Source organism: Microtus oregoni, unplaced genomic scaffold (genome assembly GCF_018167655.1).
Source record: "Microtus oregoni isolate MIOR12 unplaced genomic scaffold, Mior012 000203F_ref0000192, whole genome shotgun sequence".
NCBI lineage: Eukaryota > Metazoa > Chordata > Mammalia > Rodentia > Cricetidae > Microtus > Microtus oregoni.
In genome coordinates this window covers 204,670-276,758 of record NW_024544862.1, presented here as the reverse complement: position 1 = coordinate 276,758, position 72,089 = coordinate 204,670, and the positions used below count along the sequence as shown (strand labels likewise).

Genomic DNA, 72,089 nt, shown 5'->3' with positions numbered 1-72,089 from the left:
AAGAATTAAAACATAAAGAGGGAAGAGGATGGTTCACGAGACACAGACAGCTCAAAGATGAGAAGACTCATCCCCCAAAGTAGAAGAGCAGAAACAACTGCTGCTCTCTTCTCTTGAGAGCCTCAGATCCATCGCTACATTGCCTGCAACTTGTGCAGGAAGTTCAGAGACCCAGCATCAGTGAGTTGTCACCCTTTTCCTGCAAACAACCCCTCCCGCCTGCTCCTGAAGTAGTCTACCCCAGTAGACTCATTGGAACACCAAGCTAGACTTGGATGTGCTGTTTCTTCAGTTTATTGTCAATGCCCTATCTGGGATGCACAGATGTGTGTTCATACCTCCTTAGGAAAAAATGCCAACACATTCTAAGTCCAATATAGATGAGAATTTTGAGTTCCAGGGGAGATTCATCTTTTCACACACACAAACACACACACACACACACACACACACACACACACACACACACAATCTCTCTCACTCCCTTATCATCTAAGGCAGGGTCTCAAGTAACCCAGGCTGTCCTTGAACTGCCTATGTAAGCAGCCAAGAATGTGTCTGAAGTTCTGATCCTCCTGCTTCCTCCTTTTCGGTGCTGGCATTAGAGGTCACACCACCACAATCAGTTTAGGCATAGCTAGGGAAGGAACCCAGGGCTTTCTGCATGCTAGCACTCTAGCAACCGAGCTATGTGCCAGTCCTAAGATGTGCTATTTCTATTTAGCTCCAGGTGTAGTGGTGACAGAAACCTGCCTGGGCTGAGAAAGAGGCTCACGCAGAAGCCTGATGCTGAAGTACAGAAAAGGTACCTAGGGAGGTGTGGGGCTTCATGGTGCTAAAATCTTAAGCCTCCTCTGGCATAGAGCAGGTGGCAGACTGTGTTGACTGCCTTGATGACCAGAACCAACAGAAGACTGCAGTTTATAGTTGTCAGCCAGAGATAAAGAATTCATCCCTTCCCCAACAACTAGTTTGTGCAATTCAAACCTCCCCTTTCTCCTCCCACCTCCCCTTCCCCACTTCCGACTGTTAGAAGACAGGAGAGAGAGAGACAGAGAGACAAAGAGAAGCGGGGACATGCACTATCCGACCTTGAGCACCCCCCACCCCGCCCCGCTTTTTCACTTCTTGGGCTGACAGCCATCCTTCTGCCTCGACATTATTCTCCCCTGACATTATTCTCCCCTTCTTTTGAATACACTCACGCTAAATAAGCCAGCCTGAGCTTACCCAAGCAGCTTTGCCATCAGCCCAGCTGCAATCTGCCTCAAAGTGTAGCTCTCAGCCAAATGACTTTTGCCAGTGCCAAACTCCTAGAGGCCCTTCTGAAAACTTTAGGCTCAGAGGCATCCAGCAGCTGGGAGCTCCTAAGATCTGCTGGAGACAGGTCTTGGGTTTCCACAGCTCCTGTTTTGAAAGACTGCACCTTCTGCCTCAAGCAGGGGACTCCTCTCTGCCTTGAGGTCCACTGTTAGAATAAACCTTGAACAAGCTTTTCCAGTCCCTGAGGAAAGCGCATCTGATCCCGTAAACTAGAGTTGCAAATGCTTGGTAGCGGCTATGACTGTGCTGAGACTTGAACCTAGGTCCTCTGGAAGAACAGCCAGTACTCTCAACTATTCACCTATCTCTCCAAGCCTGGCAGCCATTTTCTTTTTCTTTTTCTTTTGGCTTTTCGAGACAGGGTTTTTCTGTAGTTTGGAGCCTGTTCTAGAACTAGCTCTTGTAGACCAGGCTGGCCTTGAACTCACAAAGATCCGACGACCACCTCTGCCTCCCAAGTGCTCGGATTAAAGGTGTGCACCACTACTGCCTGGCCTGACAGCAATTTTCTTGGTGAGTTTTCCCTCACCTAAGAAGTAACTATCCAGGAAGTCATAAAGAGGGAGGACTGTGTGAGACAGAACTCTGGGCTCCACAATTCAGAAAAGCTATGCCCTAGCTCTTCTTAAAGGGTTTCATGCATGGCACCCAGAGTTTCACTGCACCCATCTTAAATCAGCTGCTGCACACTGTGGACTAGGGCATTGCCACTGCAGGGGTTCACATCTGCAAACGATGCTCATTGCCTTCATGTTCCTTCTTAGTCACCTCACAAAATAAGTGTCTCCTTCTACTTCAGAGCAATGCTGTTGAAGTCAAGAGATATGTCAGCATTGGGTGCCCACTGTTGCTAGGAGGCTGGTGACAGCCTCCACTTTAGTGGGAAAAGGGTTATGAGGGTGGAACTCCTGGCTGGCTAGCAAAGGACTGACCCCACACACGAAAATGGTGGTGGCTGGTGCAGAGCAAGGTGACCATGAAGATGGGTCTGGACGCTTCGAATGCTAACTATTGTGGAGGAAAGAGAAGAGCTCCCTGTCTGTTTGCTTTGGAGACAGGGTTTCAGGGCAACGATCCTGACTGTCCCGGAATTCCCTCTGTAGACCAGGCTGGCCTTGAACTCAAAGAGATATACCTGCATCTTCCTTCCAAGCGCTGGGATTAAAGGTGTATGCCACCCCCACCCAGCCGCTCCTCATTTTTTTAAACCCAACACTATGGACGCTAGAGACAGATCTGCAAGACCATCAAGCATATTTCCAGATAACATTTCTTTCCTCTCAGTTCTGCAGGAACTGAGGCCAAAGCATCAGAGTTTGGTTCCTTTGGTGCCGATTGTCTTCTCCCTGTCTTCCCTTTGTGCTTCAAAATGCTTACATTCTCTACCCATTACTCCTTTCCCAACCCTCTCTTATATGTTTGTAAAGTTTTGAAGTAAAACCTTACTTTGACGTGACCATCAGGAAGTCAAAAAATCACACCTCAGCCCCACACGGAAAGGAGAAAAAGGAAACAGGACTAGAATATAAGACCTCAAAGCCAAGGGATTTATTTCCTCTCAAATGACTCCACTCCTAAAGGCTTCATAACCTTCTGCCACATCCTCACATGGCCTCAAGGACTGACTTGACTTGGGGGAGTAAAGACATACAAGGAACGCACAGACAAGCTGGGGCTGAGTGGACTGGGTTTGCTGACGGAGAAACGACAACAACTTGGAAACGCAACATGTTTATAATAGAGTAAAACAGGGAGGTGGGTTTTTGCACGCTGATAAACAAGGAGGTGGGTAAGCTTTATGGTATATAGCTGGAACAAGGAGAGAGGTTCAGCTAGTCTCAGTAGGTACAGTCTATGTAGGGGACCATTCTTCAGGCAATAAATATTCATGGGGGAAAAAGCTATGGCAGTCATTTTATGCACACATTATCATCAACAATTGCACTCAGACCCTTAATGAAGACTTTACCATCCCTCTGAACTTTGTGAAGATGGGGAATGGGCTTGGTCACCCAGTGGGGTTGAGGCTATGATCCTTGACATACCTGTGCCCATGTCAACAACACACATTCACTCAGGGCTTCCAATGATCTCCACAACCTCCCAAACAGAGCCACCAACTGCAGAGCAAATGTGGGCAGACATGGACCTATGGGGGATGCTTCATATTCAAATCATAGCAGCTTCCATGCACGTCCAAAACAAAAATGGCAAATTCTGTTGGATTTTAGGGCTCAAATATTCTCTTTATTTGGGCCAATGAAATGGCTCAGTGGGTAATGAGACTTGACATGTGCCTCCAAGCCTGATGACTTCAATTCAATCACTAGGACCTACACTGTAGAAAGAAAACCGATTCTCACAAGTTGTCCTCTGAAAGCCACATGTATGAAACATGTGCTTTCCATCCCATGTATACACAAAATAAAATAAGGACATCAAATTAAAAAAAAAAACTTTTCTTTTTTTGTTTAACCCTCTGTCTCCTGAACCCACCCAGGTGGGCACCAAGAAGTAGATGCCTTGCTAGCAAAACTCTGAGGAACAGTCCGCCATTCTCTGGATCAGATAGGTAGACACTTGGGAAGCACAGGCAGGAGGATTGCTGCAAGTTCAAGACCAGCCTGGCTGACAGAGTGAGGACTAGATCAGTCAAAGCTTCATAACAGAACCCTGTCCCAGACAAAGACAGGGACATGGCATACATGTGCCGACACTATTCTTAGTTGTAAATTGGGGCAATGACAGAGTCTCTTGAAACCTTAATAAAATAGCTACAGTCTTCCTTGGGAGGCAGCACACAAACCTGGGGAGTACTAAAGGAAACCCACATTTTCCCTTGAGCCCTTGTCTGCAATCCACTTTCTCTGCTGAGACACTCAAGGTGGGCAAGGGGATCCATGCCTGTGACCCCAGCACTTGGGAGGTGGAAGAAAGAGGAGTTCAAAGCTATCCTCAACTACACTGTAATTCTGGGTGGGCCAACCTGGTATATGGGAGAAAAAGACAAGAAATATAAGGAAGTGAAAGAAACAAAACTCCAAAGGGCCTCAAAAAAAAGGAGAGAAGCAAATGCAGACATGAAGCATGGCATGTAGGCACACACACTATAGCTGTGTAGCTGGCAGGTCTTGCATTAGATAGCCTCCCTGTATTGTTCAGTGCAGTAACTGTATGTATATTCCAGATGCTAGTATATGATTGAGAGGAAAAAGACCCCCTTTCCTCCACAATCTATCCAGCTGAGGAGTGAATGCCAGACACTAGAAGACACTGGTATTCTGACAGGAAAAAGTTATAGTGGGGAAGGAAGTTAGGTCTTTCAGTTGCACATGCATATTAGCTGCACTAGGCCAGGAATTACAAAGGCAGATGTCAAAGGAGTGTGGCAGTCACCCAAACTCTTGCAGCTGGCTCAGCCTGAAGCTCTGGATACAAAAGCTGCTTTCAGGGTCTACCCCTCAGCGTAGAACTAGCACTGCTTCAGTAGGGCGGCCGACTGAAAAAGGAAGAAACCTGTCTCACAGTTTCTCCTCTGAGAGAAAGATGAAGGGCAATGTGTGTAACACAGCATCCCTTTTGCTTTTAAAACGCCATTTCCAAAACTCCTTGCATAAGCCAGGCAGTGCAAGAAAACTCAGCATTTTCTTTGTGGCAGTTCCTTGTTGCTGACAACACTGTCTGATACAGCTCAGGCTGGCTTCCAGTTCCCTAGGTAGGCCCAGTGTCCTCCATCTCCTGACTGTCCAGCTCCCTCTTCTGGGTTTCTGGGCTTACATTCCCCCCACACCATGCGGACGGAAATGCAGCATTTCCATGGGGCCAGAAATCCTAGCATGGGATTCCTGACTTCATAACACTGCACTAATCCGTAATTTTGAGCTGCAAGATGGGCTTTTAAAAAGTTAGATATGCTTGCAGTACCCGGAAAAAAAATTATAGACAGGGCTTGGAACTTAAGTCCCATGGCGGGGCCAGTAGAAGTGGTAATGAAGCCTCTTAATAAATCCCTGCCGGGAGTGGGGGTAGGAGCGGGCACAATGAAGACTTTTGCCAAAGTCCTGCCCAGGTTTAAAAAAAAGAGTCTGGTGTGTGGGGGTGGGAGGGGAGGGCCATCCGCCAGTGCAATGAAACTTCTAGCACTGCTGCCTGCTTACAGGAAGGAGCACTATTCAGGCAGGCAAGCCAGGCCCGATGGGCTCCTAGGAGACAGACACAGCAGCCATCAACAGAGTCTGAGCCAGAGCTGCAGCTGCCAGCTTGGCAGCTCACACACCACAGGCCTGGCCAGCACAGGCCTTCGGGTCCTCATCTCCCATGCCTCCATGCAGTTCACGTCTCTCTGCTGAGGTCAATGTGGCACTCCCACAGACGACAGGTCACTCTACCCTGCATGTAAGCACCCCTCTGAGGGGGACACCAGGAGATCAACAGTCAACAGAAGTAAGAAATTGTATGGAACCTTTATGTCTTGTGATTGGTGGGGAGCTTCTGTGATTCTTTAGGCCACAGTCATATGCCCACATGGTGTCTCTGGACAAGGGATGGTGTTCGGGAGCCAGACGAGCCATGAGGCCGGTGATGGGCAGGCCTGAGGTGTGTGAGCTGTGAATGGTGTGAGTTTTTTGCTTAACTGAGGTCTCAAGGGTGCTGCCCGAGCCTCGGGAGTAGGTGATACTCCAAAGTCTGGGCTCGGAGGTAATAGGCTTCCCTAGCCTGGTGTGCAACACATTGCCATCAATCCTCTTGCCTAATAACAGCCAGCAGGTGTTCATCCATGACTGTCTCAGATGATAACTCCTGAAAGATGACGATACAGTGCTCACCCCAGATGGGAACAGCTTCATTTAAGATAAAACTAGTCACCACAGGCCCTCTAGTCTTCCATAAAGTTTGGCATCAGACTGTCTGACAGACCCAACCAACCTCTGGGTCCCTGACCAGTTTCCCTCATTCAAGCCCAATAATACTGTCTGGGTCAAGTGGATAATGAAAGGGGCCCTGAAGCCAACTTTAAAAGGACCATATATGGTGATTCTCTCCACTCCTGTGTAGCCATGAAGGTAGCTGGCATTGCACAATGGATCCACTACACCCAGGTTTAGAAAGCTAAAGCCACAGATGTTGAGGCCAAATGGATTGTCTCTAGACTATGAACCCATTAAAATTCAGATTTCATTGGCCCCGAGTCCTTCCATTTCCTGTCCTTCTACCTCCTCTTGGGTCTGTTGTTTGGTACAAATACAGGGCCGAACTGTGGGCCCTCAGCAGGAAGAAAATGTTTGGCTTTGCTGAAATCCTCTGGATTGTGTGATCGTTTTCTTGAGACATCACACCCGATTCTTGTATGCTGACATCTAACTGTGGATTTAGTCTGCCATTCTCTGATGATCAGAGACCCTTTCCACATACCTCTCATTTCTTGAGTAGTGGTTTCTCAGCCCCTTTACCCATTTTTTAATTAAGTTGCTTGTTTTGTTCTGTTTGGGATTTAGTCGTCCGACTTCCTTAGCTATTCGGGACATTAACTCCATCGCACATATATTCTCGCAGTATGTTCTGTCAATTAGGAATCTGATTTTGATTTTGTTGACTGTGCAAAAGCAAGATAACTCCCACCCTTCCAATGTGTGAGCACTAATCCTTTTCAAGGACTTGTATTAAGTTTTTCCCTAAGAGATTTAAGAGTTCAGGTCTTAGGTAGGTCTAGTGGCCCAGCCTGTAACCCCAACTATTCCTGAAGCAGGAGGATAGACGGCTACTGCAAGGCCTCCCTGGGCTACAGACCCAAATGAAAAAAGTCTGGGAAACAATAGGAAGATGCCTTGAACATGTAAACTAAAAAAAAAAAAATTAAGTTAAAGTCAGGCAGTGGTGGTGCTCGCCTTTAATCCCAGCATTCGGGAGGTGGAGGCAGGCGGATCTCTGAGTTAGAGGCCAGCCTGTCTAGAGAGTGAGTTCCAGGACATCCAGGACTGTTACATAAAGAAACCCCGTGTCCCCCGCCAAAAAATAAGTAAAAGATGTAACTCAGGTTGGGCCTACTGACACACATCTTTAATCCCAGCACTCAGACACAGAGGCAGGAGGATCTCTGTGAGTTCAAGCTGAGCCTGGTTTACACAGAAAGTTCCAAGACAGTCAGGGGCTACAGAGAGAAACCCTGTCTCTCAAAAACAGCAAACCAAAAGAGATATAATTCATTGATAGAGTGCTAGCCTATGATGTGTGAAGCCCTTGGCTTAATAACCAGTAGAACGAAGATTGCAAATTTTACATTGGTGTTTTGAGTTTGATTATCTGTACCTCCTCATAGCAGGGCCTTGCACATATAGGCAAGTGCTGGACCATAGAACCATAACCCCAGCCCTGTTTTGCTTTTCTGAGTGTATGTGTGCTAGGGTGGCCCAAAACTCATGGTAGTTCTCCTGCCTAATCTTTCCCAGGACTGGATTTATAGACAGAAGCTACCATGCCTGGTTGTATATGTTGGAATGTGATATGTTCGGTGTCCTGGTACGTATGTTGCCCTTCTATGGGACATTTTCCCCCAGTCTACTTTCTTTTTTACTTTTTTTTTTTTGTTTGTTTGTTTGTTTTTCGAGACAGGGTTTCTCTGTGGTTTTGGAGCCTGTCCTGGAACTAGCTCTTGTAGACCAGGCTGGTCTCGAACTCACAGAGATCCGCCTGCCTCTGCCTCCAGAGTGCTGGGATTAAAGGCGTGCGCCACCACCGCCCGGCTTCCCCAGTCTACTTTCTGTCCCAGAAGTATATGAAACACTCTGTTTATAAATTGCTCCTAGCAGGGACCTAGAGCTGGTCCGGAACCTGGTCTACGTCATTCTGAGATCTAGTCTATATACCTGGGGCAAGTGTGGTCCAGTGTTTGATGTGTGGAGGAAGGAAAAGTTTAAAAATAGTCATTGAAAAAGACAGCTATGTGGCCCAGTCGCTAGCCGTAAGATCTTTCTTTCCTCACCTGCACAATGAGATGATATTCACCTGCATTAGAGGCTCAGAATTTGTGCTGGCTAGTTTTATGTCAACTTGACACAAGCTAGAGTCATCAGAGAGGAGGTATCTCAAAGGAGAAAATACTTCCAGAAGATTGGGCTGTAGAAAATACTTCCATAACATACAGGACATTTTCTTAATTAGTGATTGATGGAGGTAATTGGTCCTGGACTAGTAGTCTAGGGTTCTATTTAAAAAGCAGGTTGAGCCGGGCGGTGGTGGCGCACGCCTTTAATCCCAGCACTCGGGAGGCAGAGGCAGAGGCAGGCGGATCTCTGTGAGTTCGAGGCCAGCCTGGTCTACAAGAGCTAGTTCCAGGACAGGCTCCAAAACCACAGAGAAACCCTGTCTTGAAAAAAAAAAAAAAGCAGGTTGAACAACCCACATAGAGCAAACCAGTAAGCAACATTCCATTATGGCCTCTTCATCAGCTCCTGCCTCCAGGTCCCCACCCAGTCTGAGTTATTGCCTTGGCTCACTCAATGATGAACAGTGATGTGCAACTGTAAGCCAAATAAACCCTTTCATCCCCAAGGAGTTTTGGTCATGGTGTTTCATCATAGCAATAATAACCTTGACTAAAATAGAACGAAACAGGATTATTTAATCCACTGATGCTCTCATCTTAAAAGGAATAGGAGATAGTTTATTCCTAGTTTATTCCGGGGCTATTTTGAGGAACCATGGCCTAGGAAAACAGATTTAGGTTACCCAAATCCCATTTTTTAATGTGAAACCAGTTTCTTGATGGTTTATAGTTATACAGAATAAAGAAGATCATGCATCAAGGCAAGTTGAAAATACATGGATCAGTAGGTACACCAGAGAGGCAGGGAGAATGCGATGGGGGAACTATTTATAGGCCCAGACATTATCTGGTGGCATTCACAGCTTCTGGATATGCAGAAGCTAATGTCCTGTTAAGTTAATAGCTTCTCGAGGTTTTTATTTATTATCACAAGATGTTAGTTCAGATACAGAGCAGGGCAAGGAATGGCGGTTCTAGAAGGCTAAAACTAGCTTGTTGTTCACAGCAAGAGGCAGTTTCATTTCAGGAGCTTTTGTTCACAAATAATACGAACACAAGCATGTAAATACCCACTAAATAGTAGTGGTGATATAACAAATTGTTGCACACGATAAACAACATTGTGCTTGAAAAGGACTGGTCATCCCCTCTCCGGGTACCAACAACAGCCCCCACAGAAGGCTTACACTGTGTAATTGCCTCTGTGGCACTCATATTTAAGTGCAGATATCACAGGTGTTTTATGTATGTGACATTAGAAAAGGAGCCCCTGAACTCCAGATAGGAAAAAGTTGCAGTGGGGAACAAAGTTAGACCACACATTAACTGCACTAGGCCAGGAATTATAAAGGCAGATGTCAAAGACGTGTGGCAATCACCCAAACTCTTGCAGCTGGCTCAGCCTGAGGCTCTGGATACAAAAGCTGCTTTCAGGGTCTACCCCTCAGCGTAGGACTAGCACTGCTTCAGTAGGGCGGCCAACTGAGAAAGGAAGAAGCCTGTCTCACAGCTTCTCCTCTGAGAGAAAGATGAAGGGCAAAGTGTGTAACACAGCATCCCTTTTGCTTTTAAAACGCCATTTCCAAAACTCCTTGCATAAGCCAGGCAGTGCAAGAAAACTCAGCATTTTCTTTGTGGCAGTTCCTTGTTGCTGACAACACTGTCTGATACAGCTCAGGCTGGCCTCCAGCTCCCTAGGTAGGCCCAGTGTCTTTCATCTCCTGACTGTCCAGCTTCGTCTTCTGGGTTTCTGGGCTTACATTCCCCCCACACCACGTGGACGGAAATGCAGCATTGCTATCAGGCCAGAAATCCTAGCATGGGATTCCTGACTTCATAATGCTGCACTAATCCGTAATTTTGAGTATATCACTATGTGGGTGCGGTTTGTGGAACCGCAAGATGGGCTTTTAAAAAGTTAGATTTGTTTGCAGTACCCTGAAAAAAAATTCTAGGCACGTCTTGTCACGGTGGCAGAGCCAGTAACAGGCATAATGAAGACTTGCCCAGGTTAAAAAAAAAAAAAAAAGGTCGGGTAGTGGGGTGGCGGAGTGGCGAGCCATCGGCCTGTGCATTGAAACTTCTAGCACTGCTGCCTGCTTACAGGAAGGAGTGCTATTCAGGCAGGCATAGGGCCCAATGGGCTCCTAGGAGACAGACACAGCAGCCGCCAACATTCTGAGCAGGAGCTGCAGCTGCCAGCTAGGCAACCCTGCTGGCTGCAGCACTCAGCACAGCAGCTTCCCCTCCTCCCTTAAAGGGGCCGCCTCCACAAGGAAGTGCACATCAAAGCTTTCACCAGCTCACCACAGGCAGCCCCAAACATACCAAAGTGCACATCGGAGCCATTCCAAAGTCCATGGATGAGAAGTACAAAGGGCACTTGAGACCTTCCTAAAAAGCACAGTCCTTTCTATTTAGACTAATAAGTTTCAGAAAGACCAGTAGACTGAGCTTCAGCCTTCACATCCAGAGAGCCTCTTTATCGTTCCTGGGAAAATGTTACTGAACAACATTTCACTTCAGTCCTTCATGGAAGCAATAAATTCATTGCTTTGCATGTACCTTAGGGTTCTATATTCAGGAACTCTGCAGAGAGGATCGGGGACAAAAAGGTGAGGAGACTAGTGAGGACCAAGCAGGGCCCCAAGCAGAGAAGGATCAAGGCAGCCAGGATGGCTTTGCTTGGCACAGGAAGGAAATTTCCATAGCAAAAGCAGCCCTGTGGGTGACAACCTACTATTTAAGGAACTGCTCTGTGAACCTGAAATACAGACAGTTGCAATTCAGTCCCCATAGGGACACCATGTTAGAGTGACTGACTGAGACAATAATCCCTGAATGAGATGAAGGAGAGAAGCTGTGGCTGAAGACGTGAGGGGTGGGTTTCATTCTGTAGGTGGGACAAGAAAGAATTGGGGCCTGGATTCTCAGGAGCAATCCAGATCTGACAAGATGCATAATGAGGCGAGTCCACTGCTTGGTTTTGCTACCTCCACACAAACAGGCGCACAAACCAGGTTACCTATGTGACTAGTAAGGATAAGGAACCACACAGCTCATCTTCCTTTTGAACTGCACTGTAAGAAATGACTGAAGGGACCAGTTCTTAGCCTGCTTCTTACACCAGCCAGAACTAACAAAGACCCTAGAGCTGGGCATGGTGGCAGATAGCTTAAATCCCAGCACTTTGGAGGCAGAGGCAGGAGTATCTCTGTCAGGTGCCAGCCTGGACTACATAACCCTGGCTGTCCGGGAACTCATCTGTAGACAAGGCTGACCTCAAACTCAGAGACTGACCTGCTTATGCCTCCAGAGTGCTGGGATTTAAGCTATATGCCACCACTGCTCTGGCTGGCAGAGAAACGTGCTGTCAAAGAGCCAAAAAGAGGACACTACCAAACATCCACACAACCTCCACACCAAGAAGATTACGGAGAAACTGATCCATCAAACTACATCTGTGTTTCATCTGTCTCACAAAGAGCTGTGTGGGTTTTTTTGTTTGTTTGTTTTCTTTAGAGACAAGGTTTTTCTGTGTAACAGTCCTGTCTGTCTTGGAACTAACTCTATAGGCCAGGCCGGCCTTGAACTCACAGAGATCTGCCTGTCTCTGCATCCTGAGTGCGGGGGATTAAGAGCTGTGGAATTAGCATTAAGCATGGTTGGAAGAGATGAGTACTCTGTCTAGAATTTTTTTTTTTTTCCGAGACAGGGTTTCTCTGTGGTTTTTTTTTTTTTTGGAGCCTGTCCTGGAACTAGCTCTTGTAGACCAGGCTGGTCTCGAACTCACAGAGATCCGCCTGCCTCTGCCTCCCGAGTGCTGGGATTAAAGGCGTGCGCCACCACCGCCCGGCAATTAAAAGGTTTTTCTCTGGCAATATCTAACTCAATTTGAAATGAATAGCAGAAGCCAGGCATTGGTGGTGCACGCTTTTAATCCCAGCGGAGGGCAGGTGGTTCTCTGTCTCTGAAGCAGCCTGGTCTACAGAGTTCCAGGAAAGCCATGGCTACATAGAGAAGCTCTGTCTTGAATACCCTCAAAACCCAAGGGGGTGGGCATCAATAGCATAATACACCACAAAGCATCCTATGGGAGAAATTAGAAAATATTTGACTGAATAAAATGAAAATTTAAGATATAAGTACATAGAGGATAGCCATGGCCGTGGTTAGAAAACAACTAGTTCTAATAGAAAATGAATGTTTTCCAAAGGATTGTATCTTACAGCTATTTAAAAAGTGCCAGTGCTATCTCACGGGGCAAAGACACTTGCTCTCCAAGACTGACAATCTGTGCTGGATCTCTAGAACTCACAGCGGAGGCTAAGGTAGAAGGCCTACCGTGAATTACAGAACAGAACGGGTTACACAGTGAGACTGTGTCTCAAAACAAAAGAGAACCTTACATGACTTTATTTTCTAGTACTTGGGAGATAGAAGGCAGATCTCTAAGTAGGTAGAGACCAAATTAGTCTGCATAGCAAGTTCTAGGCCAGCCAAAACTAAGAGGAGACCCTATGTGAAAAAATTAAATACAACAAAAAACAAATGTAAAGAAAGAAATGAAACTCCAAATAAGCAGACAAAATGACATTAAAAACTATAGCATCAGGCACCAGAGATACAGTTCAGTTGGTATAGTGCTGGCTTAGCACCAGGGGAGCACTGGGCCTACTCTACAGCACTGAATAAACCCGTTCTCGTGAGACAGGGGTATTCCCAGCACTAGGAAGATGGAGGCAAAAGGACCAGAAGCGCAGAAGGACCAAAAGTTCAAGGCTTGCCTGGGATACTTAAATAGAGGTAAGTAACAGCTGCACAGATGCAACCTGAAGCAAATTACAACACTTCAGCGGAAGACAACAGCTACAACCTAGTTAGAGCAACGCGGAATAAATGCTTACATATACACTGTGGAGGCTACTGTCTGTCAAATAAAGAGCTGATTAAGGGAAATGGGTATTTTTTTTTTCTTTTTTGCTTCGTGTTTTGGTTCCTGAGATAGGGGCTTCACTGAAAACCAGCTCTGGCTGTCCTGGAACTGCTGACCCTGAACTCACAGTGCCTCCCAAGTCAAATTCTTGCTGAGGCGGCCTAATGACCTTTGTCACGCAATGACCAGGTTGGAGGTGAACAGATGCGAATATATCTACTGAAGTGGAGCTAGAGATGGAACTCAGAAGGCCAGGTAATACTCTACAACCATGGCACAAGCCCAGCCTTATGTCATGTGTACTAATATGAAGAAGGTATTAGGCTACAACAATTGGAGCATGGTGAGACAGGGGCATACAGAGTAAGTTCCACAACAGCCAGGACTACAGAGAAACTCTGTCACCAAACGAAAAAAACCAACAAGAATAGATTTATAGTCACATGCCTGAACTGTCTCATATGAAACTTTGCTTAAGAATTCTTACACACACACACACACACACACACACACACACACACACACACACACACACTCATATAGGCAGACACAGAGAAACCCTGTCTTGAAAGAAAAACAAAACAGGAAAAAGTAGAAGAAATCTTACACGCTGGGAAAGACTGCAAAGTTAGAGAGAAACCCTGTCCAAAAAAAAAAAAAAAAAAGGAACCTTACACAATAAGGACTTTTGGGCTATCAGCCATTATTTATTGACTTTGCCTTTAAAGCTAAAGGTTATTCAATTAATTCAATGTAATCTTTTTTTTCCCCTTGAGACAAGGTTTCTCTGCTTAACAGTTACAGCTGTTTCCTCAGGGTATCCCAAAAACTACCAGAGGCCACAATTCGCAGGAAGAAATATACCCACATTCCCAAAATATGGGTTATGGATGTTTATTATCTTTTAATGGCAGGTGGATGGTCAGCAAAAGGGATGAACAAAGGAGATCAGAATGAGGGATTTTGCTCTAAAAAAAAAAAAAGAGAGATGGCACAAAGTATCCAAATATTTTCTGTTGGCATGATTTTGGCCAACTAGGACAACCAGGTATACAGAGAAACACAGTCTTGAAAAAAACAAACAAACAAATATAATCTAAGATACACCACCTGGGTGAAACTATTATTAAGTTTCTGATATAACGTACCAAACAATGCTGTATGATTCCAAAAATTTAGTAACTAAACATCAGCATTAAAAGACAGCTAAAAGCACAAAATACAAGTAAATAGCTGGAAGAACATATTACCCAACAATATAATTTACAAAAGGTTTTGTCAAGTTTAAATGAAAAATCTAAAAGTTCAAAAGAATATGAGGGAACATGCAATAAAAGGGACAGCAAAGGACACTTAAGCAGAGAGGTACTCAGACAAAAAAATAAACCCCATTGCTATATGCTCTCAAGGAACTGAGACCAAACCCTAATGGCTAAAATTTCCAGAGGCAGAGCTAGTAAAATTATCTTACATGAAAACTGAAAAAAAAAAAATTGAACTTGCTCCCATGGTTAGCTTATCACACAAAACTTGTACCCAGGGTGCCAGAGGGATCACCTAGTGATTAGAAGAGCATAGTGTCTTGCACTGGACCTTATTTGCATTCCCAGCACCCATGGCAGGGAGATTATATTTGCTTGTAATTTCAGCTGCATAGAAAACCTCCGGCCTCTCTAGAACTTTCACTCACTTGCATAGTCTCCTACTCCTGGGTATGGTGGTATGCACCTGTAATTCTACTATACAACACAGCTCCTCTCCATAAACCAACAATCCCCAGTGAATAAGAACAAATACTAAAGTGACAGGAGCATCTGAAGACAGACACATTACTTATGTAGTTACTAGAACCTTACAAAAAGGTTATATTCTAATGGGTTAAAGAAATATTCACATTTATTCACTACGAGTAGGATTATGATTTGTGCAACTATAATGTGAATAATTCAAAAGCACCTTTATGAAGTCTTCAAGTAAAAGAATTCCATGGTAGAAGTTAATTTTCAAGAAAATATGATTACAATGTTACATGCTTAAAAAAAATTGACCAGGCCAAAAAGTAGAGTAATATGGCAGTGTCTAAATAAATCCAGTAAAGTCCATATCCTATGTAGACTTATCAAAGAACATGACATAGAAATATACTTTTAAATTCTGAAATGATAAAATACCAGAATAAAAATATACAGTAAAATGTATACTGTTATAAAATTCTACTTTACACACTACTTTTCTAAAGAATGGATGGTAAATAGACTCAAATGTTATGAACAGCTATTTCAAGGATAATAAAATTATGCATGTTCTTCAGTCAAAGTATTAACTATGTTATGTTTCAAGAAGAAAAGAAAACCCCAGTCCAGTAGAGGCAAGTAGTGTTTTCAATGGTCTTCACCCAATATGTCACATTGTTGTCCACTGGGTGTTGCTTCTCTTGTTCCTTCAGGTACTGTACCCACTGATGAGCGACACCTGCCAATGTGATAAAATGGCATCATGACACCAAATTCAAGTGGCCCAGTGAGCTAATAGTGGGAAGAATCCTCAAACCCACAGAGTAACGTGAAACTGGGAGTTCCTGTCCCCTAAACCTCTTCTATAAAATGTCTCCAAAGCAGCAGTTCCTTATTTCATGTCTCTCCCATCCCATCATGAATTAGATCCCAGTCTGCCATTTATGGCTATGGCAGCTCTGAGGACATGGTTCCCGCATTCTACTTTTTCACTTAGTTAATTAGCACGTCTTGTGCTTTCTCCTGTCCTTGAGCCTTATAAATCTGGACGCATTTCAAGTGAAACCATGTCATTTCCCAACTGGGCAAGGAGAAATCTCCAAAGAAGCAGTGACATTTAAAATGACACAAGATAAAGATATATATGAAGCCTCATTATGTGCTCCACAGAAGAAAGAGATCTCATTCATTCCCTTTTCCTTCATCACTTTCACCCTAGGGGACCCAAGTAGTTGCCTTCTAAATTCACTCACAAATATCAGGCTTCTCCCATTGGTAAGAGCTTGGTGGTCCCATATCTGCCAAAATATCAAGCATTTGTTCTTTGGACAACCTTCCTCTATATCCTCTTTGTGCGCCATTCCTGCTGTTACATCCCGAGAGCATCATGGATTCCATGCCAACATTCAGCCTCTTTACTCACAATGCCGGTTTCACTGATCCGTTTCTGAACAGGGAAAGGAAGAGACATTGCTGAAACATATCACGGTGGGGTAACAGAAAGGGGGGTGTAAAGAACAAAAATTCTGTTAGGACATGTAAGAAAGAGGAGGAAAGATTCGTGATAAGACATAAAGCTTGACTCAAAGTTACCTTGTGAATTTATTGGGAAAATATTTGAAAGTCACATGTTGTCCATATCTATGACCTATCCCACCAATCCCCAAGATAGAAGAATTAAGCAAGACTCCTAAAGTAAAATATTGACTCCTGCAACCTTGCCCCCAAACAAATTCTAGGTAGTATCTGATGAGCAAGCCAAAAGGGAGAGATCGGAGACTGTCGTTTATTGTTGGGTAACGCTTCTCCGGTTGCCAAAATGCCATCAGCTGGGTGGTGTCACAGTAATGAACACGAGCATTCAGCAGTGTAGCAGTGACTATGGGAATATTCAGCTTTCATTAGTGAACTGAAAAAGAATTATAAAACAGAGTCTGCAGCTACGTTCCCCACATCTTTAAGATACTTTCTTCTGATACTAGAACCTGGGGATTTTTGACTGTGAGTGGTGTATGTAATTAGTCAACCACACTATAAGGATTTACTATGTAAAGACAGGAACACTATGCAAAGGAATGGTTCACATGCACAAACCAGGAAAAAAGGTTAGCATGTAACTGAAAAAGCCACTTCTTTTCCGGTGGGGCTTGTTGTGCTTTTTCCTCAGTTGTCTACCTTAAAACAAGGGGTAAATATAAAGCAGGTTTGCGTCTTTGAGGGACTAGTCATGAGAACAGTGATCATTAAATCTGTTAAAATACGATAACACTGAAGAATACCCATGGATCCTATCCTCAGCAAATAATATTCAAAAGAAAAATGAGGTAGATAGGTGGTACATTGTGCTCCTGTTACAGGACAGCCGGGGACAAAGAGCGAAACCCTGTGTCCAAGAAAGAGACTTACATGTTGCTACCTCTCACTCAGCTTGATCTGATAAATGACTACATGTATGTCTGGAGCCATTTCCTCCAAGGATTATTGCAGGAACCATCACCCTGGGGAGTCTGCAGAGAACCCCACACCCCTAATTGTGTTAGGAATCGTTCTATTGACAGAGCCTACCCCACACCCAAATTGGCTGTTAATGGAGAGCTTTCTGTTAGCAGAACCCACCCCACATTCCAAACTATCTAGAGAACTATGTGTGTCAACTCATGACTTCCAGGCCTATGTGACCTGACCGAAGGTAACCTCCTGGACCACATGACCAACGTGAACCATGCAGCAAGAGCCCAGGCCCCTCTGCCAACCCCCCAACTCCTTACCCTATATAAGCTGTACCCCATCTCTAAACGGAGGCTTTGACAGGAATCCCCGCTTAGCCTTATTCCTCTCTCTTATCCCATTATCTTCCAGATAGTGCCTCTCCGGGACCCTGGAATAACTGACTGCAGGGTGGGTTACAACCCCTAGACTAAGTAACCCACCCAGAAGCAGTTTACACATGTATTTGTAAAATATCATACTCACCCATTCTCCTATTGTAAGTTGTACCTTACCTGCTAGGAAAATGATCTACCACTGAACTAAGTCCCCAATTTGTGCCATGTTTAGTAGCCCATGCCCTTAATCATAGCAATAGGGAGGTAGAAGCAGGATGGCTCCAAGTTAGGGGGCCTGTTTGATCTATGTAGAGCATTTACAGAAAGCCAAGGCATACATGGCGAGATCTTGTTTCAAACCAAATGAAATAAAAGTAAAAACATGAATATTGTTTATACTAAGGCTTCACAGACAGAGTCTACTCCTGCCCTCAGATCCGTCCAGGGACCACGTAAAAACATGTGCTATTCTTGTTAACTTCCCGCTCCTCAACTAAGGAAACCAAATGGTATTCTGCGACAAGATTCAAAAGTACTGTATTTACTTCCACAATTTGCTGATTCGTGCCGTACAATCTAGCATTTGGGCCTGAAGAGACCTTTTCTAAAACTTCTGTCCTGAATCCATACTTTGTAGTTCCCCTTTCAGCAGCTTCACCTCCATAACTGTGTCACTGGTCAGCGGACTAGTCACAATCCATCTCTGAAATTTAAAGTTTTCACAATTGCCAAGTTGTCTTCTTTTCTTAATAGCTCTGCATGCATTACTGAAGAGGGAAGTCCTTTCACATAAAATTATCATGTTCTAACAAGATGCAGGTTTTACCCTTTGTTGTAGCTCGAAAGAGCACTGTCCCCATAGGCTCATGAATTTGAACACAGGTAGTGGTACCAGTTGAGGCCTTACTGTTTCCCCAAGCCGGACCACATGGCACACTGCCTGCGCTTCTGGAGCTGAGAGCAACAAATAAACCCTGTTCTTGAATTTGCATTTGGACATGACATTTTGTTCACAGCCTTAGAAAAGTAACTAATAAAGGGTGCTGAAGAGGTTAAGGTGCATTCCCTTTGTAATACATTAACAGATTTCGCATGGGATAATAGAGATCAATTATATAAGAAAGGAAGGAAATATGAGCTCTGGAGTGTGTAGACAGGAAATGTGGAAGCATACCTATTAATGCAGTTGAGGGGAGAGCTGGACAAGGATGAAAATGAAGAAGTCAATACCAACCATAATAGCAGACACCAGAATACAAGGATGAAGCTTTGACTCAATGATCACTGTGGTCCAACCTAGGGAGTAATTGGTAACAATTATAGTAACAACATCAGCAATCCAACATCTATAAGCAGCCGATTCCAAAACACAGGCATATAAACGAAATGTTTCATAGGAAACACATTATCAAGTATGACATTTAAGGCACTTTGGCTTCTATTCGCCCTTTTACACCATCAGCATAGATAAGAAATAGCTATAGAATGCTTTTCATAAAACAGTCACGAAAAGGTAAAGTACAATCACTGTAACAGTCCTCATCCTACGACAGGATTCAAAAGGAAGTACGTTCCAAGCTGTAGGCACTGGAGGCAACTGCCAGGAAGAAGCTGAGCCAATGGATAACACAAAGCAGGCGCCCAATTAATGTCTGTTGATGATTCACTTTTTCATTCAACAAACATTTAATGAGGCCTACAATGTGCACCAGATTAGGCAGTGTGAATACAAAGACGAATATGACACCATCCTTTCCCTGATGGATGAGAGCCATAGACACGGACAATGATAATACAACCTGATAAGTGCTAGGACACTTAGCAGGTTGTATTATATTCATCCGAGTAGGATTTCTTCAGAGGAGCACCACTCCAGGTAGCTGCTGGATCCTTGAAGTCCTCCTGAGCACGAATGTGTGCTGTTGTTCCTTTCTCTCATGCGTTGACTGTCCCCGAAACTAACAATTAAAGCTTTAATTTAGAATGCCAATGATATAATTTACATATATTTTCATGGAAACACTAAAAATTAAAAACAGTATGATGGAACGAAGGTTCGGCGTGGTGGACAATAGGCATTAAATAACACATGTATGTACTAAGTGGTTGAAGTTAGGTTTCAAAAATGCTGTGACTATTTCCAAAGCATCCTTTTCTGTGGTTATACAACAGCCTTTATACAAGTGTAACAAAATTCAAGAGGTTTTGACTTAAAATAAAGAGTAAAGGCAATATATTACTAATCAGAATACGAATGAAAAATTCATCTAGTTTCCTATATGTACTATAAGAAAAAAAATGTGATTTCATACCAGTATATCACTGAAAACAGTTTTTCTCCTAACATCCCGACAATTCAGAACATATAGATGCTATTTATCTCTTTTCATAGTCAACATAGTAACTGTAACTGACATAGCTTTTAGCATATTTCTGACTGGTAAATACTTCTAATATTCTAAGCAGTCCGATCTACTGGGAAAAAACAGGAAGCAGTCTAAGAACAACAGGCTAGCAAATACCAAGGCCTAACCCCAGAGAGCTCATAGATTCCACTCTGAAATCTTACCCTGAAGTACTCTGAGTTCATGATTAATAGAGGCCTTCGGAAAAAGGCCATCTACTATTTCCTCGGCTCACAAAGATCAATAGCATACATCTGAAGTGGAAAACATGTTTGGGGGTATTTTGTTTGTTTGAGAAGGGCTCTTGCGATGAAACCCAGAATGGCCTCACAGTCAGTATAATTTTCCTCTGTAAGCATCTCCAGTACTGGGATTATATGCACACGACAACATACCAGGCCAGTCAACACTGGCTATTTCATTCTTTTACATATTTGTGGTTTGACAGAAAAGCAACAGACAATGCTTTATTGGCAATGGAGCCAATAAAGAAGACTAATTAATTTATTCCTTCAAAATCCTCCATATTTTACTTAAAAATAAAAATCTGGAGAAAAGGCTGACAGTGAAAGCAGAGCGATCAGGACGAGAATGATGAGGAACATAACATTTCACTGTCTCATTGAGAGTCAACACTGGTTATGGCTCTTTCCACGAACTCAACACATGCTGTTGAAAACAAAGTAAACATTTATCTATTGAACGAGAGATTTCCATAAGAGTAGGGGTTTGAAGAAGGGGGTGTACATTTTTCAGTTTACTTTTCTTGCTTGTCTCCTCTAATTTTCTAGTAAGAACCCACTAGCTAACCCTTTTATCAAATACCAAAATTTTTTATTTTTAAAATTTATTTATTATGTATAGTGTTCTAGGCACCAGATCTCATTATAGATGGTTGTGAGCCATCATGTGGTTGCTGGGAATTGAACTCAGGACCTCCAGAACAGCAGTCAGTTCTCTTAACTTCTGAGCCATCTCTCCAGCCCTCAAATACCACAACTTTTGACCTTAACTATTTGTAACTACTACCAAAATCATCACAAGCATCCCTTTATGGAAAGGCTCATAATAGAAAATCAAATTCTACAACATCAAGCCAAAGCCCTGCTCTTAACATCAGTTAGAGCCTAATGTTGTAAAGTCCATGTCCATGCTTTTGACAGAAAATCTTTCTGCATTGTATGCCTCTGAATCTCATTTTTGTACATCTTTTCCCATTAAGAGTATATATACAAAATTGCATTATTCTTGAATGCTAATAAATGAGTAAACTATAGAGAAAAATATTAAGCTCAACATGGCAAAGACAGCTGAGAGAGAGAGAGGGGTCAGAATGAGGGGGTGGGGGCAGAGATAGTGACGGTGGGAGGAAACCAGAGACTCTCCCAACCCAATGAAGTGGTTTTCAACGAATTTTAGTTGAGGATTCAGATTACCAACTTGAAATAGAAGCTGTCCATCCTTAAAGTTTGACGCTGACAACATGACTTAAATAAAACAGACATCTCTCTGAGCTGAATAGGAGCTCCCATAGTTCTAGACAATGTATAAAGCCTGATTCTCATCCATACCGTGAAGAAAACACATGTGCCTCCTAAAAGCAGCTAGTACTGAATCCTGTTGAGACTGTCTGCAGGGGAAAAGAAAAGGTTAACCATGGACAAAAACCTCACTGGGAATACAACTGATAGTCTAAAACTTCTCAGTTGTTTGAATACCTGGTTTGATAATTTTTTATCAAACCAAGAGGTCACATTGCCCCGCCAAGCACTCTCTCAATTGGGAATTCCAGCTGGCTGCTTAAGGCCACGACTTTGGAATCCTGTTTACTTGTTTTTGTTTTCATCAAGATAGGATTTCTCGGTAGCACTGTCTATCGTCTATCCAGGAACTCCCTCTGTAGACCAGGGTGGAGATCTGCCCGTCTCTGCCTATGTCTTAAAGTTATGCAAACTACAGTCCAGCTTCTGTTGTACATTTTTGCGTAGAAGTCTTGGTGTTATGCTTCTGTCTCACTCAATAAATCCAGTGAAAATTAGAGACATGGTTTCCCCAAGCTGTACAAAATGCTAGACTACAGTTAGACAACAACACAACAAAAAAGAAAAAAGAAATAAAAAAGAAAACCCTACAAATAGAAGAGTATATCATGTCTGTTTTTGATAAAAGGTATGTATTACAAACAAATAGAAAAACCACTTAGCAGTACAATGAAACTGTTTAATATACACAGCTTCCTGGACTAAGTAGACAATATACTGTTTAGCATTACATCAGAAAATCTTAAAATAGACAGGAATAAAACACTCCCTCCCCAGACAAAGCCAAGGCCCTAAAACTAAACTCAAAATTCTAATGCACCAGATATTTGTGGATTTCTTTACCCCCGCCACTAGGTAGTTACAAAAAGTAAAACGTGGGGTTTGGAGATATGGCTTGGTGCTTAAGAGCACTGGCTGCTCTTTGAGAGGACCAAGATTTGATTCCCAGCACCCAAATGGCAGCTTACACCTGTCCATAACTTCTGTTCCATGGGATCTGATACCTTGACACTAATGAATGTAAAATAGTTAAATAAATTATTAAAAAAAAAGGAAAATGCACTCTGTCCAGAAATATACACCCGTTACCATTCATTAAAGCCAGCTTGAAGCATGTAAACAGCATTCCCTTGAACTTTGGTCACTCAATGCCTGATCTCCTGCCAATTATGGAGTTGTCAGAAATCCAGACGTCATATGCCTGGAATTAAATAAAGCCTTCCTTCTGTATGAAGCTTCTCTATCTCACATTTCATCCCATAAAATTAATTCTTCCCTACCCTTACCGGGATTAGTAGTAAATAAGACCAACACTCTTTACCAAATCATAGTCATAAGCTCTAACTAAGAAAAGTGATTCAAAGACCAGAAACACACACACACACTTGAGAAAGCATATAGAGCACAGTAGTAGGAACAGTATACTGATACATCCTGTGCTTTTTGTAGAAGACTACTTTTCTTAGACTGCTTTGTAAGTTCATTATTCCACCAAATATGAGACTAAAGTTATAGCCTTACAAAATCAAGATTCCCATTGTTCCTATGGAAATTTCTCAGTTCATCTGCCTCCAGTCCACTGAAGCCAAAAACAGTGGCACATCTGAGTTATGCTACTTCATCTCTCCATAAACAGATCCTAGCTATCCAGGACCAGAGTATGTATATTTACCACGAACAACAAAGGAAGGCCCACAATGACCAGAAAACTGTTTTGCTATGAACACCCCTTAAAGCACTCCAATACCATTAATGAGAAACTACCAACATTGGAAGTCAGTCTATTACCTAACGTAGAAAGTTTGATAGCATGCATCAATATAGCATTAGGTCACCTTAAACGCCAAATAAACGGGCAAAATATAACCCAGTTTATGAGCATAATGTTGAAACCACAGCAGAAAATCCATTAGTTATTAAAGGAAAGGAGGATTTGAAAAAAACAAAAAGGCCTTGCCGCTTATCATCTGACCAGTGGGTAAACTGATGTCCCCAAAGGGCAGGAATCCTGCATATCACACAGAATTGTATCTCAACTTGTGGAGATAACAGGTACTTACAAGATAGGCAGTGACTGTTAGGAATGCCGAAACTTTTTTGTGATAAAGTATTTACTTTTGCTGACTACGTGACCTTAGTCAAATTCCACTTGTTACTGGAAAATTCTGATTGGTGCAATTACAGGAAGTTCACTAGAAAACATAGTGGTAGGATCTACGGGATAGGCATAGAAGGGAAAACATCAAAAACTGTTTCCAAGGAAAGACAAATGATGGAAAAAACCTTTAAATTCAAATAGGAAAACATTCTCTGCCACACATGGGGCATGAGGCAGACAAGTAGAGAGACAAATAGAGAAATCCTATCTGCAGACTAAAAGACCAGAATAGATATTCATTTCTCTTGTCCATCCTCTGCTCAAGCCTCCCTCTTACAGGGACTGACATAGACCACACAGGGGCATATTCTCTTAGCTCATGTGGAAGTACCACATCCTACATGTTGAATGGAAGTCAGATAACCTAGGCATAGATTCTTGCTGCCAACATCTTCAAAAACAAAAAGAAATTCCATCCCATGGTCTATTCCCTGGACACAGCTGTGTCTACGACAGGTGTTGGGGCATAAACACTTCTCAGAATTCTGGGGGGAGTTGATCAACATGCTAATGCACCTATGCCTACCTCTGGATGGTACTAACAAATCCTTTTGTACCAGTAACCATTGGTGTCTTATATACACTTGCCCTTTCCAAAATCCAACTTTTTTAGGTCACCTATGCATCAAACACAATGCTTTTACTGCCACGTAGAATGTTCTAGAATTGAAATATGAAATTAAAGAAGGCATCAAGCATGTGAAAGCAGAGTTAACAAGCATTTAGCAGTGAGCCCAATTGGGCTATATCTTTAAAAGTATTACACTTAATCTGTGTATATGCTGTGTAACTGCAGGCACACAGGCACCAAAAGGATGGTGAGGGAAGGACTACATGAAAGTATCAATTCTCTTCTCCCATAAAACTGGTACTTCAAGCTTAAAGTCCAAGAATTCATTCTTTCTCTTGAATGCTTTTTAATGTGACGGTATTGGGATTTGGAAATGGAAACATTCAGGCTCTTAAACACTAACAACCTCATCTTGAAGGTCATACTGAAATCACTGCAGCCATCCGATATCACAGTGATCAAAGATGTACTTTGTGGGGACTGGAGAGATGGCTCAGAGGTTAAGAGCACTGGCTGATCTTCCGGAGGTCCTGAGTTCAAGTCCCAGCAACCACATGGTGGCTCACAACCATCTGTAATGAGATCTGGCGCCCTCTTCTGGCCTGCAAGTACACATGCATGCAGAACACTGTATATATAATAAATAAATAAATCTTAAAAAAAAAAAAAGATGTACTTTGTGTTCTAACAAACCTTATGACAGTACATGGAAGACAAAGGACACCACTACATCCAGGCTCCTTCCTTCACCCGTTTATTCTCTTCACTAGAAATCTTCCATTAACATTTTAAAAATTAATGCCCACAAGCTCCTTTCTGGAAATATATCCATCATATTATAGCATTATCTTGAGTTCTCTTAGAACTCCTCGTTTCAAGTCTAAGCTCCAGCTTTGCCATTTAGAATGTGTAGTATTCCAGAAATTTAAATTGTAGGATACAGCAGGTCTCCAAGGGAAACATGGGTGATAGCATTTGGATGAACAAAATCCTGTTCTTACTTCATAGAGAAAGCTATGCCCTTCTGCAGTTTCGTAAAAACGGACATTCGAAATCTCACCAGCACACATAGGTGACTAATGGCTTTCCTTTCATAGCATTCTATTCTCTGAGGAACAAATAAGGAGTTAAGTTTTTTTTTTTTTTTAAATCATCTTTCGGGAGCATTGGAATCTTTTCTGAAGAAAACTGTCTTCCCCTAACAAATATTAGATCAGTGAACTAATATTTTCAATTGTCAAGTTGCTAGCCCATAAGTGATGGCAGCAACTATAATCCCAATATTTGAAAGGTCGCTCTGCTCTACATGAGTTCTACGCCAGGCTGGTCTTTCCTTGAGTAAAAAACCACTTTTTTTGTTTGTTTTTTAGTAATGCTGAAGCTGGTGGCTTCTAAATTCAAGTATTCAGGAGGGCGAGGATGATCTACATAATTCAAGGCCAGGATTACGTACATTAAGACCCCGCTTCAAACAAACAAACAAACAAGCAAGAACTGCTGATAAGATATAAGACAAACCTGAATTCCATAATGCACTACTGTGGGGGGAGGGGGAGGGAAATGGGAGGCTGGGAGGAGGCGGAAAGTATTTCAATTAAAAAAAAAAAAGCACACTAATGCTGACTGGCATTTTATGGAGGGACACCTTGGGACACAAATACATTTTCCCAATAGCCATATGCCATTGAAACCAAAATTGGAGTAAGATAGATGTTAGGGGGATGGGCAAAGGGCTATGTGCTATTATTAGTAATGTAATATTAGCTGCTGAGAGTACATTCTCTGTGAAATACTATGCAGCCTTTTTCTTCTTTGAAACGTAGCAAACTGAAGTTCTTTCCTTCATTTTCCATGCTCATGTACCCCATACCTAACTCTTGCATTCATAAACTTTGGAACACAATTCTGAATATTAATTACTATTCCACTCCTGGGATTTCCATTTTGATCTTTAATAGATAAGTCAAGCTATTAATAAAGCTAGTATTAAGTGTTTGCCTTAGTTTTGAACAAGACCAGAGAAACAAGCCTGACTGTGCTCACACATTTAAAAAAAAAATTCAACGGGGCCTAATCAACGAATTCACTATTGAGGGTTCTTTTCTCAAACCACTTATAGGCAAAAAAGGACAATAGTAGGCTGTCCCCTGTCTGTATCTAACAGTGCAAGGACTCTGTGTGGGTTAACTAAAGGAATCTCTCAGATTCGAACCAAGACATTAAAGATAAAAATGGCGCAGTAAAAATGTAACAAACCTCATTGTTAGGAATGGCTCAGAGGACAGGATGAATCTTAGGGAGTTTTAGGGCATACTACTTCCATTGGCCAGTTGTTCTCAACCTTCGCAATGCTGTGGCCACAAGTGGAAAACGAATACCCTAGCTAAAGAGAAAAAGAATAATGTGTAGGATAAAGCTAAAAAGTTAAATGGAGGCTAAAGATGGTAGAAGACTGGGTCCAGAAAAACCATGCAGAGCCTGGTTGATGGCACTTCCCTTGAAGAATGTTTGTCTTGGTAGTTTTATAATGATCAAAGGACAATGCTGAAAAAGAAAAAAAAAACAAAAGGAAGAAGGCAGGATTCTCACTCACGACAGCTGCTGTACAAGGCTGGGCTTTTCTTTATGTTCACCAAAGCACATACTAATATATTGATTCTATTTAATGAAATACCATATTTTGTTCTTTGATAACAAGTACTTAGAATTTGTTTTGCTAAAAGGAAAAGCTCCTCTCTTCACCTTAATCCAGAAGGTCACAAAGGACAGAAGCTTTAGTTTTGGTTTCCTTCTTTTTGGATAAGGTGGCTGAAGTTAATCACACAAATCTATGTGAAAACTGGGGAGGCCTAACCTATCTTATCTTCAAGACTGAAAGCCGGGAATCTCATTGTCAGCTTTTACAATGTCCTGTGACACACCCTTGAAAGGAGCCTGAAAGTCTGTCTCGGGTCTTTGTCCTGAGAGCCAGATGACCCCGTGACAACAACACCTTAAGCAGTGACTCAAAGAATAATCAGCAGTCCTTTCTACATTGAATGCTAAGCAATAAGGACTTGATAAGAAATTCATGGCAACCCAATAGAATCAGAACTGAGATCAGCATCATTGAGACTAGTGTTCCAAAGGCCCTGGCAGGAAGGCAGAGATATTTAAACTATGACTTAGCCTATCACCATCCCTGAAGAATTGAAGTTTCCTGAGGAGTCTCATGCTGAGCCAGAGAGTAAAGCTGAAGGACAATTACAAACTGCCACCAGAAGAGATCTCACAGTTCGGACAAAATTTCAACCAACGGATGCACATCTTATAATTTTTGTTATCCTTCTTTTTTTTTTATTGGTGAGGGGTTCTTGTTGAGACAAGGTCTTAAGTATTAATTGTAGGCCTCCCTAAGTAACCTAGCCTGGACTTAGGCCACCTGACTGAATGTGGGTGGTCTTACAAAGCAATGCTGGGGAGAGTGGGCCCCAGGACCCCCCGTTTATGCTTTGTTCTATAAACCTGTATCAACAGTATAGAAAAAGTGGAGAGAATGTAGGCGTGTTTTCCTCCCCTGTTTGGCAAGTTCATTCCCCCCCCCATTGATTTCTTTCTAATTTCTTTTTTTTTTAAAGATTTTATTTATTTGTATACAGTGTTTTATCTGTATGCTTGCTAGCCAGAACAGGGCACCAGATCTTATTACAGATGGTTGTGAGCCACCATGTGGTTGCTGGGAATTGAACTCAGGACCTCTGGAAGAGCAGTCAATGCTCTTAACCTCTGAGCCATCTCTCCAGCCCCCTCTTTCTAATTTCTTAAGGAAAAAAAAAAGTATGTTGGAAAATGGTGCAATAAATTCCAACACACACTATATGTTAACTAGAAAAATCAAAGTGCTGTCCAAGAATAGTTCATCCATGGATGACCAAACCTGGTATTTTCATGTCAGTGCCTAAATACAGGCCAAAATTTCAATCCTAAATTCAATTTTTACTTCCTTGAATGGACACTTTTATTAAAATGCCATCTATCCCTTTTATTTATTTTTTTTCCTGGTGATGAGGGTGAAACAGAGGCATTTCTGGCGCACGCCTTTAATCCCAGCACTCGGGAGGCAGAGGCAGGCGGATCTCTGTGAGTTCGAGACCAGCCTGGTCTACAAGAGCTAGCTCCAGGACAGGCTCCAAAAACCACAGAGAAACCCTGTCTCGAAAAACCAAAAAAAAAAAAGAAACAGAGGCATTTCACAAGGTAGGACCTTAGTAGTCAGGCCTAGCCTAATACTATTTACATGTTAACTCTCCTAACCATTTGATGAAAGCAGTTCAATGGTATTAATACAGCCATGTATTATTATGCACCTTTCTGCAGAATTTGTAAATTTTGTAAACCTGACACTGAATATCCTGTCACAACCAGTATTCTACTGATTATGAACTGAGGTCATGTATCATGCCAAAAAATTTTGGAATGCAAAGTGTTACACTGTTTTATGCATTTAGAGTCAGCACTGGCCTATGTTGCTTTAGGTTATTTAAGCGCTAGCTTTCTCTCTCTCTCTTTCTCTCTGTCTCTCTCTCTCTCTGTCTCTCTCTCCCCCCTTTTCTTTTTGGCACAGGGTCTCTCTACAGCAGCCTAGGCTGGCCTCAAACTCACAAATATCTTCTTCAGGACTGGGATTAGTGGTCTGTGCATCTATGCCTGCCTAAAAAAACAAAGACAAAAACGAACTAATTATTTTGCATTTTTAAAGGAAAATCAAAATTGCACAAAATTCCTACTCAGCATAAAGTCCACGAAGGCATTTCAGCAGCAAATCAAAAGAAAACAGCGCGCGTATCATATAGCCCTAAGTGAAAATATCAAGCCAGAAGTAGATGAGGTAAATGGAGGTGTTTTACCCCTCATTACCGGAAAATGTGAAGCAGAAAGAATCAGGAAAATGCTGACAAAAGCAAAGTAGAAAAGTTTTCTCAAAATAAAGGGTACGAGCGATTTATATTCAAACTTTAGAAGCAGAATCTACCCAAAACTATTAGTATAAAAGCCCATAAAGATAAACTGAAATACTGTTTCTGGCAATGATCTAAAGATTATCACTCTGGAACTATAAAACCTTTAGCTAATATTATAAAATATTTGTGGGTGAAACAGGACAGAAAAGAAAAAATTAAGGGGCATAAGAAGGGAAAGAAGGCCGGGGGTGGGGGTGGGGGTACATGGCTTTAATACTGGCATTCCTGAGGCAGATGCAGGCAGGGTTCCAGGACAGCCAGGGTTGTTACACAGATAAACCCTGTGTTGGGGAGCGGGGCAAAGGGATGAGAAAGGGACTGACTAATAGTCAAAGACTTCAACACAGCCAATAAAGCCAAACTGCATCTCAAAAATGATCTGACAAAGAATGAAGGAGCTATGTTTGCCGAGGACCAAGAACGTTTGCAACTTTCAGTCTTATCTCAAAAAACCCTTTTATAATTTTACTTACAAAAGAAAATCCTCAAAGGTATGAAACAAGTATACCAGCTCAACTACTTTTACTAAACTTTTAAACTTGAAAACTTAAGCTTTGATTAATCTTTAACTTTTATTGAAATCCTTTGTGACATGTAATTTAAAAGCCGCAGGACTATATACAAAGAAACTGTAAATACACCTAACTTCAACTCAAGAAGCCTTGAAATTATGCATATCATCCTTGTCCTCTCCACTTACTTAATAAGCGTACTAAGCTTCACCATGCTCACACTGAAAAAATCAATCATCTAAGTTATCTGCATAACATTCTCTAAGTGGAAAGAGACCTCCTCAGGCTGCAGGGGTATGTCTCCCTCCTGTCAGACATCGGGCCATTTTTAACTGCCACATTGAGGAATCAACTATTAACGTTCGGGGGGGAATGCAACTTAAAAAGAGGGCTTAAGGACGTGTCTCAGAACACTTACCTAGCCTTGTTAAGCTCTAATGGGCTTGGATGCAAATAGTTCAGTCAGTAGTAAATTGTTTGCCTAGTATGCTTGGTGCATGGTCCTGGGTTCAATTCTTAGCATCACAAGAAAACAAAACACCCTTGGTTCAAAAGGTGAAAAAAATCTTCCAGAAAACGAGAAGGTGAGTATAATCCCTAAGATGAACAAGGTGGAGAAAATTGCCTCTGCCTGTTGTCCTCTGATTCCACACCCTGCTATGGCCGTTCCACATATGAAGACAAAAACAAATAGCTATGCTCCCATGTGCATGTTCTTCGCCCTCACTGTTTCCCCTCCCTCCCTTCTAGTACATAAATATAGGGTTAACAACTTGAGGCTGAAGAGATGACTCAGTGGGCAAAGCACTTTCTGGTAAAATTTTAGAACCCAGGTTGGGATCCCTAGCACAAGCTGAATGCTCCATAGTGTTAGTGTTGGCAGGACAGCTCATTTCCAATCCCAGTGCTTGGGAGGCGCAAACAGGGATTGCCGGGAGCAAGCTGTCTGCCTAGACAAAATTGGAGGCGTTTTGGTTCACAGAGAGATTTTGATTGTAAGGTAGTGAGTATGAGGAAGACAATTAATAGGCATACCTGCACACATGGAAACACAAACACATGCACGACACACGCACACATATATATAGCACAAAAAATGCAAAATGCTTGAGTAGCTGGGTAACATGAGAAAGGAAAAGTGTAGCACAGAATATGGCTTGCCCTCAGTGGAAACAGTCCACATAAGCCCTGTTTTCTTGCTTCACACCCACCCCAGCTCCCATCACCACATCATACTGGCTCAAAGTCAGGGCTTAACGTAGTGGGTAAGTCCAACTTGCTGATTTTGCCAGGCATGATGGCAAAAGCTTATAATCCCAGCACCTGGGAGACACAGGAAGGAGGATCGGGAGTTCAGAGCCATCTTGATGACAGAGCAAACTCAAGACCATTGTGTGCTACATGAGAATGCCTCTCAATTTAGGTTTCAGACAAAAGTCTTAATGTGTATATTAAAATGATGCATATGGGGGTAGATGGGCATGCGTACAGTGAGTGCAGCAAGCTATGGTTGCTGGTCATTGAACCGGCTCCGCAGGCAGTTGTGAGCTGCCTGACTGGGTGCTATGAAATTACTCAAGCTACCACATGCCTGTGTTGTGCTTTTAAGCATAAAACCTCTGTAGCCCTAGAATGTCGCTTGACTTTGACTAAATATTGTATTGCTAAGGAGACATGTATACAGGGAATGGTAGTTTGTTCAAGGCATGTAACTCAGTATCCAGTAAAGTCATTTAACTCACAGAAAACAATTACATTAAACCAAAGATACAAACATAGTTAGGACAAACAAAAAATTTACAACAATATTGATTTTTGGTTACTTGATAGGACTCCTGTTTTGCTGTTTTTATGTCCATATAATGGTCTATTAATTCCTAGATATCTCAGCCTAATTTATACAAATGTACCCAAAATTGTAGTCCAGCTCTACTTTTACCAAGAAACGTGCCCCAAACTGGACTGAAACAAGAATTGCTCTACACACCCTTATTTTGTAACATAATACAGTGACATGACAATAGCACAATTCAGAAGAAGCAGGCGCCGCTGTAAGATTATTAAAGCATTTATAAACATACTCTGCTGCCCTGAAGAACTAAAATCAAAACACTTTTTTTCAAGCTACTCAAGTTTCCTTTGTAGAGAGGCCTGAAATTCTGGCAATGTTGGATCGACCTTTCCAGAAAATTAGCAGTAAGCAAGTATTAGTATATCCTTTCCCTTTAGATGCATTCTGCACATTGGGTTGGTCATGTTCTGAAAGACTCCCCCACCCTCTCAGAAACACTTGTCCCTTGGCATCCAGTACTCTCTATGATAAGTTAAAGGACAGCAAAGGAAAAACACCATGAAAACCAGCTTTTCAAGAAAAAAGAGAGTGATACCAGGAATCATGTCACACATGTTCCCCATCTGGATTCTGCAGGCATTTGCAACTGAAACCCCTGAAACAGAGGATGGGAGAAGTCAGTTCTCAACTGTACATCAGAAACCATTGGAAACAAGCAGAGGCATCATCATATAAAGCAAGCGGAACTGGGTATTTATAGAAATCAATAAACGGAGGCGAAGGAGAAAGATGCATTGCAAGCCAACATGCAACACAAAGATGAGGCCATTAGAGCCTACACTAGTGTGAAAGCATAAGGAAGCAAAACAAGAGAAAGAAGAAGCAAAAGGAAAGCTATCCAAATACATGAACAAGAGCAAAACAGAAGTGGATGGGAAAGCCGTTGCCTAATAGGAGGCATAAAACACGAACACTAAGCAGAGTGACTGGGCAGCTCAGCCAGCTACATGAAAGGCACAGGTCAGCATGAACACGTGCGTCCTTCTGATGTTCATTGCAGTGGAACTTTAGACTCATTTTCTGATAGTCTTTCATTTAAAAAAAATTATATTTTGCCATAGAAGGAAGGAGGAAGAGAAAGGAAAATTGAGTAAGCAAACTGTGAGCCTGTATTACCAAGGGCCCACGAGAAGACTACTCAAGACAGTTTATACCCAAATGAAAGTCTTTATTCCAGCTGGCTGGAACTAAATCCAATTATTTGGACACCTAGTAACAACAGCCTGAGTGTCCAGAGCACAGGTTTTTGAAATTAAAATCTAAATCCTGGCATTTCAGTTGTCAGCTACAGGGGAGCTTCACAGAAGCAGAGAGTTTAAAAGTGACTATTAAGTGGTTACCTGGAAGGGGGCCTGCACAGCAGAAGGCAGTTTAAAAGTCACTAAGATAAGCACTTACCTGGAGGGGGGCCTGCACAGGCAAGGAGTTTTACGTCACTAAGATAAGCAGTTACCTGGAGGGGTTCCTGCACAGGCAGGGAGCTCATCAATGCACTAAGATAAGCTCTTACCAGAAGGGGGTCCTGCACAAAAAAAAAAAGGCAGATGACTAAAATAAGCAGTTACCTGGAGGGGGTCTTGCCAAGGCAGGGAGTTTAATAGTCATTAAAATAAGCAGTTATCTGGAGGGGGTTCCTGCAGAGGCCAGCAGTTAACAGTCATTAAGATAAGCAGTGACCTGGAGGGGGGTCCTGCACAAAGAGGCAGTTTAAGTCACACCAAGATAAGCAGTGACCTGGAGGGGGTCCTGCACAAAGAGGCAGCTGGAGTTACGGAAAGAGAAGTTAGCTAGGACATACTGACCTTAGGTTTCTAGAACAAAGTTGCGTAGTTTTCCAGGAGACTCTCCATCAAGGAAATCAGATTCTGCTTAAACCTGAATGGCCTCAGCAGGAATACAAGATGGAGGAACTTTTGTTCTGTTTTTCTCTGTCACACACGGTGGTGTATGCCTATAATGCCAGCATCTCAGCACTCAGAAGACTAAGGCCAGCAATGGATATACAGGATTAAGGCTAGTGTGGTCAAAACCATATATAAAACAAAGCAAAATAAAACAATAAGATTTTATGCCCACTAGAAAATGGGTCTGGAGTTGGAGAGATGGCTCAGTGGTTAAGAGCACTGAGTGTTCTTACCGAGGACCCGGGTTCAATTCCCAGCACCCACATGGCAGCTCACAACTGTCTGAAAATCCAGTTCCAGAGGATCTGACACCTTCACACCAATGCACATAAAATAAAGTTAAATAAACGATAAAAAAAATTTATAAAGAAAATGAGTCTGAGAGAGACTTGGAAATTACTGAATTAAGTTCATCTAATCAATCAGATTTAAATAAATTCAGAATTCAATATACAGCATCAGTCCTACACACACTCAAATTATTTCTTAAGGAAACTTGAAAAAAAATCAAATAAGCAAGGCTAAGAAAGCATTCTTGATACTATGTATACTTCAAAACCACAACTGCTAAGCCATCCCCAAGCCCTACCCCCAAAAAGGATCAGATTCAAGGGCTTTAGGACATCTCCTGATAAACTGGCCAAAATCCCAAGACTTGTCATAACACAAAAGTTTTCCTCAAAAGGATAAGGTGACAAAATTCTATATAATTTGAAATTTTGAAAAACAAGATCTTGGAGTACCGTTTAGTTGTAGAACACTTGTCTAGCATATATGAGATCCTAGCTTCAATCCTTAGCACTACTGAATAAATACACGTAAGTTAGGTATCTCCTCTTCAGGAAGCAGAGACATGAGAATCAGGATGACAGTCTAGACTCAGCTATCATGGCAACTTTGATGTCAGCTTGTGTCTCAAAAATATAATAGATAAAACAAAGAAACTAAGTCAGATAAAGGAGTAAACAAATTTATGGAAGAAAATACTATCATCGATGGAAGAATCAGGAAAGATTTAAGATACAGTTATGAACCAATTTGCAAAAGAATGACTCAAAAGCTATAAATAAACAGAAGCTATTCATCTACAGTAGGGCAAATAGGATGAGGAAGTTAGTTAGCAGAAGGGAAAAAGCAAGAAAATGCTAGGAGAACGGGGTTGTAGAGCTACCTGTGAGATTGACAGAGTTTACCAGAGAGGCTGTCAAGCTCCAAAGACAGTCAGATATGATATCACTTCGGTGCTAGCTTGCCTTTCAAGTTTCAAAGCAATTAAATAATACGGGTTATACTTTCATTAGCTGGATTGATTTAGGGTGATGAAATTTTGATTTACACATAGGGTGAAAAGACATCCACATATAACTAACAATAGTAGAAAATGGCCTAGACCTGATAAATACTCCATACATACAAAGAAAGATGCAGGTAGAAAGGCCATGCCCAGAGATACAAAAACCTCAAGTTAAGACTGATGGAAGTCTTAAGGAGAGAGGATATTAAGTAGACAGTCTAAGGATTCCTGTCCTCAACAAAAGCAAGGTAACATGAACAAAGAACCAGAGATAAGCTGCAACAGTCATGATACTCCACTAGAGACAAGTTTTAGAAACTTAAATGTTCATACAATGAAATATGGATTGAGAGGAATACACTTCCAGATGGTGATAGCTACTTTTAATTTTTAAAACACACCTGGGAAGCTGGAACCTGAATTGAGGAACTGTCTTCATTAGATTGGCCTAGGGCCATATCTGGGGGAATTTTCTTGATTGCTGTGGGTTGCAGGGCCCAGCCCATTAGTCATACTACTGCTAGGCAGGTGAGCCTGGGCTGTATGCGAGAGATAGCTGAGCAATGCAGAGAAACAAGGCAGCAAGCATTCCTCCATGGTTTCCTCAGTTCCTACCTTAAGGTCCCTGCCTTGGCCTAGCACAATGACATGCTGTCCTTCTCCAAATTTTTGTCATTCAGTGTTTAACCACTGTAAGAGTAAGCAAATTACAGCAAAAGGAATGCAGCTGCTTGGCATTTTAATAAAATAAATCAACTTTACAGCATAACACACAATACTAATGACAGAAGTACGTGTTTAGCTAATCTCTGTGTTCTTTGAAATGAAAAAAAGTGTGGTATGCAAATGTCATCAGCAGCAACAAACTGGATGCTTAAAAATCACAGTTGAGCACGGTGACACCTCTAACTCTGGTTGATTATTGACAATCGCTGCAGGTTAGGAGTCAATCAGAATTACACAGGGAGATTTACAGGACTGGGCTAAAGAGCCAGACTCCCAGAAAAGAAAACAACTAAAACAAAACAAAAAAGCTTCCAAGATTTTACAAAGGAGGGACTAGAAAGATGTCTCAGCACGAAGAGCATATTCTGTTCTTACAAATGTTCCAGGTTCTGTACCTTCAGTTCTAGGGATCTGTAACCCCTTTTCTGACTTCTGTGGGCACTACACACGTGACAAACTTACATACATGCATGTAAGACAGTAACAGAAAACAAAAGAATCTTGAAAGGATATACCGGAGGATTAGAGTCATAAACATTAGAAGTAAAACGTCATAAAGCAGGTATGGGCAAACTGCAGCCTCCACACAAACACAGCTCACTCACATTTTATGAAATGGTTTTGTTGGAACACTAATGCACTTGTTTTTATATACTGCCTATATTTGTTTTCATTCAACAACAGCAAAACACATACAGCCCATAAAAATGAAACTGCAAACCCTGTCTCGAAAAACCAAAAAAAAAAAAAAAAAAAGAAATAGTTACAGGACAGGCTCCAAAACCACAGAGAAACCCTGTCTCGAAAAACCAAAAAAAAAAAAAAAGAAAAGAAAATATTCCAAATTGGCATGAGAGTATAAACCAGTGGTGGCAAAGCTGAGTGGACACTCACAGAGGAGCTGAGAGAATAGTATATTATGTTAGAAGCAGAATACTGGAAAAGGATTTTGAAAATTAGTACTACTGAAATCCTTACAGCTATCCATAGTGTACCTCCCAGCCCTGAATGTGCAAGATAGTGCGAATACTAATTATAGGTGGGTTGAGAGCTAGCTGAGCACTGTCAACTCGCCCGGCACCCACCTGGAGGCTCACAGCCATCTTCAGCTCCAGTTCCAAGGAATCCAACATCTTCTGTCCTCCACAAGGACCAAGGCACACATGAGATGTGCACACACATATATGTATAAAATAACTTTTTTAAAAAAGAAAATCCACTGAACAGTGGTGGCATATATCTTTAACCCAGCACGTGGGATACAGAGACAGGAAGACTGTGAGTATAAATCAGACTGCTCTACGGGTTAGTTTCTTTTTTTTTTTAATATTTATTTATTTATTATGTATACAATATTCTGTCTGTGTGTATGTCTGCAGGCCAGAAGAGGGCACCAGACCTCATTACAGATGGTTGTGAGCCACCATGTGATTGCCGGGAATTGAACTCAGGACCTTTAGAAGAGCAGGCAATGCTCTTAACCACTGAGCCATCTTTCCAGCCCTATGGGTTAGTTTCTTGACAGCCAAAAGCACAGAGAAATCTGTCTTGGAAAACCAAAACAACAAAGAAACAAAGACAAACAATCCCCCTCAAAACAAATAATAGTAAAATAAATAAGATTATATGATGTATGCCAGAAATAAGGCACAAATCATGGCACCAATGCATAATTCCAGGTAGGGAGAATGGCGTTGAGGCTAAATTAGAAGGATGATAAGTTAAAAAAAATTGTCTGGGCTATAGTAGAGTAAGTTTAATAATGGCCTCAGCAATGTTAAAAGAGATGTTAAATATAATAAAGCTCAACGGCAGACTACTGCTTCACAAGCAAGTACAAGCTTAGTACTTCACCTTTCAGTGCCAGAGAAGATCTGGACAAATGAAGCCCTGTGTTAGATCACCAGAACTGTTGAAAAAAAAAATAGTGCCCTGGGCCTCTAATCATAGAATGCAGAAGTAGGAACGCGAAAATCATGCTCATCCTAAGTTACACATTGACTTTAAGGCCAGCATGAGCTTTGTAAGATCCTGTTTATTGGGGTAGAAGGGTTCAAAATATTACACAAAATCCTTAAATATCATTCTAAAAGAACCTATTTCAATCCAGGAGGGGTGGCATACACATTTAATCCCAGCAGTCAGGAGATAAAGGCAGGCGGATCTCTGTGAGTTTGATGCCTGCCTGGTCAACAGAATGAATTCCAGGATAGGATCCAAAGCTACAGAGAAACACTGTCTTGAAAAAACAAAACAAACATATTTCACAACAACATAAAAATGGTAAAAAAATAGGGGCTGAAGAGATGGCTCCACAGATAAGAGCACTGGCTTTTTCCCCTAAAATATCTGGGTTCAAGTCCTAGCAACCACACGGCAGTTCACAACTGTTTGTAACTCCAACTCCAAGGGATCTGACTCTCACATACAGACAAACATGAAGGTAAAACCCCAATATACATTAGAAAATAAATCTTTAAAAAATTGTAAAAATGAATGGATTATAAACGATAGGAAATTATCCTTATGCTCATTTTATGAAAAGTAAGTGGAAACTAGGTGTATTATTCGTGTCACATGCCTGTAATTCTAGTACCTGGAAGGCTAAGGCAAGAGGATGTGAATTTGAGGTTGGGCTGGACTCAAAAAAAAGGAAAAAGCAAGGGGCTGGAGAGATGGCTCAGAGGATAAGAGCATTGCCTGCTCTTCCAAAGGTCCTGAGTTCAATTCCCAGCAACCACATGGTGGCTCACAACCATCTGTAATGAGGTCTGGTGCCCTCTTCTGGCCTGCAGGCATACACACAGACAGAATAGTGTATACATAATAAATAAATAAATTAATTTAAAAAAAAAAGAAAAAGCAAACAAAAATACTGAATACACATATAATAGGTCAAAGAAAAGGAAACTTGAAGTTGGGCAGTGGTGTCACATGCCTTTAATCCCAGCACTTGGGAGGCAACGGCAGGCATATCTCTGTGAGTTCAGCCTGGTCTACAGAGCGAGTTCCAGGACAGGCCCCAAAGCTAAAGAGAAACTGTCTCGAAAGAAAGAAAGAAAGAAAGAAAGAAAGAAAGAAAGAAAGAAAGAAAGAAAGAAAGAAAGAAAGAAAGAAAGAAAGAAAGAAAGAAAGAAAGAAAGAAAGAAAGAAAGAAAGAAAGAAAGAAAATGATATTCGAACTTCCTACATATGTATTTTTAGGTTAGGCCAGACAAAATATTTGAAATATGATATAATAAATTTCAATATGTGATCAAGCCTGGTTGCTCAAGCCTTAATTCCAGCCTTTAGGAAACTAAGTTAAGAGAATTGCCTTGAGTTTGTGGCCAGACTGAATACAAGACTCCCTAGGCTATATAGAATACCAACTAAATCAAACCATTGTCTCTGAAGCTAATATGTTCCATCCCATGTCTTGAACCACAATAAAAATCAAATTCACAAAACAAACAGACATCAAAGTTGCAACTAAGTATAAGAAACTCACACCTAGTCAGATAGGTAGGTGGTGGCTCACGCCTTCACCCTAGCACTCAGGAGGAAAAAGATTGGGCTTTGAAGCCAAACTGCTCTATAATGCAAGTTCCAGGACAGCATGAAGTACAGAGAAACCCTGTCTTGTGAAATCAAAGCAACCAGCGCACCAACAAAAAAACTCCAATTGTCTAACGTATTTGAGATTGCCGGCTCTATTCCCAGCACTGCAAATGTGAAGGAGGGTGAGGGAGATGGCTCAGTGGAAAAAGACGGATTTGGCGGGACCCATCTGTAAGCCAGCAGTCCTACAGTGAGATGGAAAGTACAATGAAATTCCCCGGAGCAGAGGCAAATTAGCAAGGAGTGCACAGCAGTACGGTGACAAGCACACGGCAGAAACAAGAGAAACTGGCTCAGTGAGACAGAAGAAAGGCTTGAAAGCTGTCCTTTCTCCACACACTGCATACAAGTGAGCACCTGGACTCACTAACCCACTCACAAATACAAACAGTAAAGAGTTAAAAAAAAATAAAACGGAAGCTGGGCATGATGTCACATGACTTAATTTCCAACACTTGGGAGGCAGAAGGAAGACTGATCTATAGAGCTATTTCTAGGACAGCCAAGAAGAAACTGTCTCAAAAAACTGCAACAACAAAAGCAGGAAATAAAACTCAAAAAGCCAAGAAATAGCCTGTTTTATATAATTAGGAATCAAAAATGCACAAAATAAAATATTAAAGGAGAATGTTTTGCTTTCAAATATTAAAATTGTTTTTCTTTCCTTTTCTGTGATATTTGAGAATAGAATTACATAACAGGTAGTACATGCTGACAGCCATCTTGCAGTGATGTTCCAGCCTCAGCCTTCCAACTGCTGAAATTACAGGCATGAGCCACTATATTCATCTTGCAATTGGTGAATTGTTAAAAAATAAAAATACTTACTGGGGCTGGAGAGATGGCTCAGCGGTTAAGAGCACTGCCTGCTCTTCCAAAGGTCCTGAGTTCAATTCCCAGCAGCCACAGATGGCTCACAACCATCTGTAATGAGGTCTGGTGCCCTCTTCTGGCCTTCAGGCATACACACAGAAAGAATATTGTATACATAATAAATAAATAAATAAATATTTAAAAAAATACTTACTATAGTTTACTAGTATAAATGTGTGACGTGTGAAAATGGCTAGTCTTATAGTCACTACAAGAACTGTCCACTTCATCCAATCTTAGGAAATCAGCATGATAGTTAACTGACCTACAACTACAAGCATGCTAACTTTAACTTTCTCTATGTAGATATAATTAAAAGAGCAGTTTGGGCTGGAGGGTAGCTCCCTGGAAGTGGGCTTGCCTAGCCTGTAACACTCCTGGGTTCTAGCCTCCAGCACAGCAGAAAAAGGTAGAAGGGAGAACAGTAACTGGGATGAATCTAAATAGCAACTGTAAATCAATGGCCTCTATTCAAACCTTGGGATACTGCGTGCCAGTTTGAAAATGGTGCCACTAAAGCATATTTAATTGCATGGCATATGTTTGACATCTCCTTAGTTGGAAAAAGCAGGCAAAAAACCTATCATTAGTGAGTCCATCAACAAATGACTCAAAATTTGAACTCAGAAAGAAAACACTAATGAATTAAACAAAGAATAAAATTATAAATAGCAAATTTAACAAACTGAATTCAAAGTCCTTGGGAGTATAGAGTTTTTTTTTTCACAAATGTAAGGCTAGCTCAGTCTTAAAAAAGCTATTGAATGCAACAAATAACAGAAAATGGCCAAAGAGAAAAGAGTTGTTTTCTTTTGTTGTTGTTGCTGTTGAGATAAGTCTTATTATACAGCCCTGACTGAGCCCTAGCTCAGTCTCCAAAGTGCTGGCCTTCCAGAAATAAGCCTTCAACAATTGCTTACCTAATAGAGTTAGATACCTGTTCCTTTCTTTGTTCATCTGTCCTTTGGAGATATTCATGGCAGCATTAGTTACTCAGAATCCTGAAAGTCAAATAGAAGAACTGACATGGTAAATCATGAAAACCATAGTTTTTAACTTGGCTATTAGGACTGTGTTATAACCAAAGGAAAAAAATATACATAGAATATAAAATGTCGTACATGGGCTCATGTGTTTGAACACTTTGGCCCCAGTCACGGGTGCCTTGGTATTCATTGAATCTTTGATAAGGGCAGCATAGTTGGCAGAAGTGGGTTAATGCAAAAAGAGCTTTGAGGAAAATAGCCACCCAGCCTTACTAGTGCCCCATTCTCCCTCAGAATGCTAGAATAGCCAAAATTTGCCACAGCGATGGTGGGAGCATCACCCATCCACACTATGATGGACTGTATTTTCTGAAACTGTAAGTCAAACAACAAAGCCATGGGCTGGCAAGATGCCTCAGTGCTTTCAAGTCTGACCATCTGAGTCCCATCCTTGGGACTCATTCGGGGAAAGGAAAGAACCAACTTCTTATTTATTCTAAAATAAGGCAATATGTATCTAAGTTTTACCTTGAGATTATAAAGAATTCCTTTGTTCAGACCTAATGCTTAGTGCCCCTACCATAAAAAGGTGGGTTCAGAAACCGGACTTTTGCCGCAGCCTAATAAAAGAAAAAAATCTCTGGCTGTGGTCTCAGCTAGCTGATAAGCTTTTTGTGCACCATGAAGATTTTTTATTTTTATTTTTTTCCTGGATTTTGGTTTCTGGAATAAAGTTTGCTTCTGGTTTATTAAACTTTGGTGGTTTGTCAACATCTTTGTGTGACCTTCCCCTGCCGGACCCAACAAAGGGGAGAAAAGAAAGGAGGAAATGATAAAATATTATATATAAAGGAAAAGAAAGCAGAAAATAAGGGTGTGATGTTTCACACCTATCCCTTACTCATAGTATTGAGGAGACACAGGAAATATTTGCAATTTACAAACATCCTTGATCACATAACAAGATTCTGCCACAAAAAACAAAAGAAAACAAAACAAAACCAACCAACCAAACAAACACCAAACAAAGAAAAAACAAAAGCAACATGAAAGCTTGGAGATGGCTCAGTCGTTAAGGGCTCTGAGCACTCTTCCAAATGATCAGGGTTTAATTCACAGCATCCCCAGCCATTTGCAACTGCAATTCCCAAGAATCAGATATACTCCTCTACCCTTCGTGACCACCAAACACGCACATGGTACACATGTGTGCAAAACTCATTCACATTGAAAAAAATCTTAAAAAATAACAAAAAAGCTGTTTACTATGGACCATGCCTATAATTCTCACACTGGGGAGGTAAAGGCCTGCCTGAGGATGATGTATCAAGGCCAGCCTAAGACACACAGTGAGACAGTCTTGAAATTTTTTTAAATTAAATTAAAAAAAAAATAGAACCAGACATAATGACCTATGTCTTTAATCCCAGCACTTGGGAGGCAGAGGCAGGCAGATCTCTGAGTTTGAGGCCAGCCTGGTCTACAGAGTTCATTCCAGGACCTCCAGGGCTGTTACACAGAGAAACCCTGTCTTGAGAACCTAAAATAAATAAATAAAATGATAAAAAATAAAAAAGAGGTTTTCAACGTCAATTTGGCTCCATTACATAGCTAGACTATGTCTCAAGAAAACCAAAGAGGGGAGGATCTCAAAGAACGCAAAGACTTGTTTTACTATATTAATGTAGAGGCAGTCTACAGTTCTAGTTGTACTAGACTATCCCTGACTGCAAGGCCCTGCCTTACTGTACTCTTTCAATTGGAAAAGCTAATTAACTGATGAGTGTTATTCCTGGTGTTATAGGGGAGCACAATCAAGAAAGCTGTTTGACATTAGCATGGTGGCCCAAACTGATGATACCAGTACTTAGAAATCGGAGACACAAGGATTACAATCAGTTTAAATCCACACTTAGTTTCCAGAATATAACTGCCTTAAGACAGGTGGTAGTTGAGATCATCTTTAATACAATCATTTGGGAGACAGAGGCAGATGGATCTCTGTGAGTTCAAGGACAGCTTGGTTACAGAGCACTTTATCTGAAAGTCAAGGCTATATGCTTTTCTACACACACACACACACACACACACACACAAATAAAAAACAGCATCAAAAATTCAAAATAGGGAAGCAGCATAGGTCCTAACTAGTCCCTTGAATGTGACAGTTGTATGGCTGTGGCATACTGAGGGGGCCACTGGCAGTGGCACCAGGATTTTTCCCTACTGCTTGTAGGTAGTTTTTGGAAACCTATTCTCCTTGGATGGATACCTTGTTCAGCCTAGATATAGCCTTGGACCTTCCACAAAGCAATGCGCACCCTCTGAGGAGTGGATGGGGGTGGGGTAGAGTGGGTATAAGGAGGAAATGGGAGGGAAGAGGGAGTAGGAACTGGGATTGGTATGTAAAATGAAAATATAGTTTCCTTTAAAAAAAATGAAATTAATAAGAATTAGTCACATATTATAATAAAAAAAAATTCAAAGTGGGGCTAGGGAGATGGGGGTAAAAGCACTTGCACGCCAAGCCTGAGGACCCAAGTCTGAATCCCCAGGACCAAAGTTAAAGCTGGGTCTGTACCGTGAGCATCTGTAATCCCAGTGCTCCTATGAGAATGGAAGCTGAAGGTGTTCCTGGTGTATGGAGGTAAATAACAAAGAGATCCTGTTTCAAACCAGGTAGAAGGCAAAGATGCCACTCTAGATTTACCTCTGAACTGCATTTGTTTTTTTTTTTAATATTTATTCATTTATTATGTATACAATATTCTGTCTGTGTGTATGTCTGCAGGCCAGAAGAGGGCACCAGACCTCATTACAGATGGTTGTGAGCCACCATGTAGTTGCTGGGAATTGAACTCAGGATCTTTGGAAGAGCAGGCAATGCTCTTAACCTCTGAGCCATCTCTCCAGCCCTCTGAACTGCATTTGTACCTACAGAAACACACACACACACACACAAAATCTAACAGTGAGAAAAACTTAGTTCTAGATACAGGGTAAAAGGATTTTAAAAAAAATCTGTCTGGTGGCTGAAACAGCATAAGAGATGAGTTTAAGGCCAGGCTGGTAAATAGTGAAACCCTGTTTCTTAACAAAAAGAAACACACAAATGAAAGCTTTACAGAGATAGATAACTTTTTTTAAGAACAAAAAATATAGCCAGGTGGTGGTCGCACGCACCTGTGATACCAGCCCTTGGAAGGCGGATATAGGCGGATCTCAGTGAATTTGAGGCCAGCTTTGTCTACAAAACGAGTGAGGATAGCCATGGCTCCACAGATAAACCCTGTATTGCCAAACTAAACCAATCTCCCACCACATACACACACACACACAAAAAAATGGGATGCTGTCTTGGAAATTCTTTCAGGGACATGAATTTGGCTGTCTTAAACCAATGAGGTATTCTGCTTTTACGAGGTCTTTTCATGATTCATTTTTTTTTAACATTTGAAAATGATGTTACTTATTTGTGTGCCTGTGTTTATGACATGTGCCACAGTGTGGGTGAAACGTAAAAAAAAAATTGTGGGCACTGATTCTCTCCTCCAGTTGTATAGGTTTCAGGGGACTGGACTCAGGTTGTCAGGTTGTTTGGTGGGTGAAAAGCATCAACACTGACCTACCTTATGGAGGAAAATTGTATTTAAGATCTTGCTACAAAAATATTGTCATTTATGTAAGATCCTGAAATCGATGCAACTGAACATAAATACCTATCTACATAAAGTCATCACCTCTCTTGAAAAGATAACGACCGGGGTCTCTAGAGTTGGTTCAGTAGTTAATGGCACTGACTGCTCTTATGGAGGATGCAGGTTCAAGTCCCAGCACCAACACCGCAGCTTAGAATTGCCTGCATTCCAGTTCCAGGGGATGAATCTAACCTTCATGGACAGTACATACATCTACATGTGGGAAAATGTTCACACCATAAAGATGAATAAAGAAAAGGAGAGGGCCGGGCGGTGGTGGCGCACGCCTTTAATCCCAGCACTCGGGAGGCAGAGGCAGGTGGATCTGTGTGAGTTCGAGACCAGCCTGGTCTACAAGAGCTAGTTCCAGGACAGGCTCCAAAACCACAGAGAAACCCTGCCTCGAAAAACCAAAAAAAAAAAAAAAAAAAAAAAAAAAAAAAAAGAAAAGGAGAGGAAGAAAAGTGTTGGAAAGTGTCCACATAGTTGTGCTTGACAGAAGGTAGAACGGAAGAGAAAATGCTCTGAAAGATGTTAGTCTGAAGAACATGATCACTTCACTCCTCACTAATGGCCAGTGGAGGACAAAGGCACCTAAAGGCCAAATTATAATGCATATATTTGTGTGTGTGTAGGAAGTTAAGGCCTAAGAGGCCAAACAGAACCACCTGGCATCTGCCTGGCACTGTCACAGGTCCTGATCATGCCTTGCCAATGATGGAACACGTCATGTTTCCTGAAGAGCTAGAAACAGGCACTATCAGAGGTTCTGATGATGCCTAGCCAAGGAGGGGTGATGATGCTATGTCAACTGTCAAAGGATTTAAAGACCTGGGTGTTGGGTGTGGTTGTAAGTTTTTTCCGTTGTTAACTGAATGAGTCTGCCCTCTCCCGTTCACCACTCTCAGCATCTATGATTGTTGATGCCTTACCTTCTTATCTCCTCACCCAAGGAAGACATTAGGGCCAAGCTATATGTGTGTACACCTTTGTCTACTTTATCCTTTTGGCACAGGATCTTTTATTGAACCTGGAACAGACTTGGAGGCATCAAGCCCCACTGGTCCTCATGTTTCTGTCACTCACAACACTTGAGTTACATGTGATCATGGTCATTTCAGGCTTTTAAAAGAAGAGTCTGTTCATGTGTTTGCATGAACACTTGGGTGTGTGCATTCATGAGTGAGAAAAAGGTAATAGATCCCCTGGAGCTGGAGTTATAGGATGCCTAACATGGATACCAGGACTGAACTAGCATCCTTTGAAAGAGCAGCAAGCCTTTTTTAACATGCTGAGTCATCTCTATAGGTCCCACACCCAGCTTTTTATGCAGGTTTTGAGGAGTATAGCAACTGTTCTTATCCACTGAGCCATTTTCCCAGCCATCAGATTCTAATACTTTAAAATGTAAAAACAGGGCTGGTGTCCTGTGCTTACATAGCAATGTGTAAGGTCCTAGGTCCCAACCACAGCATTATCAACAACAAGGAAATTAAAAATGTTAACTTGTCAAGCCTGGTGGCAAAGGTCCATCGCCTGTAACTACTTGGAAGACTGGGGCAGGAAACCACACATTTAAGTTTGCAGGGGCTACAGAGTAAATTTAATACCAGCCTGGACAATTATGTGACATCCCTCTCTCAAAATAAAAATAGATAAATAAATGGATTACTGGTACAGTACTTGCTTACCATGCATAAGGCCTCAGGGTCAATGTGTAGTAACACTCACACATACACATGTGCGCATGTATGCAAACAAACACATACAAGCAACCAGATAAACAAACCAAAAAACCTTAAATAGAAAATGGGGAGCAGGCCAGTGCTGGCTCACGCCTTTAATCCCAGCACTCAGGAGGCAGATGGATCTCTGAGTTCAAGGCCAGCCTGGTCTACAAGAGCTAGTTCCGGGACAGGCTCCAAAGCTACAGAGAAACCCTGTGTTGAAAACAACAACAAAAAACCCAAAAAACAAAAAAAACAACAAAAAAAATGGGGCAGGGGTTGGGGGTGCTAAAAATGGCTCATTTGTTAAGCTGTTCTTCCTGAAGTTTTGGTTCCCAACACCCTGTGGTTTCTTAGAACTGTCTTTTTTTTTTTTTTTTTTTTTTTTTTTTTGGTTTTTCGAGACAGGGTTTCGCTGTGGCTTTGGAGCCTGTCCTGGAACTAGCTCTGTAGACCAGGCTGGTCTCGAATTCAGAGATCCGCCTGCCTCTGCCTCCCGAGTGCTGGGATTAAAGGCGTGCGCCACCACCGCCCGGCTTCTTAGAACTGTCTTAACGCCAGACTCCGGCCAATTTCCTGGAGTCTACATGTATGTGGTACACAAAATACCCATACACACATATACAATAAAAAAAATTAAAGAGGGGGCTGGAGAGATGGCTCAGTGGTTAAGAGCATTGCCTGCTCTTCCAAAGGTCCTGAGTTCAATTCCCGGCAACCACATGGTGGCTCACAACCATCTGTAAAGAGGTCTGGTGCCCTCTTCTGGCCTGCAGACATACACACAGACAGAATATTGTATACATAATAAATAAATATTTAAAAAAAAATTAAAGAAAATTAGAGGGTTGTATGTGTGGCTCAGGGGGAAAATTGGTTGTAGGTATAAGGTCATGTTGCGGTTAAATTAACAGCATTGTGGGAGGTGGAAGGGCAATGCAATGTGAATTGTGCTTTTAAGTACTAATTTTTAGAAATCTGCCTTTGTTTATTAACCTCACTGTCTCTATGACAAAATACCAGAGACAAAACAACTTAAGAGGAGGAAAAGCTTATTGAGTCACAGCTTCAAATGTTTCAGTCCATGGCCCACTGGCCCTGTTCCCTCAGCCTGTTTCTTTGATAGCCTGATCATCCTGAAGCTATACCCTGGATGCTGAGTCTACAGAACCTCACCAACATACCCTGTTGAGTCCATGCACGCTCTTGTTCTTCATTTTCCTGGGCAGAAATTCAGATGCAAACCTATATCAATTTGTAGGATCAGCTATAAAAGCAAGTATCCTAGAAATAAAAAGAAAAGAGGACTTAACTTACAGTGGGAAGGGCCAGACCTCCTGAAGAGGCCTAATGCTAATATTTCAGGCTCTACAGACCTTACAGTCTATATACCACTCAATCACGCTGTAGCACTAAAGTCCACAGAGAGTAGTGAGTGTAGAGGACTATGTTGCAACAAAACCTGTCAAGCAGGAGCTTGGGGGGCTGTCAGTACAACTCAGTGGCAGAGCACACATGAGCGTTAGCTACATCCCTGACACAAAAACAATCCAAAAGCTTCTGTCACCTAGCTCACTTGCCTTAGTAGTCATTTCTGCTCTTCTGGCCCTCAACAGCACTGAGGATACTGGGAAGCATATAGTCAACTCAAACCATTCAGAAGGCTACATAGTTGTGTCAGATAAGCTATGCTTAGAAATGGCATTTCTGTCAGGTGGTGGTGCCCCTTTCATCGAAGCACGGGGGGGGGGGGGGGAGGCAAAGACAGGCGGATCTTTCTGTGTAATCGAGGCCAGCCTCGTCTACAGAACAACTTCCAGGAGACCCAGTTACAGAGAAACCCTGTTTCAATCTCCGCCTCAAAAGAAAAATGACATTTTAACTATTCTCCCTAGCCAGAAGTGAGAACAAAGCCAGCCTTTATTTCCCTACTTAGCTTATGTACTGTGTGCTGTTATTACTAGGGGAGTCCCCTTCTCTTCTCTTCTGAGGTCACTCACTCATACGATCCAGCAAACTGCACAACATTTTTTAAAAGTTATCTTCCTCAGAGCCAGAGATATAGTTCACTGGTGGAACAACTGTTAGTATGTCTAAGATCCTGGGTTTGAGTTTCAGCATGATAGAGAAGGAGGGAGGGAGGGAGGGAGGGAGAGAGTTATAATCTAGCCGAAAGAAGAGCAACAAAAGACTCTCTGCCACTGTCTGCGCTCTCCAACGATCAGCTGGATCAGCCATTATTCGTAAAGAGGCAATGGCAGGTGTAAACAGTGGCGGAGACCTGTAATCCCAGCACTCAGGTAGCGGTTGTCAGGGATTGCCAACTTGCAGATTATGCTGGACCAAAGCTCCAGGTTAATCTGGGCTACAGGGACCCTGTCAAATCTTTTTTTTTTTTAAATATATTTATTTATTATGTATACAATGTTCTGTCTCTGTGTATCCCTGAAGGCCAGAAGAGGTCACCAGACCCTATTACAGATGGTTGTGAGCCACCATGTGGTTGCTGGGAATTGAACTCAGGACCTTTGGAAGAGCAGGCAAAGCTCTTAACCTCTGAGCCATCTCTCCAGCCCCCTGTGAAATCTTTAAAAACAAACAGAAAAAAGAGTGGGGAGAAGAGAGGAAAACACAAGATACTGCCTGGTTTAACTCAATCATCTTCTCTTGTTGTTATTGTAGCCTATGATGGCCTTAAACTAGTAATCTTCCTACCTGAATCCTACTGGGATTACAGCCCTCTACTTGGCTGACTTCATTCAATGTAACTTTTCATATCATAAAAAGAAAAATTCTGCTGGGCGGTGGTGGTGCATGCTTTTAATCCCAGCCGTCAGATCTCTGTGACTTTGGGGCCACCCTAGTCTAAATAATGAGTTCCGGAGAAGAAACCTTGTTTGACAAACCAACATAAACAAAGAAATAAAATAAAAATGAAGCAGAAAATCAAATAACATTTATGATACATTATACTTTTATTATTTAGCCATTTAACATACCTCTCAAAAAGGAAAAGTCTTTTAAGAGCAGGACCTTATTACCACCTAGAATAATCTCTCGGGTACTTAGTTAAGTACTTACTACCCATTGAAGAAGCCAGAAATGCCACATGGTGAACACTTTCTTTTTGTTACCAAATGAGAAAGCTCACCAAAAGCATTAACAACTTACCAAGGCTTTCCAGCTGCCTCCCAAGGCATCCCTAGAAACAGTGATTCATCCTGGTGGGCTGGTGAATCTTGAACAGGACAGCCTGAAGGGCAGACCTTAGAAGTTTATCTTGACCAATGACAAAATTTAGCTCCCCAGCAATCTGCACGTTAAACAGGCATCGCAGGTGATTTGATATGTAATCATATATACATGTACACAAATACACACACACACATACTCACACACACACATACACACACTCTCCCTCTCTCTCTTTTTTGATTTTAGAGAGAGGGTTTTTCTATGTAACAGCCCTAGCTGTACTGGAACTAGCTCTGTATACCAGGCTGAACTCGAACTCAGAGATCGGCCTGCCTCTGCCTCCCAAGTAAGAACTGGAATTATAAGCGTGCGCCACCACTGCCCAGCCTGTAATCATATTTTCTATCATGTTAATTGCCATCATCAGATAAGTATGATCTGACACTGTAATACCCTTGTGGCTAATGCTTTTACCAGTTATACGGAAGCTGAGGCAAAAGGATTACCATATCTTAGACCAGGCTGGGCTATATACTGAATTCCTGAGCACCGCCAGACCCAAACCCAAGGTAATTAGTCATCTTTAAATTGATAAAAAAATTCTTTTAGTGGGCAACAAAATTTCTTTTTATGTAGATAGATTTAAATTCAAATCTCCTCCCACAACTAATCTTGGGATATTTCCAATCTCACCACCTATAAAAAAAAATGACAAAAGGAGGCTAGGTTCGTAATTCTTTAGTATAGCTTGAATATTTTAATGTATTTTCACATAATGGGTAAATGTGAAGTAATTGTCTGATGCCTTGTAAGACCACCTTCCCTGTTCCTTTTCATTAACTTGGCAAGCCCAGTAGAGACAATGAATCACTTACCAAGATTTTACCATGATTTTAAAACTATATTCTTAATAATCTCACTGGTCCAAAAGGGCTCAATTTTTCTCTTCACAGGGAACATATTTTTGACAGCATCATCTGGAAATAGGTAAAGAAACAAATTAAGATGGAACAGTCAGCCAGGTGGCAGTGGCGCACGCCTTTAATCCCCCAGTACTTGGGAGGCAGAGGCAGGTGGATCTCTGTGAGTTTGAGGCCAGCTTAGTCTACAAGAGCTAGTTCCAGGACAGGCTCCAAAACCACAGAGAAACCTTGGATTGAAAAACCAAAAGCCAAAAATAAATTAATTAATAAATAAATGAAGATGGAACAGTCAATGTATGAAATCCAGCTTTATTTTCTTTCTGCTTTTCCTCCTTGCCATCCATGTAGTCAGAACAGACTTCTCATTTTTCCCTCCCTCTACTTTATCTCTCCAGGGTAGTCTAAACATTAGCTTACTCCCTGGCACAACAAATAAATGAATAATACATTTATGTTTATAACTAAAACCAGCATTTTACTCTTGCCATATACCAATTTTTGCTTTAGAAAAAATATTTTTCCCTGGGTGGTGGTGCACACCTTTAATCCCAGCACTCGGGAGGCAGAGGCAGGCGGATCTCTATGAGTTTGAGACCAGCCTGGTCTACAAGAGCTAGTCCCAGGACAGGTTCCAAAGCCACAGAGAAACCCTGTCTCGAAAAACTAAAAAAAGAAAAAAAAGAAAAAATATTTTTTTTAAATTTTATGTGCATTGGTGTTTTTTTTCTGCATGTATGTCTCACAGAGTTACTGACAGTTGTGAGCTGCCAAGTGGGTGCTGGGAATTAAATCAGGCTCCTTTGCAAAAGCAGTCAGGGCTGTTCTTTCTCTCTTTGTCTCTCTCTGAGACAGTGTTACTATGTGTGGCACTGGCTGTCCTATAACTAGTCTACAACTAGGCTGGCCTTGAACTCAAGAGTTCTCTGGTACGATTAAAGGTGTCCTGGCACTGCCTGACACAATCAGTGATCTTAACCACTGAGCCATCTCTCCAGTCCATTTTTGCTTTATAAAAAATCTAATCCCTTGACACTATCATGCACATATACAATATATTTTGATCACACTGTCCCGTTACCTTCTCGTCTTCCTTTTATGCTCCCTGTATTCCTTCTTTCCTGAAAAGCCCTTCTTCCTTCTAAAGTTAACTTTGGATAAGCAAGGTAGCATAGGCCTGTAATCCCAGCATTCTGGAGACTGAGGCATAAGGGTTATATAAAAGGCCAGCATGAGCTATGAAGCAAGAATGTCTCAACAAAAACAAACAAAAAACCTCTAAAGGCTAGAGGATTGAGAGCAGGGGTAGACGTCTTGCCAAGCATACACAACCTGAATGACTCCTAGCTCTCGACAAAAATAAAGTTAGTTTGGGTAGAGGTAACAAGTAACTATACAAAATACTCAAATATATATGAACTCTAGACCTTAGTTACATTCAAATCTTTCCCCTGAGGCTTCATTAGCTTTATCTTTGAATGTGGGACAGGTTGGACTCCTTGACCAGCTTTTTATGTCTGGCAGTCTTACGAAGCTACATTTCCTATTTCTGACCAGGATAGCCAAACACAACATGTGATGGTATATGTATGCTATCTCTAGCGCACAAAGGCTGAGGCAAAAGGACTGAAACCTCAGTTCTACCTTAGTAAACCCATCTCAAAGGAGCAGAGACCCTCAAAGGTAACCAATCCTTCGTTTAGTCATCATCAGGAGATAGCATGTGACTCACAAAACTCTTGGTTCTGGATAAATAAATAAATAAATAAATCACTGCCAGTCATTCAGTAACAAATTACAGCTGCTGCTCTTGTTATCAATAGTGGCTAGTCTCTTAATCTCTAAGACTCCTCCGTGGTGGAATAACTTGGAGGTAAGATGTCAAAGGAAAAGCCAAAGGCCCCAAGTATTCCTTGGTTCTAAGGGGGCATCCTATTGCTTGTATGTTTACAGTCCCTAGGTGCTTACCATAAAAAGTAACCCAAAAATCTAGCAATTCAGTAATGAACCAAAACCCAGGCTATTAACCTGCCATTAGATGTAACTGGTACCACCTAAAACTGCTAGGCTTCCTGTGTCTTCATGACTCAAGCAATCATCAACCTAAATCTCAGAAAGACTAAGGAGCTGATTCCTAGGGCTCAAGTTCCTTAGTTTCAATAACCACCAACCCCAGCCAAACACCATCAGTTCTCTGGTCTATTAGTGGCCAGAAAAGCTCTCTCACCATACGTGGGGAAAGTCTGGTGCCTAGCCAACTTGGGGCGAGAGCAGACACCTTAAGGGAATTTGATTTCTCCTTTTATTGGGGGGGGGGGACTAAAGGTGGAATTTACTAGATTAAAATCTGCACAGCCATGAGCAGCTGCTGCCACTCCCCATTTTATAATGTGTTTAATCCATAGAGCCAAAAGTGGGAAAAGGAATGTGGACATGACCTAACAGGGAAATAAATGTTAAGTATAAACCGTGGTCTGTAAAATGCCTGCACTTGCCTGGTTGGCAGTTCCTTTCTCTGGGTGGAAAAAAAAGAAGCTTATTACCACAGTTCCCTGTTGTCATGACACAGGCCCGCTCTTTTCTAAATGAATGTCTTAGCCTCCAAGTACTGCTCTATTTACTCTACTTCTGTTAAGGTTACTGCACTGAAGAGGAAAAGAACTTCGTCAGATGCAAAACCCTAAAACCCTTCAGGGAACAGATCTTTGTACCTGCATCCACTGAAGTCCAAGGTCCTGAGTTAAGATGCCTAGTATTGCCAACCAATAATAAAAGCTCAACTCAGTGGGAGTAGACTGACTATCTGCAGTGGTGTTAAGAGTGCCATGCTGAATGAATTCAAGGCCTTGCTCAACCCATTGCAAAGTAAGAAAAAATCCCCACAAATCTAATAAGGACAAAAACAAAGCCATCCAGGCTAACAAGTGAGGTATATTTCTCCTAATTTTCATGTGTAAGGATAAGCAGGAGCTCTGAATTTATCAAAGTTATAGCAACCATTTTCTTAAATTTCTATAATGCAATGTAAGTCAAATATTCATTCATGAGAATAAAATAAAAATGTAGATTCCAAAAATAAAAATGTAAAAATAAAGAAATATAAAGTTATAAGTCTAGGAGAATGAGAACAGACTATCAGCAGCTTTCTCAGCAGATCAAGGATCATTCATTTTCTCAGATGCTTGGGAAGCATAGGTCATTTTATAATTGGCTGTTTTATTTACAAGGCAAGAGCTTCTCCCTACAGATTGAGAGTAGTGTCCTGGCCATCCTTGATAAACGACAGATATGAACTGAGTTAACCTTTAGAAGACAGAGATATGTGACCTCTGGGTTAGACACTGTCTCCGTTATGAAAAACTGGCGCCACCAGAGGCGAGGCATAAGACTCCAGTTTACACCTGGAGGGACCAGGAGACAGTGGACAAAGACAATGGGTTAATTGATGAGCTCTGATAATGGAGGCTGTAAAGTATGACAGTCAATATCTGAGTTTTACCTTGAGATAGTATGAAAAGCTTTCTGCTATCTCCTAAATTCTCAGCCTAAGAACCAGTTAATCCTAATTTATTAAGCTTCTAGTATTACTAGCAGTCCCTTTTGGACTAATTGCTAAAGACATCTGTTTTCTTGCAATTAATGACCTTTGTTGTAATCTCCTCTGAAACATATTTCATAATGGCTGCCTAGTTACTCATTGACATTAGCATTCACTCCCCTCTTTAGGGTCTCTGCTGACTAACCCAAGAGTCAGGGCAAGGTTGTTAAGAATTCCTTTGTTCAGAGCTAATGCCTGGTGTCCCTACTATAAAAAGTGGGTTCCTAAACCGGCCTTTTGCCACAGCCTAACAAACACCATCTCTGGCTGTAGTCTCAGCTAGCTGATAAGCTTCTGTGCCCCGCGATGTTTTATTTTTATTTTTCATTTTTAAGTTTGCTTCTGGTTTTCCTAGGATCTGGTTTCTAGAATAAAGTTTGCTTCTAGTTTATTAGACTTGGTGGTATTCTCATCTTTGCGAGACCCCCCTGGACCCACAAGACATTTGTTTTGTTTTGAGCCAGGGTCTCAGTTAATTCAGGCAAGCCTTAAACTCTATATAGCGAAGATGACTCTAAACTGATTATGCTGCCTCAGCATCCCAGGTGCAAGAATTACAGGACTAGGTCACCATACTCACCTTATTGCTGTCTTTTTATTTTGCCATATCCCTTTTCCCAGTGAGAAATCACCCCACACACTTAAGAGATTAATAAAGGAAAAAACTCTTTAATAATGCTCATCCAGTTCTGCCTAATGCTCAAAGAGGAGCCTGCCTTGAATAGATTTAACTGCCTTACATACACCTTAGGCTTATGCATTCCGCATATGCTGTCATCCTTAAACCTCTATTGGCTCGAGGTTACACTTTGAGCAATATAAACAGACACTGGAGATTCAGCCTGGCCACTTGGACGATGGGAGATTTAAATACCAAAGAGAGTGCCATGATTATTTTTTTCTCTTTATTGGGTGGTGGTGTTCTTGAGGTTCAGGCTGGCTTTGAATTCAGAGAATTGCTTGCCTCTGTCACCTTAGTGCTGGGACAAGGAGTGTGTGCCACCATTGTCCACTTAGCCAGAATTCCTTTTTATTTTTCTTTTCAGAATGTTTCTTAAATACATGAATGTTTTCTTTTCAAATAGTTGTTACCCAGGATGATATTCCATCTGGCAGAATTAAGCTTTTCCCAACAGAGAGCCTGGGGCTTTATGGAAAGGCAGGCCTTAATCTTGGCTGTGAATCTACACTGCCCCCTTGCGCTGCCAGTTAGAAGCATATTTTCTGGGAATGTTCTAATGTCTGGTTAAATCAGGATTGTCTCCTTTGTTATGGGAATGGGCCTTAAAAGATGGTTAATCATGATGAATAAACATTTTACACCCTAGTACCCTGAATTTCTTTTAATCTCTAATAGGACTGCCTGGTTGCCTGTCTTTTAGAGGTAGAGCTCCCCTAGCCAATTCTACTTTGTGCTAATTCTACTAAGCAAATCTATTGTAAATCTTTTATTTATTTATTTTTCTTTTGAGAGAGGGTTTCTCTGTAGCTTTGGAGCCTGTCCTGGAACTAGCTCTTATAGACCAGGCTGGGCTCAAACTCACAGAGATCTGCCTGCCTCTGTCTCCCGAGTGCTGGGATTAAAGGCATACGCCACCACCGTCCAAGTAAATCTTTTATAACATTAATTTTATAACTCTGAAGTTGGGTGATGGTGGGGCACACCTTTAATCCCAGCACTTGGGAGACAGAGGCAGGCGGATCTTAATGAGTCTAAGGCTTGCCTGGTCTACAAAGCAAGTTCCAGGACAGCCATGGCTACACAGAAAAGACCTGTCTTGGAAAACAAAATAAAGAAATAAAAAAAAAATAGATTGCTGTTTTGAGTTTCTTCTACATTGATATGTTTTTGATACAGGTTGTGCTACCACGCCCAGCTTGCGGTTCTATTGTGCACAAATACGAAAATTTTATTTAACAGAATTCCTACTCATGAATAGGTTTCCCATTATTTACTGCTAACAAAACTGTGGACATGCCCACCCTTAAACCTTTTTTATATATCCCTAAGTACATATTTGGGGATACATACACCTAGTAATGAACATAAACCTTTATTACAGAGAAATAAAGAGCCGGGCAGTAATGGCGCATGCCTCGAGGTCAGTCTGGTCTGCAGGAGCTAGTTCCAGGACAGGCCTCAAAGCCACAGGAAACCATCTTGAAAAACCAGAACAACAACAACAAAAAAAAAACAAAAACCCTGAGAAATATAAAGAGGACTATGAGATGGTTTCTACCCTTCCATTTAAATTGTTAACAGAGGTACCCCAGAGTGACAGGATGTCTCTGTAGCTTTGGAGCCTGTCCTGGAACTTGCTCTGTAGACCAGACTGGCCTCAAACTCAGACATCCGCGAGTCTCTGCCTCCCGCAAACTGGGATTAAAGCAGTGAGCCACTTTTGTCCGGTTTCTTTTTGTTTGGCTTGCTTTGTTTTTAGATATGTGTGGTGCCTGCATAGGGATTAAAGCAGTGAGCCACTCAGGTCAGGTTCCTTTTTGTTCGTCTTGTTTTGTTTTTAGAGAACTGGGGTCCCTGCTTAGCCCCCTGTTGCGTGACCTTTTGGCCTGAACACAGAGATCCACCTGTCTCTGCCTGCTGGGGAGTAAAGCCGGGCATTACCTCACCACCTGCTGGCTTTGAACTCTTTTCTCATTGATCAAAGAAAAACTCAGTAGCAGGGTAAATTTAAAATCCTGTGACTAGGATTGCAAATGCTAACAACACTGCCATTGTCATTTTATTTTAGACTTTTATCCAGTAGGGAATACTTAGGAAGCCATTTGCTCCTGAGGAAGAAAAAGGGTTTAACACCTTTTCTTTCACCTCCAGTTTTAAACAAACAAAGAGTAAAAACCTTTCTTTCAAAAGCAAAATGGGCTTGGTGGTGGTAGGGCAGCCTTTAATCCCCAGCACTGAGGAGGCAGAGACAGAAGGATCTCTGTGATGAGGCCACCATGGCCTACAAAGTGAGTTCCAGCCAGGCTCCAAACCTACAGAGAAACCCGGTTACTGTCTCAAAAAACAAAATAAAACAAAACAGATAAAAAAGCTGCTCCTCTACACCCTGATAAATCAGATACAAGATAAAACAGAATGTTTTTGTTTTGTTAATATAGGGTTTCTGAGTAACAGTCCTGGTTGTTTTGGAACTAACTCTGTAGACCAGGTTAGCCGTGAACTCAGAGACACCACTGCTTCTGCTTCCCAATTTCTGGGGATTAAAGGCATTTCCCTCCCCTGGCCGGCACAACAAAGATTTTTAAAACCCAACAATCGGGACCCGATGGATGGTCTACTGCGGTGGTGGGCAGGGTGAGGGACGGCCATATTTGCCAGCGTGGCCCAAGCCAGCGACAACAAAAAGTGCATGGGCACTCGGACAGGCGCAGGAACGTGGGGCTGCCCGGCCCGGGCCGAGCCTCGCTGCCGAGCTCGCTGCCTAGCCCGGCTCTGCCCAGCGCACCTGCCGCCTGCGGGGTTGTCGTACTGACATGCCTGCCGCCGCCTCCATGCTGGAAGTGTCCACTCGCCTTCTACTATTATGGCGACATCCTCCCAGTATCGCCAGCTAAGTGACTATGGGCCACCATCACTAGGCTACACCCAGGGAACTGGAAATAGCCAAGTGCATCAGAGTAAATATGCAGAGCTGCTGGACATCATTGAAGAGTTGGGGGAAAGAGATCAGACCCATGTACTCAGGGAGCGAGAGCACCATGGAGAGACTAAAACCAGGCATCTTTCATGCCCGAAGCCTGGTTCGGGAGTGCTTGGCCGAAACGGAACATAATGCCAGGTCCTAGCCCCTGGCCAGTCTGAAGGCCCATCTCACTATCCCGTGGAGATGAGAGGCTTTGTTCAAAATGGCAGTGGTTTTCCTGCCATGGTCATTAAGCTCTGAACGCACATCCAGAAGACTGGGAAGACATTTTGCAGTTACTGACGGCTGCATTTTAAGTAGTTAGACACGATCCAGCTCTTTTTTTTCTTCCCAAGCATTGATTTGAAAGATGTTTGTGAAGCCACTTCACAGCAAGCTATTGTTTGCCCCCAAATACCAGTGTCCCCTTTAAAATCTCCCTTTGGATACACTTGCCATTTGCCTCACCCCAGTTGACTTCCTTTCCATGAGCTCACCTGCCTCTGCGGACTTGAGTGCAGAGCACAGCACATCTGCTTAGTAAGCTTTCCTGCCTGCTTCACAGAGCTGCTCTGCTTAAGCCTTTGCATGACTGAGTGCTTTGAAGTCAATCTTAAACATGCACAAGTTATAAATACAGAAGAGCAATCTACCCACCTGCCACGCGCCCTGCAAATGTCCATCCTGACACTGTGGATCCTGTGAGATGGTCACAACATCTGGAAGGAAAACAACTCCAACTGTTGCATCTTTGTATTTATTTCTTGATGTAATAAAGCTTATTTTCATTAACAAAAAACAAAACAAAAACAAAAACCAACAATTGGGAATGAATAAGATGAAGCAAATACAGTAAAAATTTTCATTACAAAATCTAGGAATTAGGCATTCTATGTGGGTACTTTCATTCATAATCAGGTGGTGTAAGAAACGTAGCAAGGGGCTGGAGAGATGGCTCAATAGTTAAGAGCATTGCGTGCTCTTCCAAAGGTCCTGAGTTCAATTCCCGGCAACCACATGGTGGCTCACAACCATCTGTAATGAGGTCTGGTGCCCTCTTCTGGCCTGCAGACATACACATAGAAAGAATATTGTATACATAATAAATAAATAAATATGTTTTAAAAAAAAAGAAACGTAGCAAGTTACCTCCAGAAAGAACACATCATGACATAAGCCTCAACAACGTTCCTCCATGTTACTTTTCTTTTGATGCAAGGGATGATTAAGCTCTTGCAGGCAACAGTGGCCCAGATCTTCAATCTCAACCCTATTAGGGTGGGGTTTTCTTGCTTTTAATGTTTGCTTTGGTGTTGGTGATAATCAAAGTCAGGGCCTTGGACTCCCATAAATTTATACCCTGAAGCAGAGTTTATGCTTCTTAGCCTCCTTACATCTATCTGACTTATAGCCCTTTAACTTTTCAGTGTAGCAAAATGAATCACCACAGACTCTTAGGGAGACCATCAAAACAGTGAGCTTTTGTCTTGGGACAGGGGTAGGCTCTAAACTCTTATCAAAACCCTAGTTGGCTAGCAGAATACATCTGAGTAAATGAATTACTTCGTACTCCTGGCTTCTCTGGTGAAAAATTAGAAGCTTAGATCAGGCCTCCTCCTAGCACACCGGCTGCTGCCTCCACTCCCGAATTGTTCCTGTGCTACAATTGAATCCAGTTTCTGCACCAGCTCTTCCAAGAAGAAACAGGCCTTGAAGTGCAGCCAGGAGCGCTTCTACAAAGAGGCTTCCTGCAGGTGCAGCTCTTGCCCCAGAAGCAGAACCATCTCTGCACCAGATGTATGGCCTTGTGGTTTTAGGTGTTTGATTTTTTCCAACCATTACCCATTCTCCACACCTCTTTCTATAAAGCATACAACTGATCACAAATGGCCTGACTTAATTTAAAAATTAGTGCATTAAAAAAAATTGAGGGACTAGAGAGATGGCTCTGGCAGTTAAGAGCATCAGCTGCTCTTCCCAGTACCCAAACTGGTGGTTCTCAACCCAGTATAACTCCAGTTCCAAGCGACCCAGTATGTTCTTCTGGGGAACTAGAGAACACCATTCTGAGGGCACTGCATGAACCTGCAGGCAAAACATGCATATTCACAAAAATAAAGGCTAAAAAACAAAAGTAACACTATTAATTGCCAGGTCAAATAGCACATACCTGCAATCCTAGCACTTTGGAGACTGAGACAGGAGATGAGAAGTTTGAGGCCAGACTGGTCTACATGAGACACTATCTCAAAAAAGTGAGTTCTTTTTTTAAAAGTCAGGGGTGGGGTTGGGGGTGGTGATAATATAGATGAGTTGGTAAAGTATTCATTTAACACGCAGGAAGCACTAGGTTGCATTACTAGCCTTGAATAAAAACAAAACAGGAACGGTGACACAAACCTGTAACCCCAGCACTCGCGCAGAGGCCTCGTATAAATTCAGTCATCCTCAGGTACATATGCCAGATAGCTAGGGTTCTAAGAAATCAGACCTAAACAAAACAAAGCACAAGTTTAGTGCCTACCCCAAACAGAAGATACTGTTGTAATTCACTAGGACAGCACTTAGTTAGCATATCTAGTATATACAGGGTTCTAGCATGTTCCAGCTCCCGGCATCGCCAAAAATAAACAAAACCAAGCACAGGGACCAAAGTCTAAATATTTGCCTCAGCCTACTTCTCTGCCTCAATCCAAAGCTCTGCAGTCTCACTGCAAATATTCATGGTGTGGGCAGGGAAGCAAGTGGCAAGGCATCTAGATTTGCCATGTCCACATCCTTCAAGTCATTATCACGGGTATTTTTTTTTATATTTATTTATTTATCATGTATACAATATTCTGCCTGTGTGTATGTCTGCAAGCCAGAAGAGGGCACTAGACCTCATTCCAGATGGTTGTGAGCCACCATGTGGTTGCCGGGAATTGAACTCAGGACCTTTGGAAGAGCAGGTAATGCTCTTAACCACTGAGCCATCTCTCCAGCCCATATCACGGGTATTTTTTAAAGGGGAAGCAGGCCATCCTCTTGCAGTGCACTCAATAAACTATTCTTCCTGGAAGAACACAAAAAGAAAAATGATGGTCTAGAGTTAATGCTCAAAAATAGATCCTGAAAGACAATTAGTAACTATAAGACCCTAAAAACTTAAAAGCTTCTAGCATATCTGATAAAACAAGAGTTGCCAAAAGTAATACCAACCTTTGGGGGGGGGGATAAAGGGAGGAGAGAGGGGCTATCCTATATGTATCCCACATTACCTTCAAACTCATTTGCGATCCTCCTGCCTAAACTTTCAAATGCTGTGCCTACCATAGGCTGCTGAATGCGTTTCTAAAATGCCAAACGGATCCTAGGTGCATGAAGTGGGGTAAAGGTTTTGCCAGAGTATCTGGAGGTAAGTGTTCTGAAGTGAACATGGCTCATTTCCAACAGAAACGTATTTACATGGGATCCTGGGGCTACATGCCTTTATACTACATGACTCCATTAGTGTTGAAGGTCCTTGTGTGTGAGGGAGGGGTAGAAAAGAGTGAAAAAAAAAAGAGCATCAGGCAAACACTGGGCCATTAGGATGAGGCTCAGCTCTAACAAACAGCACCCCGGTCCCACCAAGGAAGTAAATGTCAGCAATACCAAAAGCAGAAACGTGTAAATACCAAGGTCTCAAATCCAAACGCAAAAATCCCGGAGAAAATAAATGACTAGGAAACGTGCCTCATCATTTTGAAGAAACACTTGACAGTCAAGAACCTGTAGAGATCACTTTAGCAGGCACACAAAGGTTTGTCGATGACTAATTCATTTATTCATCCAATAAATATTACTGAGGCCTACTAATATGCCAGAATGAGCTTTGGAAATGAAATCTGCCCTGGCCTCATGGGAACATAAGAAAAGAGGGAACAAAGAAAAGAGGCATGTAAACTGTCAGAACACAATCTGATAGGTGCTGTAAGACTTAATACGATAATGGCTGATGTAAAATTTCTTCCCAGGGTGGGCTTCTCCAGACTGCTGGGGGTTAACAACTGCAGGAGAAAAACCAGTTGCACAAATCAAGGGTTAAATACTTTTTAAAACTGTTTGGCTTTTTCATAATTAGCATTTTCCTTAATTTCCAATCCTAGTTAGATTGGAGAAGCAGATGCTGGCATGGGGTGGAAAGACACAGTGCTCCAAAAAGGATGTTTTCAACCATAGTCCTTCCAACTTACCACATACAAGCTTTATTTAATACTATCTACAGCTAGAAAAATGCTGAAAAATAAGATGTTACAACTAACTAGGGTAAAGTCAGAGTAACTAAGTAGTCGAAAGCAATTAAGCCTACTTGGCTCCTTTAAACCCCCAAATCCACGATCTATTCTGATAATAATAATAAAAAAATTCCGTTTGTCAGGGCTATAATCCTGGTACTTGGGAGTCTAGGGAAGGACGATCTCCATATACTGGCAGCCAGCATGCATTATACAGGGAGCACCAGACTAGCCTGAGCCACATCTGTGAGACTGCTTCAAAAATAAGGAAAAAAAATATAAATAATAACTAAAAACAAGACTTAGCAATGCCACCCACAATCCCAGCACTGGGGTACTGGAGGCAGGAGGATCTTAAACTACATGAGATATCTCCCCTCACACACACACAAAGATAAAAAATAGACTATTAAATGCAAAATAGATGAGACATGAATATGGGATTGAAATGTTAAGACTGCCACGCGGTGGTGGCACATGTCTTTAATCCCAGCACTTTGGGAGTCAGAGACTCTCTGTGAGAGTTCGATGCCATCCTGGTCTACAGAGTGAGTTCCAGGGTAGGTAGGGCTGTCTCGAAAAAACCGAGGAGAGGGGAGAGAGAAGGAGGGGGGAGAAGAGAGAGAGAGAGAGAGAGAGAGAGAGAGAGAGAGAGAGAGAGAGAGAGAGAGAGAGAGAGAGAGAGAGAGAGAGAGGTTAGACCACTGTATTTGTATTATCTAATAAACCTTAATTAAGCAAGAGCTAGTTCCGGGACAGGCACCAAAGCTGCAGAGAAACCTTGTTTCAAAAAAAAACCAAAAAACAAAACCCAAACCGTATGTACCAGGAGTAACCGGTTTCAGGTATCAAAGAACACCCTTCCCCACGTCTGAGAACACCTGATTCACTTGCACATTAAAAAACATAATGAAACATTTTCACTCCTTTTTTCAAAACTGTGCAACAGTGGGAGTCTCTTTGAGGAGAGATTACCACTGTAAAAATTTATCCGGAAATCCCACCATCTGGCAAAGGCACAGCAGGAAGCGCTGCAGGGAGTGCAGCCAGCGCCTGTGCTCCAGTTACCCCCCCTTCCCTTCCCCACTCACCAGCGCGAGCGTAGCACGTAACTTCCGTTTCTGCCACCCGCGCTCCGCGCGTGACGGGCGAGAAAAGATGCTTCCTTAGGACAGGGGTGGGGGTGGGGGTGGAGTAGGCTCATGCTGTGTACGTTCTGAGCCTACATTTCCCAAGGGGCTGTGGTGCCTGCAGCAGTAGACACGATGTCACCCGGAAATGGATGCTGAGCCTTCCACGCGTAAGAGGGAAAAGCCAACAAGATGGTTAAGCACTCCACTAGGGATCTTTAGGGAAAGCGTGAGTTTGCTGGCTGAACAACTTTCCGGCGTTAAACTAGAATCATATGAGAAAAATATTTAGGAGGTGATGTGAGTCTATCTAGCGTTCACATCCTTCTCGCCTACGTAAGGAACTGGAAGTCAGCCAAGGCTCCAGCAGCCCCAGCGGCATAACCTTACGAGGAGTGGGGCGGGAGGGGGGAAAGAGACGGACAATGCCCAAGAACAAAGAGTTACTTTCACGTGGTCACTGCTGACCATCAGAATTCCCTTTTTGGGGAAGGGAGTTTAAACCTGAAATACCCAGAATTGGCAGCATCTTAAGTGTATTTCATGACCAAGTTGTGTATTTTAATGTAGACAAATTGAGAAAATGTTTTCATTTTGAAAGACACGCTGTAACCAGTACTGCACACCCACAGTTCTGCAGGGCTTTTTAAAATATGCTCCTAATCCAGAGGATCCATCAGCAAAAAAAATGCAGCATCATTTAGGCTTTTGCACAACTTTTACAGCAGTGGCTCTGTTTTTCATTATTTCCCCTATCGTGGTTTAAGAATAATAAATTGTCAGGATGAACGTCAGGGATGATGTGTTTTCTGCCCTTCTTTATGGTGCTTTACTTACATGTTTTAAAAACATATAACCAGTTCTTTAAAATATTCTCTTCTAGTAATGTCTAAGTGTTTAGACGCTGTCGATAACCAAACAGACTGATCCCAAACCAGAAAATAAACCCCACAGCCCTTACTATAAAATGTAGATTACTCCCTTCAAAAAACAAAATTTTGGGGGGGTGATAATTTTGTATGACTTGTCTGGTACAGCAAATCTTATGTTTTACTAAAATTGTTATTCTGAAACATACAAAAAAAAGTCCCTTGGTTCAGATGGTTTTACCAAGATGTAATTTTTCTGTGTCCCTTAATGGATTTTTGTTATTGTTTTATGAGACAGGGTTTTGCTATGTAGCACTTATAGCAATCCTCCTGCCTCGTTCTCCCAAATACTCGGGTTATAAAAATCGGAGTAACAGAACACTAATAGGCAATGTGCAATAAAGTTAAAATTTCAACAGATATTAAGATATAAAATATCACATGATTAAAAATAAAACTGAGAAACATACAAAGAAAAAAATTAACCTAAAAAAAGGAAATAAGATGCTGTTTTTTAAACAATTTATCTAAATACACAACACAGTACTTCTGAGTTAAAAAAAATGGCACAACCTTTTGGGGAAGAATTTGGCAAATTTTATTTGACCAAGTGTTAAAATGATCATACTATTTGATATAACAATTCCATATTCGTGGACCTATTCTAACACTTTTAACTTGTACTTTTTTTATATTACCAGCAAAAGTTAATCTACACTATTAGACATTAGAGCCAACACAACAAATTAGCAATAAAATGTCTTTTAAAAATATGCAGCCAAGTCTAGTCGCCTTAAACACTTGGAACAAATAATAAATCAAGCAAAAACAAGGGTGTGTCCAGCATGCTGCAGTCGGCCATTTTATGGCCTCTGCAGAACGACAAATACAAAAGACAACTGTACATAGAGAGCCACGCCACGCCCAGAGGTGCCAAATCAAAAATTCACTTTTGTCTTTCATTCTTTTAAGCAAATACTTACTATGCATTGAGGTAAAAACAGTAAACAGTCTCCTCTAATGATTTGTTTAAGGTTCATGATTTCAAACAAAAATTGAAATAATTCCCTTAAACATGTCCTTCGTTCTAAGGGATAAGGAATGCTTAAGAGCACAGGATTATGCAACAATAAATCGTGGAGAAGTACCCAGGCTCGACCATTCAATTACCTATAAAACCTTAGGCAAATTAATCTGTGTTCCTCAAAGTTCTCAACTGTAATAAAATGAGTAATACTATAGCTATCCCATAGCATTATATAAAACCTTTAGACTGGTATCTTGTGCTAGTAAGTACTATAGACCTGTACATATTAGATACAGGCCCAGAGATTGAAATAGGAACAGCAAAAGATTGAGAAGATTAACAGAAATCTCATTCTAAAACTCTGTATCCTTTTCTATATCTGAAAGCTAAAAGATCAGTTTTAGCTTTAGTTATATTTTCACTAGCAATCCTCAGAGGCACAAAAGGTCAGCAGACAAACAAAATGAAACAACCAACCTCCAATTTCCCAACTTTACCTCAGATCAAACCATGCAGAAAGTTCTACATTAGGAATAGAGATAAATAGATAGATAGATAGATAGATAGATAGATAGATAGATAGATAGATAGATAAATAGGGAGAGAAAAGGGCGGGCCTGAGCTCGGGATTCTTTCATATTTCCACTGCTTTTACTTTTGTGTCTGCGTGTCAGTAAGTTTCAGATGATCATTTGCCCAGATCTTAGGTTTCAAAGTTATTGCGTTTAGAACTAGCCAAATCCTCTCGTGTATACTCTGTAGGGGAGAAAGCTGCACGCGCTTTAGGCAGACATCGTAGTCACTGCGTTCGGCTACTCTGGTGGGATAAATCCGAGGACCAAGATCGGCCAGGATGATTCAGGAGTCTTTCGAATAGGCTTTGTCTGGACGTGGGTGGATAGTTAAGCGCAACATGCTGCGGCAGCAACATTTTACAGCCTCACTACGCTGCATTTTAAAATTCTCATTATCAGACTGACCAGGGACTTAAGATTCTTGAATGATTTTCATTGGGTTTGGCCGTAGCCTCCAACTCCGACTGATCCCTTCAACAAGTAGAAAACTAGATTTGCCTCTCCTAGCCTAAAATGGCGATTTGGACGAAGGACAACTTACCGAACCACTCGCTATTTCGCAATCATAATTACCAGAACGTTGCGCGCGCCTCCCGCCCTCCCAGCCAAGCCATTGGCAACACGCAAGCGCACTTCTCCATCCCTAGCTATGAACTCAAAACGGTCAGCGTGCTCCCTTACGCAAGCGCACTTTGATTGCCGCGTAGACTCGTTTGCTTTCAATGAGCATGCGTGGTTACACCTTCTCGCCTCTCTACCCCACCCTTACCGAACGCCACACGATCGCCCGTGCCAGTGGAGCCCCTCCCTTTATGTCAGATTTTTCTCAAAAGTACTTGAGCGCCACCTCTTGGTGCTACGATTCCTCACTTGGGATCTAAAAGTCCACGCCAAGCGTGTCTGTCTTTGCTAGTCTCTTACCCCTCCCTGTGTCTGTGAATGACTATATTTTTATGACCGGTGCATCTGCACGCGTTTCTCCCCAATGTTGTGCCCTGGTGTCTAAGGGTATCATTAACAACATAACCTAGCATGGTTAACTGTGATAAACCAGCTAAATTGCATATGGGGAAAAAAAGGCATCGGTGATAAAGTGCATCCCAAATCTAGATGCAATCCGCCAGCATCGTAAGGGAGAGGTTATGAAGTCCGCGGGTTCCTTTAATATAGTAAAAACCCTCCAACCTAAAGAAAAGCAAGGACACATCGTGTGCTAAACCACTGAATCAGCCGGGCGTGGCAATTTACGCCTTTAATCCCAGTTTTAGTATGATGTCTGAGAGTTCAAAACCCGCATCCCTCAGCCTCAATACGAGAACGCGCGCGCGCACACACACTCGGGCGGGGGGGAGGGTACAACGACCAAAAATCAACCAATTAAACAAACAGATAAAGCCTCATCCTTTTGATACACTCGTAACAAATAAAGAACTCGAAAGTTTTGTTTTCAATAGGATGTCAAGGGAAGCAGTGATGCTCAGGTGCCCCAAACGTGCTTAGAAGATTGTCTAAAAAATCTTTTTCATAATATTAAGTAAATGGTCAACATCCTTTTGGAGGGCTGGGGCTCTATTGGCCTCCATTTTTCCCTCCCGTCAAAGGGAAGAGTGCACAAATTAAGGATCTTCCTGACCCACGTTCCCTCTGCCGCCCTCCATGTTATATTTTTGCCCTTCGTCGTTCCTTTACCTCTTGCTGAAGCGAGTGTCGTAGTAGCAAAAATCCTTACTTCTGCAGTGCGGAGAGCGTGGAGAGAGTGGCGGGACAGAGAGACGTGCCTAGGTGACAGCAACCTAGAATTAACGGCGGTGAGCGCCAGGTACGAAACCTGCTGTACTCGCAGCCTCTGCGGTGATGCCACAAATTCATAGCCTCTCAGGGAGCGCAGCAGAGCGCTCCGACGCATGCGCCGCGCTCCATGTTCCCCCCCCCAACCCCGGTCCCCCTGCCCCCCCTCCGCCTCAGAGCGCCCCTCTAAAACCTACAGCAGCCCACAGAGCCTTCACTCCTTGCCCCGGACCCAGGGCCTTAGCCCACCCTGCTTTTCCCATCTCTCTGCTCCCACCCGGCGCCCACCACCCACCCCTTCCTCAGCTCGCTCTTCTGTCAATACTTTCCTCATTCTTCTAAATGTACCATTCCATTAACAAGTCTCTCGACGTGTTCCCTTCCTGACCTACCCCCCAAGCCTTCTCTGCCTCTCTGGAGCTCTGCTAACTAAGCCCCTGAGTGTTTCCTGTTGTGCCTAATATTCCAGTTGTTTAAAAAAAAAAAGGCTGACCATGATGATGAATGCCTGTTATTCCAGCATTTAAGAGGAGTAGAAAGACGAGAGTTCAACCTCACCTACACAGCAAATTCTGGGCCAGAAAATATCCTGGAGAGCAAACAAAACAAAAATAAGCCCTCACTTTTCAAAAAAGAAAAATATGTATGTAGATTTAGTTGTAGGTCCAAGTTACAGAAACTGGGAGATAAATCTTTTCCTGATCCCTGGAACCAGGGCACTTGGGGCAGGCTCTTCTCACTCCCAGCATGCTGTTTCTTGTTGAAAATCTTAGTTTTTAAGGGTCTCCTTAGTATTACGCCCCCCTTTCTTATTAATTTCTGAATCATGAAAGATTAGGAAAGCTAATGGCGCCTGTCTATCTAGCACTTCATTAGCATGTGGATTTTCACGGAGAGCACCACAAACATACAAGTAAAAAGAGAAAGAGAAAGGAGAGAGACTGCGGGTAGGGGGACAGATGGACAGCACCAGGCTGGTACCTGAAACAAATACCATGAACAGAACAGAGTAGAAGGCCGAACAATAAGATATATTGCGTCACCTAGTGGACAGATAGATAACATGCAAAAGAATTGGTATCATGGCTTCAGCTCTAGTCGCTGCTTTTAAGTAAGACATTTCAACTTTGACAGTTCCCTCTTTCATTTCTGAAAGAGCTTTTTCTCTGAGAGGAGAGGAGTGTGATGGAAAAGCCCTTTTTAGTCAAATCTGAACAACAGAAGAGGCCTTTAAGCTAAATTTACCTGGAGTCCACGGTGAAAAGTGTTAGTATCTCAGAACAAAAGTTGTACTCGATTAGGCTGTACAGAATTGAGACAGACTGCAGTTACAAAGCTCAGACTAATATTTTTCTGTCTGAATATTACATTTAAGAGCATTCCTCTAGGTTACCATTAGGGAAAACAACTTTTAAAAAATAATTTATTTAATGTTCATTGATGTTTTTTCTGCATGTATATCTGTGTGAGGGTGTCAGAAGCCCTGGAATTGGAGTTACAGACAACTGTTAGCTGCCATGTGGATGCCTAGAATTGAACCTAGGACCTGTGGAAGAGCAGCCAGTGCTCTTAACTGCTGAGCCATCTCTCCAGCCCTAAAACAACACATTTTTACATCTGACAAATTATAAACATAATTAGAAATGTTAAAAATCATCTCTAAAGTGCCAAAATATTTATTTTCTGTAATTTAATTTCTCTGAGATTTCTAATCATAAGGGATGTCAAGAACTATATTTAGGACTGAGGATGTAGCTTAGTTGGTAGACTGTTTGCCTAACCTGGGCAAAGCCCTGACTTCAGATCCCCAGCATTATTTCAACCTGTAGTGTTGCACACACCTGTAAGGCTCGCACTCAGAAAGTAGAGGCAAAATTATCAGAATTTCAAGGTCATCTTCAGCTGCATAGAAAGTTCAAGGCCAGCCTGGGACTTGTAAGACCCTGAGATAGATAGATAGATAGATAGATAGATAGATAGATAGATAGATAGATATCACAAATATACAAAAGACAGCTTTAAGGCTGGGGATATGTCTGAAGATCAGTAGTAGAGTGCCAGTCTAGCGTGTTTGAGACCCCATAATCCCAGCACTTGGGAAATGAGACCAAAGGATCATTGATTTTAAGTCAGTGTAGGCTACATAACAAATTTCATGCCAGCCTGAGCTACAGAATAAAACCCTGTTTCTTTCTTTCTTCTTCTTTTTTCTTTTCTTTTCTTCTTTTTTTTCTTTTTGGGTTTTTCGAGACAGGGTTTCACTGTAGTTTTAGAGCCTGTCGAACTCACAGAGGCCTGCTCCACCACTGCCCAGCAGAACCCTGTTTCAAAAAGAAAAAAGAAGCCATGCCTAATGGCATATGCACTCAGCACTCAGGAGCAGAGGCAGATGTAGCTCTGTGGGTTACAGGTTAGCCTGGTCTACATCGAGGCCAGTTGAGGCTACATAATAAGATCCTGTCCCCACCCCAACCCCCCCACAAAAAAAAAGAAAAGGAAAAGAAAAAAGTTTGTTTTCAGATATGACATCTGTAGATTTTCAACATTTGTGACTAATTAATATCTGTACTTCAGACAAATTATACCATGTACAGATAGAAGCACATTCATTAAAATTGCAGCAGGTCTTGGATGAGAAAACATGAAGGTTTTGTTTCAACATTTTATAAGGTTTTCAGCAAATACTTTTAGCATTACCCCTTCCTTTTTCTCTGGTTGGGATCAAACACAGGGCCTTATGTACACTAAACCAGTGTTCTATTGCCAGAATCTGCAAATGTATTTAAAATATAATTTGTGTGTATATATGTCTGTACAGGTGTACATGTGGGGTGGGACATGCATGTGTATGTGCAAAGGTTTGTGTGTGTGTGTAGACCAGACTCTGACTTTAAGCATCTTCCTATTAAGCTCTCCACTATTTTTTCAGATAGGGTCACTTAGTAACCTAAAACTTATTGATTCCCCTAGGCTGCCTATCTATTGAGTCCCCAGGAATCTTCTCATCTTAGTCCCCACCCTTTGCCAGTGTTGGATTACAGGCATTCTCTTCTTTTTCCCTTGCTTGCCTTCCTTCCTTCCTTTCTGTCTGTCTGTCTTTTTATAGCAAATAGTTTAATGGTAAATTAAGTGTTTCAAGTGCCATAATAAGTTCCTTGAAAAGGACACAATAACCAAATTAAAAGGATAAATGCTTGCTAATCATCAGAAATCTGTAGTCATTTGAGCATGCTGACCAAGTGTAGAGAACAATTTTTATTTTTATTTTATATTTTTTTATTAAAATTTTCCATCTCCTCCCCTCCTCCCATTTCCCTCCCTCCCCCCACCCTCCCTCACCCTCCATCTCCAGTTCAAAGAGCAGTCAGGGTTCCCTAAGCTATGGGAAGTCCAAGGTCTGCCCCTCTCCACCCAGGTATAGTAAGGTGAACATCCAAACAGACTAGGCTCCCACAAAGCCAGTCTATGCAGTAGAATCAAAACCCAGTGCCATTGTTCTTGGCTTCTCAGTCAGCCCTCCTTGTCCGACACGTTCAGAGAGTCCAGTTTGATCACATGCTCCATCAGTCCCAGTCCAACTGGCCTTGGTGAGCTCCCAATAGATCAGCCCCACTGTCTCAGTGGGTGGATGCACCCCTCGCGGTCCTGACTTCCTTGCTCATGTTCTCCCTCCTTCTGCTCCTCATTTGGACCTTGGGAGCTCAGTCCAGTGCTCCAATGTGGGTCTCTGTCTCTATCTCCATCCATCGCCAGATGAAGGTTCTATGGTGATATGCAAGATATTCATCAGTATGGCTATAGGAGAAGGCCAGTTCAGGCTCCCTCTCCTCTGCTGCCCAAGGAACAAGCTGGGGACATCTCCTTGGACACCTGGGAACCCCTCTAGAGTCAAGTCTCTTGCCAACCCTAAAATGTCTCCCTTAATTAAGATATTAACTTCCCTGCTCCCACATCCACCCCTCCAACATCCCAACTATACCATTTCCCCAAGCTCTCCCTATCCTCCCGTTCTCCCTCCCCATCTCCTCTTACCCCCACCCCCATGATCCCAACCCCTGCCCGGCAATCTTGTCCACTTCCAACATCCAGGAGGATAACTATATGTTTTTCTTTGGGTTCATCTTCTTATTTAGCTTCTCTAGGAGCACGAAATATAGGCTCAATGTCCTTCATTTATGAGTAGAATCCACTTATGAGTGAGTACATATCATATTCATCTTTTTGGGTCTGGGTTATCTCACTCAGTAAAGTGTTTTCTATTTCCATCCATTTGCATGCAACATTCAAGATGTCATTGTTTTTTACCGCTGAGTAGAACTCTAAAGTGTATATATGCCACACCTTCTTTATCCATTCTTCTATTGAGGGGCACCTAGGT

The 72,089-nt window shown here is 42.0% G+C and overlaps 1 long non-coding RNA gene and 1 pseudogene across 5 annotated transcripts; one reads left to right on the top strand and one right to left on the bottom strand.

The window, feature by feature from the left end:
* Positions 1 to 13,997: 13,997 nt before the first annotated feature.
* On the bottom strand, positions 13,998 to 67,767 carry LOC121445546. Of its 5 annotated transcripts, XR_005973957.1 has the most exons (12): positions 66,465 to 66,538; positions 63,414 to 63,613; positions 60,464 to 60,554; positions 58,721 to 58,782; positions 50,777 to 50,878; positions 49,878 to 50,019; positions 47,891 to 47,990; positions 41,216 to 41,296; positions 32,434 to 33,420; positions 18,405 to 19,155; positions 16,288 to 16,481; positions 13,998 to 15,773 (listed from the first exon to the last, which is right to left on the bottom strand). It is a non-coding gene; the product is annotated as an uncharacterized LOC121445546 (long non-coding RNA). The 5 variants fall into 5 exon arrangements; XR_005973953.1 differs by having other exon boundaries at positions 16,288 to 19,155; XR_005973954.1 differs by lacking the exons at positions 63,414 to 63,613; positions 66,465 to 66,538 and adding an exon at positions 67,613 to 67,767 and having other exon boundaries at positions 16,288 to 19,155.
* LOC121445544 lies at positions 57,965 to 58,226 on the top strand (annotated as a pseudogene).
* Positions 67,768 to 72,089: the final 4,322 nt, after the last annotated feature.